The sequence below is a fragment of the Geotrypetes seraphini genome, chromosome 4 (assembly GCF_902459505.1).
Source record: "Geotrypetes seraphini chromosome 4, aGeoSer1.1, whole genome shotgun sequence".
Classification (NCBI taxonomy): domain Eukaryota; kingdom Metazoa; phylum Chordata; class Amphibia; order Gymnophiona; family Dermophiidae; genus Geotrypetes; species Geotrypetes seraphini.
Genome location: NC_047087.1, coordinates 28,518,532 through 28,590,620, shown reverse-complemented (window position 1 = coordinate 28,590,620; position 72,089 = coordinate 28,518,532). Strand labels below are relative to the sequence as shown.

The window sequence follows — 72,089 nt, the reverse complement described above, 5'->3', positions numbered from 1 at the left end:
ATGCGAAGTCGGATTTTCAGGTGCATTCTGGTGACAAGATCGCCCAACTAATATGTGAGCGTATTTGGCATGCTAAATTAGAACGCTGGGTACACCTTCGGGAAACTGACAGGGGAACGAAGGGATTTGGGTCCACAGAGCCAGGGTGCCCGGTTAGGTCTCAGGAACCCGGGCTAGATACTTTCCAGGGGGGAAAAGTGAACAACTTTAAGGAAGGTTCTGTTCAAAACCCTGAAAATATCAAGTTAGTTATGTCCGAGGAGAATATGACACAGCTCTAACAGGAAGTAGCATTACTTAAGGATGTATTGAATAAAAGGTCTGATATACACGGGACATTATGGAAGGAGGAAATACAAACCCTCCGCCAGGAATGTTCGGATAATAATCAAAAGCAAGTAGCTAGAGAAGAATCTCTGTTTAAAGGTTACTTGTTGGAATTGAAAGAGATGTTGAGACAGGAGATAGCCACTCAGAGACAGCATCAGGCTGAGGCTCTGGATGGGCTATCCGGACAAATAAAGCAGCAAATGCAGGATATGGAGACCAAAGTAGCAGGTAGTCAAGCTCAACAGAAAAAATGGTTAGAGCAACTTAAGGAAATTCAAGCTGCACAAGAACTTTGGGCCACAGAAGGGATAGAGCCAGGCAGTTTGGCTAAACAAAGTCATAGTAACAAGACCCAATTAGAACGGCAAGCCGTCCAGTTGGGGTCAGTGGAAGACTCAGTGAAACGTGTAGGTGGCAGTGTGAATGATTTGCAGGACCAAATCCAAGAGCGGGTTGAGGAAATAGCACAGGTCCTCACGGCCATCACAGAAAGGGTGGAAGGGTTAGAAGTGGTAAAATCTTGTAACCAACAAACCGCCAAGAGCCCTGAACCCGCTGTACTCCACTGGCCAGAGGATTTTGAGAATTTATGCTCTGATCCTCGACCAGAGGAGAAGAAGTTTCGAAATAGGAGGCACAAATGATGCTAAATTTTGTTTACTCTCTTTTGATCTTCTCTCTTTCCTGGGCTTATAGGGATAAGCACCATTTAAGGGTGGGGGTATGTGACCAGCCAGGAATTCTTCCAGCGCAGGTCCCAGTCAAGATAAAGGGAAAAGAGGTGAAACCAAAATCCCGGGTAGGAATTGGTAAAGAACAGGTTGGATCTGAATTAAATAACTTCATAGACCACCGGGGGAGCCCAAGAGGCCCTTGGAATACTGCCAGGGCTGATACAGCAGGGCGTTTCCCCAGAGTATATAAGCCTGCCCCTGACAACAGGGAAAGAAGCCGGTTAGGGAGGAAGCTTAGGCTTTGCCTCCCTAGGGACCCTGACGAGCCAAGCAGGGACAGAGAGCCCCAACCTATGGAGCTGGATGAGGTTGAACAACCAGAGGGTTTGACTCAATCTGAGGAACTTATGGACTTCCAAGAGTCTTGTACTGGTGAGGATGCTAACCTACCTGAACCAATGCAGGTGAACTGGACTCTGAGCCACAAACAGTGAGTGAGTTTTGGAAACTGTTTGTGTGCTGTTCTTTTGTTTTTGAATGCTGTTTTTGCTGTGAAAGTTTAGAGAGAGTATTTGAGGGAGAGGTTTTGCTTCCAACTGGGAGGGAATGTGAAAGTCTGTTTGAAAGACTGTAATTTTTGCAAAACCTACTACTCTCTCCTCTTCCTGGCAACCCTAATTATTAATTGCCAGAGGCTTTCTTATTTTTGGTCATGGACTGCAATCTAACTAAAACTTGAAGGCTGGACTGTAGCTGTTTTGGAATAAAGAAAAGGACTGCTTGCTAGCAGTCAGAGTGAGCTCTCTACTGAGCCCAAGGTCTCTACAATAGGAGAGACTTAAGAAGCAGTGAGGAAAAGAAAGTTAGAGTTAATTAGCCCTGTTTCAATTACTCTGCCATTTTGACAGTGCTGTATGTTTTTTTTAATTTCTTCCTTACTGGACTTCTGTCTGGATTTCTGAATCAATGAAAGTATTACTTACTTGATTGGAAGGACTAAGTAAAGAGAACTATTTATATAAACTATCCCTGTGTTGGAAGTTTATTTGTGGTGTTTTTTTTTTCTTTTGAAAACCCGATCCTGCAGGGTGACTCCAGGCCGGGTCACACGCTTAGGTGCTGTTTAGTGTAGCCACCAGAATTGCAACAAAGCCCTGTTCAGGGTTAAGCTGGTGGCCACAGTACCATGGTCCGGTACAGCGGCACGATAACCTTCTCTGATCTGTTTGTGATCCTCTTCTTAATCATTCCTAGCATTCTGTTTGCCATTTTCGCCACTGCCACGCATTGCGTGGATGGCTTCATTGACTTGTTGACCAGTACTTCCAAGTCTCTTTCCTGGGGGGTCTCTCCAAGTACCGCCCCGGACATCCTGTATTCGTTTATAAGATTATTGTTACCGACATGCATCACCTTACACTTATCCACGTTGAACCTCATTTGCCATGTTGCGGCCCATTTCTCGAGCGTGTTTATGTCATATTTCAGATCTTCGCAATCCTCCTGTGTCTGCTCTACTCTGAATAACTTAGTATCATCTGCAAAATTAATCACCTCACTCATCGTACCAATTTCCATTGAACACAGCTATGAATTTTCTTGTTTTAATGAAAACAAACATTGTACATTCCTAAGATTAATTTTAAGGGCATTCAATAAAACATACATTTACACTGAGTGGAAAAGTACCGTATTTTCGCGGATATAACGCGCGCGTTATACGTGATTTTACGTACCGCGCATACCCCTCGCGCGTTATATGCCTGAGCGCGGTATACAAAAGTTTTTAAACATAGTTCCCACCCCGCCCGACGCCCGATTCACCCCCCCAGCAGGACCGCTCGCACCCCCACCCCGAACGACCGCTCGCACGCGCTCCCACCCGCACCCGCATCCACGATCGGAGCAAGAGGGAGCCCAAGCCCTCTTGCCCGGCCGACTCCCCGACGTCCGATACATCCCCCCCCCCGGCAGGACCACTCGCACCCTCACCCCGAAGGACCGCCGACTCCCCAACAATATCGGGCCAGGAGGGAGCCCAAACCCTCCTGGCCACGGCGACCCCCTAACCCCACCCCGCACTACATTACGGGCAGGAGGGATCCCAGGCCCTCCTGCCCTCGACGCAAACCCCCTCCCCCCAACGACCGCCCCCCCCCCAAGAACCTCCGTCCGTCCCCCAGCCGACCCGCGACCCCCCTGGCCGACCCCCACGACACCCCCACCCGCCTTCCCCGTACTTTGTGTAGTTGGGCCAGAAGGGAGCCCAAACCCTCCTGGCCACGGCGACCCCCTAACCCCACCCCGCACTACATTACGGGCAGGAGGGATCCCAGGCCCTCCTGCCCTCGACGCAAACCCCCCTCCCTCCAACGACCGCCCCCCCCCCAAGACCCTCCGACCGACCCGCGACCCCCCTGGCCGATCCCCCCACCCCCCTTCCCCGTACCTTTGGAAGTTGGCCGGACAGACGGGAGCCAAACCCGCCTGTCCGGCAGGCAGCCAACGAAGGAATGAGGCCGGATTGGCCCATCCGTCCTAAAGCTCCGCCTACTGGTGGGGCCTAAGGCGCGTGGGCCAATCAGAATAGGCCCTGGAGCCTTAGGTCCCACCTGGGGGCGCGGCCTGAGGCACATGGGCCAAACCCGACCATGTGTCTTAGGCCGCGCCCCCAGGTGGGACCTAAGGCTCCAGGGCCTATTCTGATTGGCCCACGCGCCTTAGGCCCCACCAGTAGGCGGAGCTTTAGGACGGATGGGCCAATCCGGCCTCATTCCTTCGTTGGCTGCCTGCCGGACAGGCGGGTTTGACTCCCGTCTGTCCGGCCAACTTCCAAAGGTACGGGGAAGGGGGGTGGGGGGGTCGGCCAGGGGGGTCGCGGGTCGGTCGGAGGTTCTTGGGGGGGGCGGTCGTTGGAGGGAGGGGGGTTTGCGTCGAGGGCAGGAGGGCCTGGGATCCCTCCTGCCCGTAATGTAGTGCGGGGTGGGGTTAGGGGGTCGCCGTGGCCAGGAGGGTTTGGGCTCCCTTCTGGCCCAACTACACAAAGTACGGGGAAGGCGGGTGGGGGTGTCGTGGGGGTCGGCCAGGGGGGTCGCGGGTCGGCTGGGGGACGGGCGGAGGTTCTTGGGGGGGGGGCGGTCGTTGGGGGGCGGGGGTTTGCGTCGAGGGCAGGAGGGCCTGGGATCCCTCCTGCCCGTAATGTAGTGCGGGGTGGGGTTAGGGGGTCGCCGTGGCCAGGAGGATTTGGGCTCCCTCCTGGCCCAATATTGTCGGGGAGTCGGCGGTCCTTCGGGGTGGGGGTGCGAGTGGTCCTGCCGAGGGGGGAGAAGAACCGGACGTCGAGGGGGGGCATCAGGCTTTCAGGATGGGGACAGGACTTCAAGGGGGGACAGGCAGATCTTCAAGGGGGACAGGCAGACCTTCAAGGGGGACAGGACTTCAAGGGGGGACAGGCAGACCTTCAAGGGGGGACAGGACTTCAAGGGGGACAGGCACGGAGAGGCGGGGCAGTGCACCGAAAGTCAGGGCGGGTGAACGGTGAGTCGGGGCAACCAGAGGAGAGTCGGGGCAGTGCACCGAAAGTCAGGGTGAGTCGGGGCAACCAGATGAGAGTCGGGGAGGGCGAAAGGAGAGTCGGGGTGGCCAGAGGAGAGTCGGGGAGAGCGAAAGGAGAGTCGGGGTGGCCAGAGGAGAGTCGGGCAGCATGCGCGTTATATGCCTGAGCGCGGTATAGAAAAGTTTTTGTACATATCATCGTGATTTCTGCGCGCTATACCCCTGTGCGCGTTTTACAATGGTGCGCGTTATATCCGCGAAAATACGGTAACCTTATGCTTAGAGCAGTGGGCAGTGAACCAGGGAAGCCTGGCTCAAATTCGACTGTGGCTCCTTGTGACCTTGTGAAAGTGAATCAATCTTTCATAGCTTCAGGTACACAGGGGAAAAAATACTTTCACCGGAATCTAGCTCACCTTGGAAAACGATATGAGCCAAATGCTTAATTGCTTAATTACATGTGTAACATAATGAAATAAAAAAATGGTGAGCAGTGCTGAGGGGCTGGGAATCATACATCTAGTGATTTACCATGCTTTTGACTGCCGATTGATTCACTAAATGAAATGTTAAACAATATGGGGCTCATAATCGAAAAAGAAAAATGCTCAAAAACCGGCCTAAGTCGGCACTTGGACGAACATTTCTCAAAAACGTCCAAGCGCCGATAATAAAATTGGGTTTTGGACGTATTTAAAAACGACCTAGACCTTCATAGTGCCGCTCAATGTCCAAAGCTAAATGGGGAGTTTTGGGAGGCGTGTCGAGGGCGGGGGGTTGGGCGGGACGTGGGCCAGCTTAGACTTAGTCGTACACCATGTATAACCGAAAGTTTAACAACAGAGCCTAGACGGAACTTGGATGTTGTGACTTAGACCATGTAAAGTCACAAAAACCCACCTAAACTCACCAGATGAGCACTGAAAACAAACAACACAGACCCCCACACACTACCCCAGTGATCACCAACCCCCCACCCCCATAAAAATTTTATTCACAACTTTAAATTTCAGCCTCCAGACCATCATCACCTGGCTGCCTGGCATTGGAAAACCTAGTTGTCCAACCCAGAGGCAGCTTAAGTTAGGGACCCATAGAGAGGAGGACCAATGCCATAAGCCCCTGTAATCACTGCATTGATATTGAAACATGTGCACTGCCCTATACACCCCCAAAACCCTTTTATACTGACATATAAGTGGTTCCTGCAGCCATAAGGCTATTGGGGTGGTAGATAAGTGGGTCTAGGGGATTCTGGAGATGGTTTGGGGGACTCACCATCACCTATAAGGGAGCTGTAGTGAGGAGAAGCCATGGCACCCTTTTTGTGAAGCAGCCCTGCCCTGTAAGGTACCCCATTATTTAGGTGGCATGTCTTGGTGTTCAGTCCATCAATTTGCAGACCCCTCCCATGTCCAACAGGGCTTGTTCTAGGCGTTTTTGACTTGGACGGAAAGTTGGACGGAAATGTAGTATAAAGATAGACGATTTAGTGGCTTGGACGATCAGATCGGCAGGACGTATAATTAGATGATTTTAGAAAGTAACAAATAGTTGGATGTATCTTTCGAAAATGTGTCTTAGGCTCTTTTTAACTTTGGACGACTTGCGAGATGGATGTAAACAGACGTCCCTTTCGATTATGCCCCTCCACGTCTGCAAGATGTGCCCTAATCTCCAAATTCTGTATTTGTTATTGTTTGTATACAGAATTTGGAGTTTAGGGCATATCTTGCAGATACAGTGGTGCCTCGCATAACGAACGCCTCGCACAACGAACGCTGCACACAATGAACTTCATGTCTTGATTCACACAACGAACTTCGTTTCACATAACGAACTTCACACAACGAACTTCGTTTCACACAACAAACTTCGTTTCACACAACGAACTTCGTTTCACACAACGAAGTCGCCCGAGCTGCCGATGTATTGCATCCTTCCACGCAGGCACTGCAGGCAGTCGTTAGTCACTGCGCTTAACTGCCCTCTCTCACTGTATACAGTCGTCCTTTTAAGATAAACTCAATATTTTTTATATATCATGGCTTCTAAAAAAAGCAGGAAGGTGATTTCTGTTGAAATGAAACGGGAAATAATTAGAAGGAGTGAATGTGGGGTAAAACAGTGTGACCTCGTCAAAGAGTTTGGCCTCAGCAAGACCACCATTTTCACCATTTTGACAAATTTATCTTTTTTTATGTCATCTTAGCATATTTTATGCTGCAGAACGAATTATTTTTTTTAACATGTATTGTTATGGGAAAACGCGTTTCACATAACGAACTTTTCGCATAACAAACTTGCTCCTGGAACGAATTAAGTTCGTTGTGTGAGGCACCACTGTATATATATATAAGCAAAGGGAACCAATAGATACTGTTCCTGGTGGGAATAGTTATCAGGTAACTCACAACATTCATAGGGGACCCAGTTTGAGGTAACACTGGAAACATTCTAGTCACCACATTAGCAGGGAACAGGGCACACCTGTAGCTCATTATCATGAGGCTTAAAAGAATCAGCAGCAGATCACAAAAGGCAGGCAATCACTGAACCAACCCAAGCTGGAGAGGAAACAGTGTTATGAAGGAAGACCAGTTCCCAGGACAAGAAGCAGCACACCTCATCAGAATACACAGGTCAGATCTAATCCTATTGATACTGAAATGTTGGAAGATTTACTGAGTGAAGATGCTGAGAATGAGTATTTAGACCCTGACGAAGTCATGGACTTTAGAGAGGGAAATACTGAAACTGACCTATGTGAAATGGAAACTGATTTTTGTGTGAACTGAAGACATGCTGAGATTTTGACACTTTAGCAAACTTAGGCCTTCTTTTACTACGGTGTACTAACCAATTACGGACATGTTAGCGTTTAGCATGCGCTAATCGGTTAGCGTGCCTTAGTAAAAGAGGGGGGTGATGTTTGAAGCTGTTTTCAAGTCTGATAAAAGGTTAATGGGGCTGGCTGTCCAGGTAAACTCAAGTTTGGAAAGTTTACTTTAGCCTTAATGCCATGTGAAGGTTTTGCAAATGACTTTTGAAAGAACCTGTGTTTTTCTAGGCTGTGGCAGTTTGCACTGCACAGCACTGGCAGTGGTCCTTTTTGTATTTTTCTTTCTTTTGCTAGATTGTGGGTCCTTTTGGGGAGGGACCACAATCAATGGTCGCTGTGGGAAGAGGTCCCTTTCTGCCTTGGGCTCCTCTCTCAGAAGAGCTCAATGGCAAATCCAGCCTGACACCGCCAGTAAGAATATTTTTATGAAGCGGAAAATGTTTTCAATGTTTGGAAAAGGAAATTGTAGTTCTAAGCTGGTTGAATTCCCTGTTGTAAGAGGCATTTTTGTCTAAGGGAGCTGAACTGTATAGAAGACCTGCCTTGGGGTAGGCATAGGCCTAAGGGAGGCCATATTTGAAAGCATTTTGAAACTGTGCTTTTTTTTTCCTTTTTTCTTTTTTTAAATTTGAGTTAAGCACCGATGAACTGTAAAAGCCGGTTGTGACAAAGTGGAACTGGTACAAAAGTATTGAATTTTGTCTTAAGGCTGAAAAGTGAAGAATCTATACAGTGCTTATTCTGAACTGTTGCAATGATGATATCCATGAAGGAATAAACTATGAGTTTTAAACTAATCCAAATCAGGCATTTTTATCAGTTGATTCACCACTTCAAAGGCAACTGATAAAACTGCTCAGTCAGCGTCATGTGCTCTGGGCTCTATCGGCCATACCCGCTTGGACCCGGCCCGGGCTGGTGACACACGGTGACAATATATATATATATTAGTCTTTAAGCCCGTTACATTAACAGGTGCTAGAATATATGTGCGAGTCTGTCTTTCTTTCTTTCCCTCTCTCTCCTTGACCACTTTCTGTTTGTCTGTCTTTCTTTCTTTCTTTCTGTCTCTCTCTTTCCTCGGCTGTCCACCACCACCCCTTGCCTGCACCCCCTGTCCAGCAGTAGCCCTTCTCCCTTCCTTTTACCTCCCCCCTGTCCAGCAGCACCTCTTCCCTGCTCCCCCTGTCCAGCAGCACCCGTTACCTGCTCCCCCTGTCCAGCATCAGGCTTCCTGGTCTTTCGCGTCTGCCCTCTTCAAAAGCAGCCTGCTGAGGTTTGCGGCCGGCTGCAGCGAACCTCGCAGGCCGCTCTACACGTCGGTAGCACGTTCCCTCTGATGTTCCATCCAGCATGAGGGCTCTCTGAAGAAGCCTGTCGGCGAAACGCATTAGGACCCACCTGTACCTGCTGTAGCAAGTTGGCTTCCTAAACACTCACAGTTAAGTTTTGCCTATTTTGAGGATCATAGTTTTCACTTAAGCTTTCGGCATTTTAAATGGACATTTAATAGAAAAAAAAAGAAAAATAGTACAAAAAGACATTCACCAAAATTTAAATACCTTTCTACCATTTGAGGATGGTGAGGTGATAGACTCTCTAAAAGTCCTTACAGGGGTTGCTGCCCTAGTTTGGTCACTTTCTTACCATTTATTAATTCTGAGCACCTTCGAGGTTTAAAGGCATTTTCATTATGTTTTTTGTTTCCTTTTTCGTTTTTGTTAGTTTATAAAATAGGAGAAAGGTATGTCTAGATACCCCATTACAATATCCTCCACATGGGAGTGTATTGGAACCAACACGGAAAACAATTTTGTCTTGTCACAGCACCCATACTATGGAATGCAATGCCCCTAGAACTTCGGGAAGAAACTGTTTTAGATTGTTTGTTTCAAAGGCAAATTAAAAACATTTATATTTAAAGATGCCTCTACTAATCTTTAACCTATTCTCTCAAAAATCCGCTTACAGCCAGGATCCCTTCCTATTGTGCTATCCCTTAATGGTCTGCTATCCTAGTTGAGTTGTATTTCTAACCCATCTTACCATTCGTTAGTGTGTGTTTTTGGTCTGTCATCCTAACTTATAATTTGAAATATGTACACCGCTCAGGAACATGATGAGCGGAATATTCAATTTTAATAAACTTGAAAATGTGCTTTTCTTGATTTATTATATGTTTATATACTTCTGTATTGCACTGTTGATATATGGAAAATCAAATGAATAAAGAATTAAAAGAAAGTTGAAAATTTTAATAAACTTGAATTTTAACCATTGCATTTTTTATCAATGTCATCTCTTTTTAACTCCGATGTCATGAAAAGCTACCAGATCTTTATCTCCTAAATTGTTTATGACCACATTTCTGTGCATTCAGAAACCAACAGCTCTTCCCTGGATAGGTTGTATCCATCAGGACCCACAAATAGGAAGCCGTCCAAATAATGTATTGCTTTTTCTTTAGACTGATTGCTCTTTCTTTGGACCACTGCGGGATACTACTGAATTTTTCAAAGTGAAAACATGAAACTGAGCAACCAATATGGATGCATTTATCACAATAAAATTGTTTCTCAATTTGAAAACCCAGCAGGTGAACACTCTGTGGTGCACAGGCAACAAACAGAAAGCTTTTGCCATCTAAGCCCCTTGACCCTGATTGCATGCTCAGTTGATGAATAAGCCCCGATATTCAAGGCAGCATTGAAGAAATCCTTAACAGAACCCCCTTCTGCATAGGACAGGAGGTGTATTAACCTGAAAGCTGCCAGCTTCTTAGGGGACTATCCCTAATGGCAAACTCGACTGCTTGCTGTGATCTTGGGCAAGTCACTTTTTCTTACCATTGCTTTAGTTAGTCTTAATTCTCGTTCCGGTGGATAACTTTCTGTTTTATGCTTGAGAATGCCTTTGAAATGTACCCTTCCCAGGACATTTTCCATCATGGCTAGCAAGAAATGTAATAAGATTGTAAATTCAGTGAAATTGATAATGTTTTAAGGAGATAGAGCATAAGGATAGGTCAGAGCAATGGTCAATTTAGCCCAGTAGCCTGTCCTCACGGTGGCCAATCCAGGTCACTAGTACCTGGCCAAAACCCAAGGAGTAGCAACATTCCATTATCTCAGAGTAAGCTAGATTCCGGAACCCCAAATTGTGGCAACATTCCATGCAGAATCCACAAAGAGTAGCAAGATTCTAGAATCCCAAGGAGTAGCAACATTCCATGCTACCGATCCAGGGCAAGCAGTGACTTCCCCCATTTCTTTCTCAATAACAGACTATGGACTTTTCCTCCAGAAAATTGTCCAAACCTTCCTTAAAACTAGCAGTGTTATGTCCACTACCAAAGAAATGCAAGAGGCAGAGAAAGATTTTAAAAACCAAACAAACCTCAAGGCCTGTATCAAAATTATCCTGTCTTGGGAAAATTATAGAAAAGGCTGACATCATTTTGTTGTATACTCGTAGCTGTATCTTGTACTATGCCTGTACAACAAATGGGATGTGGTACAGCAGGAGAGTTTAGGAACCATTTGTGGCCCTTTTATAAGAATACTTGGCAATGTCAGACCTGGTGAGCTGGAGCAACTAGGATCATTCCTCAATCCTATTCACTTGGAGGAAAGCTTAGAATCCCTTGACCAAGGAGGAAGGAATGGCTGGGGATAAACAAAGTTGCTCTGGTTGAGTCTGTTCCAGAGAGATTAGTCTTACCAGAAGGAGTCAACCATCAAACCTTTATTCAAAGCTACTAAATTTGACCATGTAACGTCCCTTTTAATCAGAGCGCACTGGCTCCCCATATCACAATGAATCACTTACAAAATTCTACTCTTAGCCTTTAAAACCCGAATGACACACTTACCAGGATTTATTCATAGATATCTTATCCCATATATATACCTGAACGATCTTGGCGCTCAAGCAATCAAAACTTATTGGAGATCCCATCAGTTTGACATATAATACATGATACAACCAAGAAATCAATTTTTTCTTTTACTGCCCCCACTCTATGGAACACTTTGCCGTCTTTTCTACCGGAAGAACCTAATCTTACAAAATTCAAATCGAGTCTAAAAACATTCCTGTTTAAGGATGCTTTTGATTGCTAATTGATTCTGCCTACTGACAAGATTTGAATCCCCTCCTTTATGTGCCTCCTTTTGACAACTTTCTTTTTCTATTGAATATTGTATTATTTTCTCTTAACACCCCCCTTATATGTATCAGTTTGTCTTGTCTCTTGTGATTACCTTTTATTACACATTTTTAATTTTATATTTATCTACACTGCTTAGATATTTTTATGAGCAGTATATCACATTTTAATAAACTTGAAAAGGTCATTAAAGTGCTGGGCTGTCTTTCTGAAATTGTGCCAACTTCATTTTGCCCCCCCCACCCCCTTTTATGAAGCCACTTTAGGCTTTTTTTTTTTTTATTATGAGCTGCGGTGGTGTTAGCTCCGACGCTCATATGAATACTTTGAGCATCGTTGCTTTATCGCCGCAGCTGGCGATAAAAATGCTTAACACGGCTTCATAAAAGGAGGGGTTTATTTTCTTGTTTTCTAAAGAACATTTTTTTCCCCTATTTTATTTGATGGGTCTAGCCCTAAATAGCTTATAAATCTTACTCTCATTTCCAAATAATATAAAGTCTTCCAGAGCAGGCAACTAACTTATTTCCCTTCAGTATCAGAAATTTGCTATAAGAGGGTCTTATAATATTTGCTGTGCTTTCAAGTGAATCAGGGCTGGCGTTCTGTACATAAGGATCTGAAAATTGCACATTTTTACTGTGCTTTTTGAAAGGGTTTGAAGACCTTTCCAAGGAATAAAGGCACGTGCCATTTGGCAAACACTCTGATGCCCATTCAGTCCCTATGGGTGTCAGAGCATTGACTGCATTGGCCTGTGCTACTGGGCTTTGTTAAAGAGGGGGGTTGGTATGATTTTTATGCAGTTTATTTTTTTCTAGTGTTTTCCTTTGTTGGATCATCTTAACCTTTACAGCATCTTTTAGTAATGCTTAATGTCTAATTTGTGTAGAAGTATTTAATATGATTAGTTTTCTGAACATATTTTTATGTGTAATCTGTTCTGGACCACATTGGAAGCTGGTGGAATATAACTGAAAAATTGTAGGCGGACCTTAGGAAATTGGAAGACCAGGCATCCAACTGGCAGATTCAATTTAATGTGGACAAATGCAAAGTGATGCACATTGGGAAGAATAAACTGAATCACAGCTACGGGATGCTAGGGTCCACCTTGGGATTAGCGCCCAAGAAAAGGATCTGGGTGTCATCGTAGACAATACGATGAAATCTTCCACACAATGTGCGATGGCGGCCAAAAAAAGCAAATAGAATGTTAGGAATTTTTTAAAAAGGGATGGTTAACAACTAAGAATGTTATAATGCCCCTGTATCACTCCATGTTATGACCTCACCTGGAGTATTGTGTTCAATTCTGGTGTCCTTATTTCAAGAAAGATATAGTGGTGCTATAAAAGGTTCAAAGAAGAGCGACCAAGATGGTCAAGGGGATGGAACTCCTCTCGTATGAGAAAAGGCTAAAACGATTAGGGCTCTTCAGCTTGGAAAAGAGATGGTTGAGGGGAGATATGATTGAAGTCTACAAAATCCTGAGTGGAGTAGAACGGGTACAAGTGGATCAATTTTTTTAATCTGTCAAAAATTACAAAGACTAGGGGACACTCGATGAAGTTACAGGGAAATACTTTTAAAATCAATTGGAGGAAATTATTTTTTCACTCAGAGAATAGTTAAGCTCTGGAACGCGTTGCCAGAGGATGTGGTAAGTGCCGATAGCATAGCTGATTTTAAGAAAGGTTTGGACAAGTTCCTGGAGGAAAAGTTCATAGTCTGTTATTAAGACATGGGGGAAGCCTACACCTTGGGTTTTGGCCAGGTACTAGTGACCTGGATTGGCCACCGTGAGAACGGGCTACTGGGTTAGATGAACCATTGGTCTGACCCAGTATGGCTTTTCTTATGCTCTTATGTGTGCCAAGTATAGGACAATCAAGCCATTGTAACAACACTGATGAGGTTGGCTCTGAAGCACTGTGGAATGAGGCATTATGACATCACAATCTCAGCTCTGGAATGTTGCTCTCAGTGGGGTTCTGGAATCTTTAGATGCTGGAATGTTGCTACTCCTTGGGTTTTGGCCAGGTACTAGTGACCTGGATTGGCCACCGTGAGAACGGGCAACTGGGCTTGATGGACCATTGGTCTGACCCAGTAACACTATTCTTATGTTCTTAACTAATACCAACACAATATAGTAAAACTACCAGTGATTAACCGTCCTTGACAACTATGAAGATAAGCATCTGACTGTATTTTGGTCAATTTTGAATGCGTTTAGGAAATTTTCGGAAATACAAATGAAAAATTGAGTTTTCTTTGAAAGACTGATGTTGGAATATAAGTAATACATTACAATACCTCATTCAGAAGACACCATAACAACCCAATTTAAGGATTAGTAGAGTCTGGAGGATGGAGTGACATAGGGACTTAATGGGTATCCTTCCCCCCTCCCACAATAAAAGGGCTGAAAACACATTTTAGAGGGAGTTTTGAAAACAAGAAATATAGCATTTTTTAAAAATTATTCTTTGTATTAAATTTTTAAATGATTCATATAGTGGTGTAACAAGCGTGAGAGGCACCCAGGGTAGAGGCGTTTCCCCCTGCCCTCATCTACGTCCCCTGCTCCCCCCGCCACACACGCAAACCCTCTCCCCCCCCATCTTCTCCCGTACTTGTTCACCGCCTTGAGTAACAGCTTCAACGTGCTCCTCACGACCCTGGTGGCTTTCCCTTTGATGTCACTTCCTATGTGTGGCACCTGGAAGTGACATCAGCGGGAGAGCTGACGCAGTCGCGAGGAACACTTTAAAGCTGCTCGCGGCGGTGAACGACTTGAGATCCGGGGGAAGGGAAGGGGCGTGCGCGTGGCACACGGAAGAGTGGGAAGAGGCGTCGGGGCAGAGGGGAGGAGGGGTGCTGATGCCCTCACCAACATGGCGCCTGGGGCAGACCTCCCCCTTGCCTCCCTCCCCCCTTACTACACCACTGGAGTCAACTTGACTATTGTAATATAGCAACGATTACAACTGGTGCAGAATGCGGCGATCAGGATGATTTTGGGTCTGAAGAAGTTTGACCATGTAACTCCTTCCTACAGACTCCTGCACTGGCTGCCGATGGAGGCACGTGTGAAGTTTAAATTTGGATGTTTTTTGCTTTAAGGTACTTTTCAGCCTTAGCCCCCAGATATATAACCGACCTTTTCTCTTTCTCAACCAATCTACATATGAGAAGATCATACTTGAATTTTGTTTCTCCACCGGTTAAAGGATGTAAATTTAAAAGACACCATCAACATCTCTTCTCTTATCAGGCATCATTATGGGATAAAGATCTGAAACAATTACTCACGCTCGCAAATTCTTATGGGGAATTTAGTAGACACCTAAAAACATTTGTTCCTAAAATTCTTAGGCAGCTACACTGAACAATCTTTCTCCACAATAACTGACCCTCTAAATCTTATCTCTGTTAATACTACTCAATCTGTAACTTTTTAATCATTGTAAACCGCATAGAACTTCACGGTCCTTTCGGTATATAAACTGTTATTATTATTATACCTGTAATAGCCAAGACTGACCAGAGATCCAAAGGCTTCTGCTGAGAAAGTATACATTTTCCAGCATTCAAAAAAAGTGAGGGATGAACGCAGAGGATCTCTAATCGGAAAATAATGGTATATACAGTACTCCCCCGTGAACTCGTGGTTCAGTGTTTTCAGCCCCAGTCGTTCGCGGCTTTTGTCCTCAAAAATATTACTGTTTTCCCTATTACCCCGCACGCTTCTCTCCCATGTGGCGAATAGCCAGCACTCCATGCAGCCGCTTTCTCCGAGCGCAACTTCATAGCTTGCACTCGCCATTGCAAGATCAATATGGAAAGCCACTTGGTAAGGGCAAAAGACAGAAAAAGGCTGATGGCTACACGCCACGGCGTGGCGAAGAATGCCAGGGGAAAAAAAACTGAAGCGCTCATGGATCAGCGGCGGCGGGGCATTGACACAATGAGGGAGCAACCTCCAGCAGAGGAGCCCATCACTGAAGTCGGGCAACCTGCATGGTGCGAAGATACAGAGAAAGCTGGCCCTGCAGCCCTCTCCCGCCTCCAATTATCACAGTTTTTCAAAATCCACGGGTGCTACTGGAATGGAGCCTCCACAAATTTCGTGGGAGTACTATATTGAAAAACTAAGGCCAGTACTGGGCAGACTTGTGCAATCTGTGTCACGTATATGACCATTCAGTTGAGGATGGGCTGGGATGGTTTAGATGAGCTGGAGTGAGCTTCGACGGAGACTCCAGTAGATGCACAGTACCGGGCACAGCTCTGGGCTTCTGGCCCAGAAATATCTAAGAAAAAGAACAATTTAAATGAAATCATTAAATTATAGAGAGTGTAAGTTTGGGCAGACTGGATGGACCATTCAGGTTTTTATCTGCCATCATTTACTATATTACTATGTTACTTTACAAAGCGTAACTTCTGAGTGTCCACATTTGTTTGTCCCAGTATGGGAGTAAAAAGAGCTTCAAAAACTAGGAGGCTGTAATAAACATGTCATAAAGAGGTATATATAATGTAATTTTAACGGTGCACATTATCATATGCTTTTTGACAGATATTTCACATTCAGACAGAAGCATATGCTGTTCTTATTGTTTAAAATCTAAATAACACACAAAATAATATATTGCATCATAATCTGGAAATTAGTTGAATTGGTTAGAAACTGCCAATGTGTGCATTTGTCAGGGCTATTATAACGGGACTGTAAAACAGCAATTAACATTATAAAGCGTACAAAAGAGAGATTCTTGCAGTTGATCAAGAAAGAGCCTAATCGGTTCTGTTGCACTATTCACTCTGAGTTTCCTAAGTGAAGGAAAAAATAACTAAATTGATTTTAGATTGTACACTTATGTTAACACAATCGTTGAATATTGTTTCCTGATGTATGGCCAGATGCACTCATGAGCTTTTTTTCTCTTTATATTATGTCTAAGAGAAAACATGCTGCGTCTGTCCCTAATAAGACAAACCATGCAAGAATTTGGCACATCAAACAAATGTCTTTCCAGAGGAAGGGTTTGTTAGGGTTGGGGGTTTTTTTTTCCCCCCCAATTACAATATATGCATAATGGGCTGGATTCACTATATGTCATCCAAAATTTGATGAAAAAAAACATGATTCTATAAACAGCACTCTGAGTTCCACACAGTTTATAGAAGACCACTTAGGGCTCCTTTTACTAAGGTCCGCTAGCGTTTTTTTTTAGCGCACGCACAAAATTAGTGCGCACTATAGTGTGCACTAGCTGAAAAATTACCGCTTGCTTAAAAGGAGGTGGTAGCGGCTAGCGCACGTGGCATTTTAGCGTGCGCTAAGCGCGTGCTAAAACCGCTAGCGCGCCTTTGTAAAAGGGGCCCTTAGAGCAGATATCGGCGCCAAATGTTTGGACACAAGGATTTGCACCAACTGAAACCTGATGTAAATACTGTCATGCAAATTAGACGTAATATTGCTGATGTAGCACTGTTTGGAGTTGCGAAACAGGAGTACCCTGTGTCGGGATAAGAATTATGTGCCTGTGAGATGTCAAAGAGAAGGAAGAAAGATCCGCGTCACAGACACACTAGATAAGAGTTGGTTTCATGCTCATTTTTTTTGAAATCTCAAATTGAAGAATAATTTATCCAGCTGTAGTCATCACTACTTCAGTTATTGATGTGGAGCCCTACCAGCCATCATTTATTTTTCTGAAAGCACATTTACACTTAAACATTTTTGTGAATGCATAAGAGAGTATTTCTACGTGTGGAGTGTTTATCACAGACCAATGATGATACATAAGAACATACGAATAGCCATACTGGGTCAGACCAATGGTCCATCAAGCCCAGTAGCCCGTTCTCACAGTGGCCAATCCAGGTTACTAGTACCTGGCCAAACCCCAAAAAGCAGCAACATTCCAACATCTCAAAGAATAGCAACTTTCCGGAACCCCAATGAGAGAAACATTCCAGAGCTGAGATTGTGATGTCATAATGCCTCAGAGCCAACCTCATCAGTGATGTTCCAATGCCTTGATTGTCCTATACTTGGCACACATAAGAGCATAAGAATAGCCTTACTGGGTCAGACCAATGGTCCATCAAGCCCAATAGCCCGTTCTCACGGTGGCCAATCCAGGTCACTAGTACCTGGCCAAAACCCAATACAGGTAGCATAGAATATTGTCCCCTTGTCTTTCTCAATAACAGACTATGGACTATTCCTCCAGGAACTTATCCAAACCTTTCTTAAAACCAGCTACGCTATCCGTTCTTACCACATCCTCTGGCAATATGTTCCACAGCTTAACTATTCTCTGAGTGAAAAACTATCTCCTCCTATTGGGTATTTTTAGAATTTAGCACAAACTAACATTATTAGCATTGTGTTAACATTATTAACACAGTGGTCTCAAACTCATTGCCCATGTTCAAGTTCAAGTTTATTTGATAAATCGCCTATTTAAAACATTCTAAGCTTTGAACAATATTAAAACAAAATATAGGGAAACAAGCAACTTTTATAACAATTTTAAAACAATATGTTAGACAACAAATGTTATTAAGACACAAATAAAAAGTCAAAGTGCTAAGAGAGATTCTTTACACATGTGACTTAGTGACAAACATGATATAAAAGGGAAAAAGTTACAATATTCTATGCCAGAAAAAACATAAAAGGGAAAAAACACAAGGAAGGGGGAGGAATTTGTGGAAAAAACAAAACAAAACATTATTTTGGTCATTTAATTATTAAAAGCATTATTAAATAAAAGTTTTTTAAAAGAGATAAGGTCTTTTTCTTGTCTGATATAAAGTGGCAAAGCATTTAATAGACATCGCGCCGGCGTTGTGGGGGGTGTGGGGGGTTGTAACCCTCCACATTTTATTGTAAAGTGAACTTTTTCCCTAAAAACAGGGAAAAAGTTGTTTTCAGTAAAATATGGGGGGTTACAACCCCCCACAAAGCCCCCACAACGCGGCGCGATGTCTATTAAGTAAAGTGGGGGGGTTCCCCAACAAAACCCCCCGTCGGAGCCCCTAAAAACTGTAATTTTGTGCGGTGCGTGCCTCCGCGCTGCGCTCAATTGTCGGCGTGCGCTTTTGTCTTTCGCGCCATTGTCTATGAACCCAATAAACTATGGAAAACTCTAGTGCAAATGGGACTACCGTCGGAGGCCTAAAAACAGTAATTTAGAGCGGCGCGCGCCTCCGCGCTGCGCTCAATTGTCTGGGCGCGCCTTTGTCGCAGCGCGCTTTTGGTCCTGACACCGTTTATTGTGATCCACGCAGTCAAACGCTTCGCTATAATCAATGAAGCAAAAGTAGACAGGCTTTTGATATTCTTGACTCTTCTTCAACGTGCACCTAACAATGGCAATAATGTCTCTAGCTCCTCGACCTTTTCTGAAACCAGCCTGAACTTCCGGTAGTTTTTGTTCAACGTACGATTGTATCTTTCGTTGTTTTATTTTCAGCAGTATTTTGCCAGTGGGAAGAAGTACGTAATGCAGTTGTCTTACAGTTGTTACAATCTGGTTACAACGCTCATTGCCAGTAGTAAATAAGACACGTTGAATCCGCTGAGAAAAGTTAAAGCCAAAAATCATACTATGGGATTAGAACTGAATATAAGCAAAACAAAGATCATGAATATGGAAAATGATGAAGAATTGGGGCTTGACTTTGATAGAATAGCAATCATTCATTCCCTAACGAAGGCTCTTGATAAGGTATTTAAAGGCAAGGAAGTAACAGTTAAAATGAAGACCAGACTGGTCAATTATGGATGCCATGGACCACCAGGATAACTAACAAATTGATTTTGGAAGAGATCAGACTAGATAGGTCACTCGAAGCGCATAGGATGAACTAAACTGAACTAAAACTTAGCCTTATCTACCGGGTCATTCAACCATGGGGAGCTCGACACGGTTAACAATAAAATTAACAAAAAATGCTAAAATACATGGAAATTAATTTTCAAAGTGTTTAGCAAATAGATAAGTTTTCAAGGATTTCTGAAAAGATTGGAAGGAACTAAGGGCTCCTTTTACAAAGCTGTGCTAGTGGTTTTAGCGCGCGCTTAGCATGCGCTAAATTGCCACACGCGCTAGATGCTAACGCCAGCATTGAGCTGGCGTTAGTTCTCGCCACGTAGCGTGGGTTTAGCGCGTGCTAAAAATGCTATCGCAGCTTAGTAAAAGGAGCCCTGAAACACCTCAGAATCAAAGGAAGATCATTCCAGAATTGGGAGAATTTAAAAGCCAAAGAAAGGCTAAAATACTTATTTTAGTCACACTTTTAGAAGCGATAGATCACTAGAGAAGGACATCATGTATGGTAAGATTGACAGAACTAGGTGAAAAGTTTGACCTGCAACTAGGTGACTGTATAAATTGACAATTACTATGGGGAAGATGCTTGAGGTCCTCATCAGGGCAGGATTAACCAATAGGCCAAGTAGGGCACTTGCCTAGGGCCCGAAATGGTCAGGGAGGCCGATGAAGGAGGGCATCCACATTGTTTTTTCCAAACGGTGATGGGCCTCTCCAGCATCGATCACCAACGCAGCCCCCCCCCCCCCCCTCAATCGGCAACGCAGCCCCACCTTGACGGAAAGTAAGACAAGCAAGCAACGCGGGTAAGAAAGGCAACGGGAACTGTAATTGTGCAAGCGGTGCTGCTTGCCCAAAGCTTCCCTCTGACGCAGCTTCCTGTTTCCGCCTGGGCACATGGTGGGATGGGGTGGGGCAGGGGGCCCAGTGTACTTGTGTGCCTAGGGGCCCTCGATGAATTAATCCTGCCCCGGTCCTCATACTCGGGCATTAATCACTACTCTGTAAACTGGACCCAATCTGGAGTGCCATTTATAGAATAATGCTGAGCACACATTTTTGGGGTGCCCAAATGGTATCATTTACAGAATTGAGCCCCATATGTTGGCATGGGAAGGGTAGCGCAGAGTGGTCTAAAACCCCAATTTTCAATGAAGTCCAGTATTGAGATCTATATTCCTTGCCCAGAAGATGCCAGGGCATTCCAAACCCAGAAGGGGGTGGTTAAAGGGGGTAATAATACAAGTTCTCAAACAGGCAGGAAAGAGGTTGGCTGCCAAACTAAACTTTGGGTGCCAGTTTCCCAGGGGAGGGAGAAAAGAGCAACACATAGCCCCATAGAAGTTAACAGTAGCTCCAGACAGAGGACTGACATGTCATTGAGAATAGAAAAGCCTTGCCAGTCTGTTCCCCGGGATAACCAAGGATTCAAACAGAGTTGTCCAGAGGGAGGACTTAGGAGAGAGCAACAATCTTCCAAGGAAGCCTGACGTCGAGATGATGAAAGCTCCTGATAATGAGGTAAAGACTTCACCTGTGCAAATTCTTCCCACGGAGGCTTGTATGGAGTGGGAAGCAAATGCCCAGACCGGGAATGAGGAAGAGATAGCCATGGAAGCGCTATGGAACTAAGGAGCAGATCAGAAACTATGAACTTTTGTTAAACCTGGAAAAGAGTTTTTTGGGGTTTGTTTTTTTTACCCCCGCACGAGCCTCTTTTAAACGAGTGCATTGCCTGAGCTCTAGAGTGAGAGTGGGAGAGGGGTGCAATCTGCTGAAATCTTTCTTCCCATTCTTCCCTGGAGACCTAGGGTGTTGGACAGCCTGCAGTACTCAAGTGTTTAAGAAGGCTGAGTGAAATAAAGGTGAAGATGTGTTTTGTTTAAAGCAGTGAACAGCAAAAACAGTGACTTAAAATGTTCTGTATTTTGTGGATTTCTTTTGCCTTAGGACTATAAGTTAGTTACTTCCCAGCGGGGAGAGACTTCAAAGTGATTCAAACATAGGCGGACTTAGGTGTCGCTTGGCATCATTCGTTCAGGTAGGCGCCAGTATATTAGACCAGGTTGTACCAGCTACTAACTCACATGCCCATCAACGCTTAAGTTTACCACATCTATTCTCTGTCCCTAACCATGCCTACTTTTCAGATAGGCATCATTAGGCATCGGAGGATGCTCGGACATAGGCATTGCATTGAAATCTGCATGCAATCTTAACTGGTAATAAAAAAAAAATTGTGTTTTTTTTTTTTTTTTAAATCAGTTGTTCATAGTATGGTCAATTACCATGCCATTTAACCAATTAAAAAGCGACTGAGTTGCATACAAAATTTAATTAGGCGTTGCCAGGCATCCGCAATTAGGGTGTCATTTATATAATCAGGCCCTCAGCGTGATTCTACTGTATACATGGTGAGTGCCTTTTATAGAATCACACTATGTGCTTTTCTGGTCAGAGCTGATTTTATTAGAGAAATGTATAGCTCACTTGTAGAGCTACTGTGTCTGCACCAAGAAGTTATGAGATCAAATCCCAGTGCTGCTCCTTAATCCTCCAATGCCCAGCATTTTGAATGTCAGCTTTGAATGCCAAAACCAGAAAAAGGCAGTATAATAATAATAATAACTTTATTTTTCTATACCGCCAACACCCAGGCCTAGTTGAACGGTACCAATCAAAATGAGAGAGGAGATATCGCGGAGCTAATCTAAATAATATCTTATAGCAGGGGTCGGTGTTGGGACCGCTCCTGTTCAATATATTTATAAACGATCTGGAGACGAGGACGAAATGTGAGGTTATCAAATTTACAGATGACACCAAACTCTGCGGCAGGGTTAGAACCATGGAAGACTGTGAAGACCTGCAAAGGGACCTAACGAAACTGGAAGAGTGGGCCAAAGAGTGGCAGATGCGTTTTAATATAGAGAAATGCAAGGTCATGCATGTTGGGAAAAAGAACCTGATGTTCAGCTATACAATGGGGGGAACATTGCTAGGGGTAAGTACCCTTGAAAGAGACCTGGGTGTGTTAGTGCAGTGGTTCCCAACCTTGTCCTGGAGGAACACCAGGCCAATTGGGTTTTCAGGCTAGCCCTAATGAATATGCATGAAGCAAATTTGCATGCCTATCACTTCCATCATATGCAAATCTCTCTCATGCATATTCATTAGGGCTAGCCTGAAAACCCGATTGGCCTGGTGTTCCTCCAGGACAGGGTTGGGAATCACTGTGCTAGTGTATACAACAATGAAAGCATCGGCACAATGCGCGACAGCCTCAAAGAAGGCCAACAGTATACAAGTCCCCATTGCCTTTCCCGTTTATCAAGCCCAGTGGCCAACCCAGGTCACAAGTGCCTGGCAGAAACCGAAAGAGTAGCAACATTCCAGAGCTGAGATTGTGATGTCATAATGCCTCATTCCACCAATGCCTAAAGAGCCAGCCTCATCAGTGATGTCATAATGGCTTGATCGTCCTATACTCAGCTCCCATAACATAAGAATTACCATACTGGGACAGACTGAAGGTGTAGCTCACTGGGAAAGCTGCTGCCTCTGCACGCAGAGGTTGTGAGATCAGATCCGAGTGCTGCTCCTTGTGACCCTGGGCAAGTCACTTAATCCTCCAGTGCCCACCACTTTGAATGTCAGCATTGAATACGAAAGCCACAGAAAGGCAGTATACAAGTCCCCATTCCCATATATAGAATTTGAGGGTTAGGGTGTAAATCACTTCACCCATGTTCTATCCAAACTCATCCCTTGAGCATGCCTACTCAACAAATATACATCAACTTCCATCACACATTTCTGCAGCTAATTTTGAATAAGAAATTACTTCACTCCTTGTTTGTTGATAGTGTTAAGAATGGGTACTTTTTTTTTTTCTCTTTCTCAACCAATAGACATAAGAGAAGCTCACACCTGAAGTTTGTCTCACCACAGGATGTAAATTTAAAAAAAACATCATCAACTTCTTTTCTCTTATCAAGCTGCATTATGGGGAAAAGATCTGGAACAATTACTTATGCATGCTAATAACTATGGGGAATTTAGGAAACACCTAAAAATGTATCTGTTCCAGAACTACTTTGATAGCTGAACTGCACAATTTCCCACAACAATTGATCTCTAGAACTGTTATTCACCAATTTCTAACTTTGTTAGTTCTATTCAATTTGTAGCATTTTTTAATCATTGTAAACTGCATGGAACTTCACAGTCCTGCTGTATATAAATAAACTGTTATGTTATGTCTTTTAAAACACTTCTATGTATGTGGGTGACCAAGGGAGAAGGAAGTAACAGAGCACATGCAATTCAGTGTAAGTATACTCTATCCCTTTTCCCCAAACTATGCACACCACCGATAATTTCTAACCTTAACCCTAATAAATGTATGCTTGTCATGAAAGCCCTGGTGAGCTTTTAGCCAAATTGAAGAGAGCAATTTTCAGACAGGCCAAATTACCCTGTCTAGTGCTCTATTGTTTTCCTTGACTTTTTCCTCCGTACAGTAGCAATGAGTTTCAATCCTTAACTGAAAGTGGTTAGTTCCGTGGAGCATGGTCCTTCAAGGGATAAAATCAATGATACTCATGATGGAAAGAATTACTCACCACAGACTTCGTATTCTGCATTATTTAGAACAAGCAGGAGCTACATTTCCACCAAAGCCTATTGATTTTATGTCTCGTATGTTAAAGGTTAAGAAGGATATGAAACGTGAAGGCCCTTCTTTGTCAGTAACTTAAAGCTAGGGCTGCCTGTAGGGACAATGAAATTTGTACTGAACATCGCCACGCACACGGGCAAGTGTTATTGGGACTTACTTAAAGAAAGATATAAAGAGAGTATTTGATCCCACGAATTGAAAAAGGGGAATACAGATCAGTGTTATTTTGTAATCCTTTGCATAAATTATGTTTACTCAGTAAATATGCATCGTTGCATGGACTTGCCTAGAATTCAAATTGGGCAACATCTGACACTGGTTGTATGACATGTCATGATGTGAGATGTGAAATCCCTTTTTACATAGAGTTTTGAGGCATCTGGGTTAGGAAGTTCACAATGCCTCTAATATTTTAGAAAAGAGTGCACTATGCATATGGATCTGCCAGCATGTACAATCGGAGTACCCATTTTAAAAAGTTACATGTACACAAAGGGCCTGATTCTAAAAACAGTGTCCTGATTGTAGGCAGCGGTAAGCATCCTACTGCCGTGTAATGAACACACATTATTTTAAAATTGATGGGATGAAGGATATCTACAATGTAGGCACTTATTGCGCATGTATGGAGATGTTTAGGCCTGCCTACTGATGCCTTAGGCCACTGTAGGTATGGTTTACACGGTGTCAGGTCAAAAGCACGCCGGGACAAAGGCGCGCGCAGACAATTGAGCGCAATGTGGAGGTGCGCGCCGAAAAAATGACTGTTTTAAAGGGCTCCGAAAGAGGGTGTGTGGGGGGAACCCCCCCACTTTACTTTATACAGATCGCGCCGCATTGTGGGGGCGTTGTGGGGGGTTTGGGGGATTGTACCCCCCCACACATTTTACTGAAAACTTCACTTTTTCCCTAAAAAACAGGGAAACAGTTAAGTTTCCAGTATAATGAGGGCGGTTACAACCCCCCAAACCCCCCACAATGCTGCCGCGATCTGTATTAAGTAAAGTGGGGGGGTTCCCCAACAAAACCCCCCGTCGGAGCCCCTAAAAACATTCTTTTTCTTCGGTGCGCACTTCCGTCTTGCGCTCAGTTGTCAGTGCGCGCCTTTGTCTTCGGCGGTTTTGTCTATGAACTGGTTTAAACTAGAAGTGGTCTTAGGCATCCGTAGGCATATCTAGGTGCTTCCAGTAGGTGCAAGCATAGACATCGGAACGGGGGAGGGGGGACACAGGGGTCATGGTCTCCCCCAAAATTAGCAGTGGCTCTGCCCCGGCCGCTGTAACTTTACATCATTGGTGTGTATCACATGTTCTTTCCTTCCTTCCCCCATAGTGGGACCGTGATGCACGACCTCTCTCTTTGGCTCCTGGCTCTCCTACACCTACCTCTTCCCCGTTGTTTATTTTAAATCTTCGGGCAGCATCAATGAGATCAGCGTGCAGCCGTTGGTCTGCCCCAGAAGTCTTCATTCAGCAGTGATTTCCTGTTTCCGCATAGGCGGGCTGCTGCTGAATGAAGGGTTTCGGGGCAAGCCGACATCAGCACACTGATCTCTTTAATGCTGCCCGAAGATTAAAAATAAACACCGGGGAGGAGGTAGGCGCATTATAGTCAGGAGCCAAAAAAGAGAGGTCATGCAGCACGGTCCCATTACGAGGGATGGAAGGAAAGAACACGTGATACACACCATGGGCTGGGGGTAGGGAGTTGGGAAGGCAGGGAGGACAGATGCTCAGGAGCTTGGAGGGGGGTTGGGAAATATAGATACTGCACGTACTAGCAGAGGCTTGTGGTGGGAAGGCAGGGAAGGACAGGTGTTACACAGGCTGAGAGGGGTTTGGGACGGACAGATGCTGCACATAGTGGGAGAGGGTTGAGAAGGTCAAATGCATGGGCTGGGGAGGGAGTTAGGAAAGGAGGAAAAGAAAGAAGCTGCACAGGTGGGGTAGTGTGAAGGGAGAGAAAGAAATGCTACCGGTGGGGGAGGGAAAAGGAATGGAAAATTGTTGGACATAGGTGTGTGGAGTGAAAGGGAGATGATGTACATGGGGAAAGGAAGAAAGAGGGGAAATTGTTGGTTATGATAGTGGTGAGAGGAGGGAGGAAGCAATGTTACAATGGGAGGGAGGAGAGATGACTCAAAAAAGGGAGAGATGTCAGATTCTGGAGAAGGGTGATGGAAGGAGGGATGTCAGACCACTGGAATGGGAAGGAGAGAGACAGATGCCAGACCACAGAAAGGAGAGGAGAGAAGGAGAGAGATGTTAGATCTCGGGAAAAGGGAGGGAAGGGGAGAGAGATGCCAGACCATGGGAGAGAAGAGAGATTCCAGCCAATGGAAAGGAGAGGAGACAGATGCCAGACCATTTGAGAGGGGAAGGGGGAAGACAGAGATGGCTGACCACAGGAGAGGGATGAGATGGTGCACAGGGATGGAGGGCAATGGAAGACAGAGGTAGGAGATGGTGCACAGCAATGGGTGTGGCAGGAAAGAAATAAGAAGAAATGCTTCTTATGGATAGATGGAAAAAGGGGAGAAAGTGGGAGGAGATGGTACACATGGATAGATGGGAAGGGAAGACATGGAAAAGTAGATAGATTTTGAGAAAAGAGCAGAAAAATGGAAGAAAGTTGAATATTAAAAGTTAATGCTAAAGATGGATGTATCAAAACACACAAAAAAACCCTGTCATCAATATTGGGCAAGTTTCTCAAATAGTATCTTCATATAACATTTAAAAGCTTTTAAATATTTAAATGTGCTCATAAGCTCTTCAGCAAGGCACCACAGTAGCGGTACAATGTCGCTGGAAAGGTGCTTGAATTTTAATCATAACACATTGGATGGAGGAAGGATACTTGCTTCTACTGGAGTGGCAAATGTTATGGCTCTACAAAAGTTGTTTAACAGTAGACCACTTATCTGAAAAGGTTAGTTCACGGTTCCAACACAGTCTGTGTTTCGCTACGCTACATCTGGAAGCCGGAAGGATGAGCTTTTTATATTGATTTTATTTGCAGTGTGCAGTGCCTGAGTCCTTTGGTCTACACCAGGGGTGTCCAATGTCGGTCCTCGAGGGCCGCAATCCAGTCGGGTTTTCAGGATTTCCCCAATGAATATGCATTGAAAGCAGTGCATGCACATAGATCTCATGCATATTCATTGGGGAAATCCTGAAAACCCGACTGGATTGCGGCCCTCGAGGACCGACATTGGACACCCCTGGTTGACACACTTGATGTTGAAAAAAGACGCCCTCTTTTTTTCAACATCAAGTGTCTTTTTTCAACGCGTCTTTTTAAATGTTATATGAAGATACTATTTGGCAGGGCCTCCACGTGTGCGGTTCACTGGACTTGATGGACCAAGGTCTAATCTGGTGATGGCGGTTCTTATGTTCTTATGCATGTGTGACCAAGGCCGGGTGTTCTGGTAGGAATGAATGATCTTCAGCTACTTCTCCCGCTAGATGCTAATGATCAAAATGAAATTGCAGATATTAATCTTAAAATGGTAACATATTGTAATGTAATGTAATGTAATTTATTTCTTATATACCGCTAAACTCCGTTAGGATTCTAAGCGGTTTACAGAAAAAAAACAGACAATAGGGTGCATTAAAATTATAAGTATAATAGGTACTTAGATATTCCCTTACTGTCCTCAATTAATAATCAATCAATACTGCAAAATCATTGAAAATATTATTCCCCTGTAAGGAAGGGATTAATCTTAATTCCTCGATCTGCCTTCTCTACGCCATTGAATACAGTAGTATCTTTAAAACTCCTGGGCATCACCCTAGATAGCAAATTAATGTTCCATGTCGTAATCCAAAAATGCTTCCATCGACTGTGGTTAATTCGCTCTCTCTCTCTTAAGTTCTGGATTCTTCTGCTTTAAACATACTGATACATTCCCTGGTAATTTCTTGTCTGGACTCCTGCAACTCTTTATACAAAGGAATAACACAGAAGGAGATCAGACATTTACAAATCATTCAAAACTCTGCAATAAAAATTATTGAACATGCTAAAAAAAAACCAAAAACGATTAGGTCACACCACTCTTAATAAAATCGCAATGGCTACTCATACCACATAGAACAACCCATAAAATCAAGTTTCAATTTTATTATTAACTTTTTAATATACTGACCATCAACAAGTATCTGGCCGGTTAACAATAAAATTTTAAAAAGAGAAAATAATAGATATTTAAAAATGATGAGAGTGAACATCAATAACATTAACTGGACAAACTTGAAAGTGAAGGTAAGAGGGAAAGGAGGGGAAAAGTTACATATTTTGAGAAGAGAAGGAGGAAGTGGGAGTGGGGTAAAACATATGGGTGGGGTCGCAACTTCAAAGTGATTCATACCAATCAACCGGATTTCCTAAACAATATTTTAATTTCATATACTCGCCACCTCTTCTATGAAACTGCAATAGCAGTTTCTAGCATAGAGAGCCGCGCCAAATAGCCCGTGCTGCTCCCGACGCTCATTAATTTCCTATGAGCATTGGGAGCAGCGCGGGCCATTCGGCACGGCTCTCTGCGCTAGAAACTGCTATCGCAGTTTCATAGAAGAAAGGGTCAGTCTCGAATACTCAGATCCCAGTCTCAAAATCTACTCGCCATTCCGTCACTTCGTATCTTGAGCGCCACACGTGCAACAAATTTTGCAGCTACTGCCCCAGCTCTCTGGAATTCATTACCCACTGAACTACACAACGAAAACTCCCTAGAAAAATTTAAAGGAAACCTTAAAACATTGCTCTTCAGAGATGCCTTTAATCTTTAAAGCTCTTCTGTCTTATCATCTTGACCCCTTCTTGTTCCGACTTTCAGATGAGAATCCCTTTCCTTTTGTATTTTCCCTTGCTTGGATTACTTTTCTATCTTAATATGGATTTCCTACCTCCAAACCCTTTTTGTTCCAGTTAGTCCTGTTAGTCTCTTATTCGTCAACCCCTATTTTTTTTATTACTGATTTTCTTGTTTAATCATTTTAATTATTTAATTGTTTTACAATGTAAAACCGCCTAGAAGTGCGATAGTCGGTCTATCAAACTTTTATTAAACTTTAAACTTGATACAGTGTGTTTTGTGTAGTTTAAATTTGTGGTTAACCATTATGTGTTGTTAATAAGATTATATTGTGTGTGTATATGAAAAATGAATGGATAAAATGGTATTGGGGCGGAGTCTGGGGCGGAGATTGGGTCAGGTCTGGGGCGGAGCTTTCAGGCCCCCAAACAAAAAAAGTGTTCTGCTGCCTTTGGGTGTGAGTCAGATGCCTTTAAATGCAGATCTCTAAAATGCTGGCATATAGTGATCAGATCGGGATGGTGCAGAAAGAAAACGGAAGGGGGGACTTTTCTTGAAACAGTCTTCGGGCAAAACATGTCGAAATGACGGGTCCCTTCCCGATGTGAATGAACAAACAAATACCAAACAAAAGATGAGTTTTAGCTTTTTACTACAGCTATTTAATGAAATTATTATAAAATAGAGCACTGAGCACTTTTTGAAGAGTTGATTAAGTAAAATTAATAAAAATTCACGGGCCTAATGAGGAGGCCATTGCCATACAAATGTTTTTAGCCATTGAAAACACTTGGCTAACAAACTGGCACTTCTGAAGGTCTTAGAAAAATAAATAAATATGAATCAAAGAAAAAAAAATGTTCATGTGATACTGTTTTGTGTTTGAAGGCATATAGTTAAGGCACCTGTAGAAGAAAATAGAAGTGATTCTGGAAACGATGCCTGGAGGTGACTGACACACGGTAAGTGCCCATTTTGCAGGCGTCTACCGTGGCGGCGCCATTTTCAGAATCAGGCAGTATCATTTGGAGCTTTATATATGGAATCAATTGCATTTACAAGTCTCGAATTCTCAGATCCCAGTCTCAAAATCTACTCGCCATTCCGTCACTTCGTATCTTGAGCGCCACACGTGCAACAAATTTTGCAGCTACTGCCCCAGCTCTCTGGAATTCATTACCCACTGAACTACACAACGAAAACTCCCTAGAAAAATTTAAAGGAAACCTTAAAACATTGCTCTTCAGAGATGCCTTTAATCTTTAAAGCTCTTCTGTCTTATCATCTTGACCCCTTCTTCGTATCATTTGGAGCTTTATATATGGAATCAATTGCATTTACAAGTGTAGGTGTCTGACTTGCAAGGTCTGTTTATGGCCGTTTGGTGTAGGGTGGGCTGGAGAGGACTTCAATGGCTGGGAGGGTGTAGATGGACTGGAGTAGGTTTTGACGGAGATTTCGTCAGTTGGAACCCAAGCACAGGACCGGGTAGAGCTTTGGATTCTTGCCCAGAAATAGCTAAGAAGAAAAAATAAAAAAAATTTAAATTGAATCAGGTTGGGCAGACTGGATGGACCATTCGGGTCTTTATCTGCCGTCATCTGCTATGTTACTATGTCAGCACTTACACATGAATACACCAGGTTTTAAAAACTTACGTATACAAGAGAAGCCAATTAAAAAGCCAAAATAAATAACTTTCTGAATTTAATTTATAGGTGGCATTAAACAGCTTAGACGTTAACACCATTGCCCTCTGGATCGCTGGTAGAGAATGCAAATCCATGCAATCAAGTTGCTGGCACTCATGCATGCCTCAGAGTTAGTGGCACGCTCCTGCCCGTCCCCCTCCTGCGTGCGTGCTGCTTCCCTGCCCCCATATCTCTGCAGTGTTCCTGGCACAAGCACAAACCCTCAAGCTGCTGTTGCGCCAGCATTGGCTCTTCCTCTGACATCACTTCCTAGGCACGGGTCCAGGAAGTGACATCAGATGAAGAGCCGATGCTGGCACGACAGCGGGTTGGGGTTGTTGCTCGCGCCAGGAATGTTACAGAGGTATGGGGGAAGGGAAGTGGCGTGCACACATGGCAGTGGGGGGGGGGGGGGGGTGAGGAGGAGGAGGAGGGGTAGAGAGGAAGATGGGTGCCTGCACCCTAAGACAGTGCCCGGGGTGGAAAGTTTTTTAAAAACATATGTGTAACTGCATGTATAATTTCTTGGTCCATCCTACCTACACCCTCTTGAACCTTGTGCTCTATGGTTATCTACATGTTTAAATTGTAGCTTTCTGAAATTGCCATGTCTGGCTAAATGCAATCTAACCATGAAAATGCCATCATTTCCATGTGAAGATATTTCTAAAATGTTCTCCTTAATATCCAGTGTTTGCTGTGTTTTATTTTTACTGAGTATTTCCTGTATCAGGTGCATTGGATGCGATGTTTTCCTTTACTGTTGGGGAAATTGTTACCATTACTGGAAAACCAGGTGTTAAATCTCTTTTAACCTTTTCAGCTTTGCACTCAAAATAAACTCACAGTACAGTTCATTATATTTTATATAAAATCTTTATTTTTTTATTTTTTTTTTGTTTACTTCCTAGAATAGATACCAAAAGATAGACTGCTGCGAGTATAGACACCCTTTCACCTCTTGGATATTATTTTTATTTGATACTGATAGGTAGAGACTAAAAGTGATTTACTATATAAAGAGCATTCAATAGTATATAAAAATATGTTGGTGGCCTCAGTTGAGCAGTTCTAGGTTAGTGCCAATAGAATGACAATGACAATTGACATCTTGGTTTGCAATTTCAGCAGCAAACTCAAAGGATAAGTGGGTTAAACTTTCATTTCACCTCTAGAGATTGCAATGTAGCACAGAGAAGTTTACTCAGTGTTACTGCAAAGCCTGCTCTGTATATGGATGGGAGACATCTATCCCCTAATTCTATTAAAAGTGCCAAAAAAATTGCACTTGCACTTTGATTGCATACCCAAATTGCAAGTATAATTTAATTCAATAACAAGAAAATTACAACCAAGAATTGGCATTTTAACAAGCAATTGGTGGCAATTAGAATCAATTTAAAGGTTATGCATATAAATTTAGGTGTAAGATCTACGCCTAAATTTTACACACTTATCAAAAAAGAGATGGCTGAGGTGAGATATGATTGAAGTCTACAAAATCCTGAGTGGAGTAGAACGGGTACAAGTGGATTGATTTTTCACTCCGTCAAAAATTACGAAGACTAGGGGACACTCAATGAAGTTAGAGAGAAATACAGTGGTGCCTCGGTTTAAGAGTGCACCGGTTTGCGAGTGTTTTGCAAGACGAGCAAAACATTTGCAAAATCGGCACCTCGGAAACCAAGTGTGCCTTGATTTGCGAGCGCCTCCCTCCCCACGAACCGGCACTCTCCCACCTGCGATCCTGCCCCCCCCCCCGCCACCATCGGGCACCTCCCCGCCGCCATCGGACACCCCCCCTGCCGTGATCGGGCATCCCCCGCCGCAACCTGAAGTCCCCCAGAGCCCTCTTCTTACTTTAATGTAGCACCGGCATGTCGGCCTCCTCTTCTGTGCTGGCCTTGAGCATGTGCGCATGCTCCAGGCCTGCGAGTTCACGTTCTCTCCGAGGAGGCCGACATGCCGGTGCTACATTAAAGTAAGAAGAGGGCTCTGGGGGACTTCAGGTTGCGGCGGGGGGGGGGGCCGATGGTGGCGGGGGAGTGCCCGATGGTGGTGTTGGGGGGTGTCCGATGGCAGCGGGGAGGTGCTGGATCGCGGGGGGGAGGGTGTCGGATCGCAGGGCCTTTGGGGGGAGCAATGCTGGTTTTCGTGGGGGGGGGAGCAGCACTGCTGGCCTCGGGGGGAGGGGGGGAACGTATCAAAGCGAATTTCCATTATTTCCTATGGGGAATCTCACTTTGATAACCGAGCATTTTGGATTATGAGCATGCTCCTGGAACGGATTATGCTCGTAATCCAAGGTACCACTGTACTTTTAAAACCAATAGGAGGAAATTATTTTTTTCCACTCGGAGAATAGTTGGAATTCGTTGCCAGAGGTTGTGGTAAGAGCGGATAGCATAGCTGGTTTTAAGAAAAGTTTGGACAATTTCTTGGCGGAAAAGTCCATACTCTGTTATTAGGAAAGCCACTGCTTGCCCTGAATCGGTAGCATGGAATATTGCTACTCCTTGGGTTTTGGCCAGGTACTAGGGACCTGGATTGGCCACCGTGAGAATGGGCTACTGGGCTTGATCGACCATTGGTCTGACCCAGTATGGCTGTTCTTATGTTTTATGTGTACCAAATATAGGACAATCAAGCCATTGTAACATCACTGATAAGGTTGGCTCTGAGGCACTGTGGAATGAGGCATTATGACATCACAATCTCAGCTTTGGAATGTTGCTCTCATTGGGGTTCTGGAATCTTGTTATTCTTTGAGATGCTGGAATGTTGCTACTCTTTGGGTTTTGGTCAGGTACTAAGGACCTGGATTGGCCACCGTAAGAACAGGCTACTGGGCTTGATGGACCATTGGTCTGACCCAGTAAGGCTATTCTTATGTTCTTATATTCTTATGGGAGTGTGGATATGGGCAGATCAGGGACATTCCTTTCAGTTATGTATAGAATTATAGAATATGGCACGTCTTCATTGGTGAAAATGGCCATGCCTAAATTTATTTATTTTATTCAGGTCCTTTATCATATTACTTACCTGTCCTGGTGGGCTCAAACTCTTATCTAGTGTACCTCAGGCAATGAGGGGATTAAGTGACTTGCCCAGGGTCACAAGGAGCAATGAGGGATTTGAACCCATAGCCTCAGGGTGCTAAGACTGTAGCTCTAACACCTGTGCCACATACTCACCCTTTTTAGTCATTTAGGGGTCCTTTTACTAAGGCGCCCTAGCAGTTTTAGAACGCACTAAATGTTAGCACGCTAAACGTTAACTCATCCATTATATCCTATGGACACATAGGATATAATGTTTAGCGCACGATAATACTTAGCATACGCTCAAATGGCCAGCACGCCTTAGTAAAAGGACCCCTTAGTCATGGTTCCTGGGTGTAAGTACTGTTCCATAAACTGCACCTAACTTTAAGCATAGAATAATGTGAACGTTCTCAGTACCCGTGTCTCCTGCAATTGAGATGCAAATTATGGAGCCATCATCGCACCCTTTCTGTCATTTATCCTCCAGTCCTCGGTGCTAAAATTCACAATTCTTCCAGCACCATATGTAGAATTTAGCCCAAGAAAATAAGGGGAGATGGATCCATAAAGATCTGTAAAGACTCACCCTTTAATGCACCTCGATGTAAGGGATTCATTGTCAAATGTGTGGCGCGATTGTGTCGCACTCAGTTATCGTGCGCTCAAATGTCTGCGTGTAGTTGACTGCGTGCATTTGTCTTGCATGGATTTGACTTGCCACCGATGTACGGTGGGATTCAGCAATCTGTGATATCCCAGTACTGCAGGTCGCTGAATCCCAATTTATAGGGATAACATTGCTTGCGAGCACTGTTCCCTCAAAACCGAGGAGACCTCCATATACAGTTCTACCAGTGGAGGGTGCTGTTTCACTATCACATGTTTAGTAGTGAAGGGCAAGTGGATACTGCAGTACTATCACTAGAGTTAGGCCTAACTCTAGTGATTGAAAACACAATTTGAAGCACCCTTCCCCCCACCGATAGAAATGCAGTTGGAGAACTCCCATTCAGGTTAGAGGGAACAGTGCTTGAGAGCCAACTCACAAGCAACATTATTCTTGTGGTCTAGGAGCACTGGGCCACACAAAGCCTGATGCTCCCAGGCTATAAAGATGAATTTATCCTCTCCTGGCAGAATTCCTCCTTAACCAACCTGCCTTCCCTAGCCCCAGCAGAAGCCTTCCTTGACCAAACCACTTCCCTTTCCTCTAAATAAAATCTTCCTTGACCGACCTCCCCATCTTCTCTTCCCCTGGCACAGCCCCACTTTGAATTACTTCTTCCAGGTAGGGATCCTCCTAGTGGCTACCTTCAATTCCATGGAGGTCTGGGGATGGATCTGGTAAGGTCCAAGGGGAGGGGGTCTAAGCGACAACCAGTAGTAATGCTGATAAAATAGTACCCCTAGTGGTAGTCTTGTGAGACTATTACTAGAGGTCATATTTCCATATAAGGAAAATTTCCATATATGGCAATACTACCGTTAGCATGCTACGGAGGTAAAATTCTTTGATGAAATCAAAGACTGTTTTCTGGAGCAGCTGGTTTGGGAACCAACAAGAGGTGAAACAATTCTAGACCTAGTTCTTAGTAGAGTACATGAATTGGTGCAGGAGGTAATGGTGCTGGGACCACTTGATAAAACTGATCGTTACATGAACAAATTTGATATAATTTCTGGAGTAACTACACACAAGAAATCCTATATAATAGCATTTAGCTTAAAAAAAAAAAAAGAGACTAAGAATGGTAAAAAAAGAAGCTTAGGGAAGCAGCTGCAAGTTCAAAAATTTACATCAAGCATGGATGTTATTCATAAAGACCATCCTGGGAGACCAGACCAGATATAATTCATGTATTAAAAATGGAGGAAGGAAGACCAAACAGCGGCCAACATGGTTAATAAGTGAGGTGAAGGAAGCTATTAGAATAAAAAAAAAAAAAATTCTCCAGAAGGTGGAAAAAAGATCCAGTTGAAAATAATAGGAAACAGCATAAGGAATGGGAAGTCAAATGCAAGGCACTGATAAGGAAAGCAAACATAAGAATTGCCGCTGCTGGGTCAGACCAGTGGTCCATTGTTCCCAGCAGTCCGCTCACGCAGCGGCCCTTCGGTCAAAGACCAGTACCTTAACTAAGACCAGCCCTACCTGCGTATGTTTCGATTCAGCAGGAACTTGTCCAACTTTGTCTTGAATCCCTGGAGGGTGATTTCCTCTATGGCATATTCCGGAAGAGTGTTCCAGTTTTCTACCACTCTCTGGGTGAAGAAGAACTTCCTTACGTTTGTCCAGAATCTATCCCCTTTCAACTTTAGAGAGTGCCCTCTCGTTCTCTCTACCTCGGAGAGGGTGAACAGTCTGTCTTTACCTGCTAAGTCAATTCTCTTCATTATCTTGAATGTTTCGATCATGTCCCCTCTCAGTCTCCACTTTGCAAGGGAGAAGAGGCCCAGTTTCTCTAATCTCTCATTGTAACAACTCCTCCAGCCCCTTAATCATTTTCAGTTGCTCTTCTCTGGACCCTTTCAAGTAGTACTGTGTCCTTCATGTACGACGACCAGTGCTGGATGCAGTATTTTAGGTGGGGGCGTACCATGGCCCGGTATAGCAGCATGATAACTTTCTCTGATCTGTTTGTGATCCCCTTCTTAATAATTTCTAGCATTCTGTTTGCCCTTTTCACCACCGCCGCGTATTGCGCAGAGGGCTTCATTGACTTCTCGATCAGTACTCCCAAGTCTCTTTCCTGGGGGGGTCTCTCCGAGTACTGCGCCGGACATCCTGTATTCATGTATAAGATTTTTGTTACTGACATGCATCACCTTACACTTATCCACGTTAAACCTCATTTGCCATGTTGCGGCCCATTTCTCGAGCGTGTTTATGTCACGTTGCAGGTCTTTGCATAACTTCTGTGTCTTCACCTTGAAGATTGCATTGGATGCAAAAACACATAGGCCCTCTTTTACTAAGGTGTGCTAACCGATTAGTGCACGTTCATGTTAGTCTATGGATGCGTTAGCGTTTAGCACGCACTAATCAGTTAGCGTACCTTAATAAAAGAGGGGAATAGTAAAAACTTTTTTAGTTAAATTACAAGCAAGAAGATGGGGAAAGAATCAGTTGACCGCTAGATGACCAAGGGGTAAAAGGGGAGTTCAGGGAAGACATGGCCATAGTGAAGAAATTAACCCCCTCTTCTATTAAACTGCATTAGCAGTTTTTAGCGTGGTGAGCCGTGCTGAATGGCCCTCGCTGCTCCTGACGCTGATAGAATTCCTATCAGCATCGGGAGCAGCAAGGGCCATTCAGCACAGCCCTCTGCGCTAAAAACTGCTAGCGCAGTTTAATAGAAGAGGGGGTAAATTAATTATTTGCTTCGGTCTGCACAGAGGAAGATGAGGGGAAAATACCAGTGCCAGAAATGGTATTCATTGCTGAAAAGTAAATCTCTGTTACCCTGAAAGATGTTATGGGATGTAACAAATCACCTGAACCTGATGGTTAACATCCCAGACTATTGATAAAATTCAAAACTGAACTTGTTAGCAATTTTTAATTGTTAGCAGTGCACCTTTGTATAAGCCTACCTTTGTTAGTTCCAGCTTCTTTTACTTGGATGTAATATTAAAACGTCTTGGTACAGCTCCAGCGAGTGACACTTATCTGGATGGAAGCCACTCCTACCTAGAGGAGTGCTTCCAAATATAGGGCCCTTAATTTTTGCACAGCTATGGTCGACCCAATATGTAATTTATTACAGGTAAGTTGATTGGCTGACTGTTGCAGTCTCTTTTTTTCCTAAGATCAGTGTATTAGTCTCTTAGCATTTGCAAAATCATTAATTCAAATACCGAGTCAATCAATTTTATATTAATAAACTAAAAATTAATTAATAAAAAAATAATCTGATGCATTGTGCTATATGCTTTTAAAATGTGCTTGGCGTCAGCATAACTAGAATGATAAATTGAAACTTTGCGTCTTCAAAAGAAATCCTCTGGTGAAGTACTTTAAATTACGTTTTCCAGAGTTTATAATGTGATGAGATAAATATTACTTTTTGGCTGAATCATTTATCTTAATCAAGTTCATGTAATAATAAACTAATGAACTAGTTTGAAAGTATTATGGTTAATACAAAACAGTTGTGTGACCTTCACTAGCATAGTTATAGCAAAGTACAAGCCATAATCAACACAGTGCAATGGGGGGATTAAGGCCTACATTCTGTAACCGGCCCCTAAAGTTAGGCACCTTTTTCAGAGGCGCCCATCTAGGCAGGCGCCTATCTAAATTGAATAACAAGCCCAATTAAGCTTTTTAATCAGCACTGATTGAAACATAGGCACTGGTCTATCGAGAAAAACGCGATTCTGTAACAAGGCGCCTCTAAAAATTTAGGCGGCCTTCAAGAAAATAGGCGCTATGCACGTTTGGCGTGGGCGTGACTATGTGTTAGGCGCCTTCTTACAGAATCACTGGTTTTAAGCGCTCAGCTAGGCGTCTAACTTTTAAGTGTGCCTAGAGCTGGCCTATTTATTGGGCGTCTCCAAAATAGGTGCCCAAATAGGTGCCGCGTGGCATGATTCCCTAAACAGCGCCCAATTCTACTCGAATCGCGCTGAACAGTGCCTATATAGGCACCTAACTTTTGGGTGCTTCTTATAAAATTTGCCTTTATGTGACTTGCCCAGGGTCACAAGGAGCAGCGTGGGTTTTGAACCCACAACCCCAGGGTACTGAGGCTGTAGCTTTAACCACTGCGCCATACTATTGAATTCTGAGAGTAAACCAGTAGAAATGGAAGGTAAGTTGAAGTCACGAACATTTGCACCTGCTCAGGATCAATGTAAATATTAGCACATATACCTCCAAATTCTGTCTATAAGGCTAGATTCACAAAGCAAACCGATCGTGTACCGATCGGTTTGCGACCACGTAGTGACCTGATTTCCCTCTGGCCCGATTCACTAACCTCTCCTGCGATCCGCTTCCAATCTGTTCATGCAAATGAGGGGAATTGCATGCAAAGTAGGTAGGGACGCGATTCACCAAACAAATTTCCCGATCCGACTGGGCTGGCCGATCAACCCAAAAAGCAACTGCTGGGGACCAGTCAAAAACATCTTTTCGACTCTCCAGCTCCATTAAGCCCTGATCTCTGCCCTGCTCTCTGCTGCCCCGAATCTCTCCTGCCTACCACCTCTATGTTCTTCCCCGGATCCCTCCTGCCTGCTCTGCCCTGAATCGCAGCCCTCGCAGGTTTTTTTTTTGTTGTTGTTATATGCAAGAATGAAGATCATGCTATTTGATATTTTAGGGTATACTGGAATGTAGAAGTAGAACTAAAAAAAAAATAAAAAAATTATAACATGTTTTAAAGATTAACTTGGAATTATGATACTATCTGGGTTTCCGCCAGGTACTTGTGACCTGGATTGGCCTCTGTTGGAAACAGGACACTGGGCTAGTAAAGCTATTCTTATGTTTTGGCAAAAAAAACCAAAAGATACAGATATCTCTGCGCAAACGAAATCCAATAGACAAGCGCAGAAAGAGACGGGTCTTCAAACTTTAATAGCAACCATAAGTGCAATTCAATTGAATGAGTCAATCAGTCATAAAAACCACCTAAAAAGTCATAGGACTCGGCACGCAATGTGTTTCGGCTAAAGCGCCTGCATCAGGAGTCCACGCAAATCCTGATGAAAAATAGTTCCGTGAGGATGAATATGTAGAAGGAATAGCAATCACGTTGAACTTTTTTCTTTTCCTTATTATGAATCTCTACAGAGAAAATGCATCCTATCCTTTGAGGCTCCTTCCTCTTAAGACAAGCTGCTCTGCTTTTCCCCTTGAATAACCACTTAGCAGACTCTATAATTTCCTCAGACAGAAGACATTATCCAGACAAAGTACACAAACCAAAGTACACAAAGAAGCTGTTCTCATACTGAAAATGTTGTAATCCCTCTTCATGAGCAAAATTACACTGATAATTATTTATGTTTCCTGTTGCATAATTTACAGCAAAATGCCACGGCAAGGAGCACCATGGTCATGGTAATGTAGTCTGAAATGCAATAGACAAATCATTCCCTTTGAGTTGTCAGATGCGATTCTGCATTCTGATGTTCTGTGATAATTATGGCACAATAGAAACATTTTCAATTGGGCAACCAACCACAAAAGTATACTGTTCTTCCTTCTCAGAGCCAAGTTACCCATGAACATTGGCCCTGATTCTATAAAAGAAGCTTACAGTTAGACGATCAGATCGACAAACCAAGCCAATCTAAGCACCTAACTTAATTTAATTGGTTTAATCAGCGCTGATAATTGACAGCGCTATTTAAAAAAAATGTATAAAACCCCAAAAAACTCTAGTAGGCGCCTACCACTTTGAGGTAGGCGAACACACCAAGGTGCCTACCAGTGCCTACATGGAAAGATTCAGGGTGAAGTTTGGGTGTAGAATGACTTAGATGCCACTAGGCACTTGTCTTAGGTGCACTCATTTAGGCCAAAGAACCCTGGCCTAAATGGAGTGAGTCTAAGGATTGTAATGCCCAGCAGTGCCCAAGACCTAAGACTAAGCATGATTCTATAAATGACGGTTGATTGACAGCTGCACTGGATAGCCCCTACGAGTTAGATGACATTTATATAATCAAGACCATTGTACCCGAAGGTCTCAGAAAACAAATGGGCAGTTGATTCATATAATCCAGGATAAGTAGAGAGTAGAGAGGCTAAGTAGATAAGTAGAGAGTTAGTTGTCTGTTACTTCACAGAATTTTATTTACCTTATAAAATTTAGGGCTCCTTTTACAAAGGTGCGTTAGGGCCTTAACGTGCGGAATAGCATGTGCTAAATTGCCACGCGCGCTAGACCTTAACGCCAGCATTGAGCTGGCGTTATTCTAGAAGCGTACCGTGTGGTTTAGCGCGTGGTAATTTTGTGCGTGCGCTAAAAATGCAAGCGCACCTTAGTAAAAGGAGTCTTTAGTATAAACATAAAATCATAAATACATAAATAATAATTAAAAGCCCGCCTTGCCCTTGGTATGCCACTGCGCTTAAGTCCTGAATATTGACTTACATAAGAACATAAGACTATAAGCAGTGCCTCCGCCGGGTCAGACCATAGGTCCATCCTGCCCAGCAGTCCGCTCCCGCGGCGGCCCAAACAGGTCACGACCTGTATGAATCTCCAGGGGGGTCCCCTTGCTACCCTGGATTCCCATTTAAGTCCTAGCTTCCCATGCACGACCTGGTTGGGTTTCTATACTTATTACCTGGTTAGCTTTCTATTCCTGTGTTACATCCCAGCACCTCTCTCAGTATCCCACGATCCCTTTATCCTTCAGGAATCCGTCCAATCCCTGTTTGAATCCTTGTACCGTACTCTGCCTGATCACTTCCTCCGGTAGCGCATTCCAAGTGTCCACGACCCTTTGGGTGAAAAAAAACTTCCTTGCATTTGTTTTGAACCTATCTCCATTCAGTTTCTCCGAATGCCCCCTCGTACCTGTTGTCCCCTTCAGTCTGAAGAATCTGTCCCTATCCACCCTCTCCATGCCCCTCATGATCTTGAAGGTCTCTATCATATCTCCCCTGAGCCTCCTTTTTTCCAGAGAGAAGAGCCCCAGCCTATCCAACCTCTCGGCGTATGGGCAGTGTTCCAGCCCTCTTACCAGTTTGGTTGCTCTCCTTTGGACTCTCTCAAGTACCGCCATGTCCTTCTTGAGGTACGGCGACCAATATTGAACGCAGTATTCCAGATGTGGACGCACCATCGCTCGATACAATGGCATGATGACTTCCCGCGTCCTGGTTGTTATGCCCCTCTTTATGATGCCCAGCATCCTGTTGGCTTTTTTCGAGGCTGCTGCGCACTGTGCAGATGGCTTCAGTGATGCATCCACCAGCACACCCAAGTCCCTCTCAAGACTGCTGTCTCCCAACAATGCCCCCCCCAATTTGTAGTTGAACAACGGATTCTTTTTCCCTATATGCATGACCTTGCATTTTTCCACGTTAAAGCGCATTTGCCATTTGTTTGCCCAGTCTTCCAGCTTGTCCAAGTTTCCAAGTTTCCAAGTTTATTAATTTTTAATATCCCGACCATAAACCAAATATCTGGCCGGTTAACAATATAGTTTAAAAAAGGGGGTAAAAGGGAAGAATGGATAAAATATTTAAGTGGGACATGAATGACAAAACAAGACAGACTTGACTGTGAGGATAGTAAGGGTGGAGGGGAAAAAGTTACATTTAATAAGAAGAAAAGGGAAGAATGGGTAGGGAAAAAACGTGAAGGTAAGGGCATATTGTAGTGATAATTGCTTGCAAGAGGAGAGAGAATAGAAATAAAAGAGAAGAGAGAGAAAATGGATAGAAGAAAATCTAGGTTTGGTTATAAGCGTCATGAAATAAGAAAGTCTTTAGACAAGATTTAAATTTAACAAGTTGTTGTTCGTCGCGGAGGGATTGTGGCAAGGAGTTCCATAATGTAGGAGCAGTTACGGCAAAATTTGTTTTACGAGTATAATAGAAATCTTTTAGAGGGGGGATGAAAAGAAGTTTTTGATCAGAGGATCTTAGAGTGCGGGAGGAGCATTGAGGTATCAGGAGTTTGTCGAGGAATGAAGGTTGATGAGATTGTTTAATTTTGAAGCAGAGTAAGATGATTTTATAGGTGATACGGTGGGTGATAGGGAGCCAGTGAGCTTCTTTTAGGAGTGGAGTAACATGGTCAAATCGGCCTTTTTTATAAATAAGTTTTATTGCAGTATTTTGTAATAATTGAAGGCGACGTAATTCTTTTTGGGGAAGGCCATTGAGAAGGGAGTTACAATAATCTAGGTGGGAGATTACTAAAGAATGAGTCAATACTGTAATAGAATCAGTGTCTAAGATAGAAAGTAGGGATCGAATAATGCGCATTTTGAAGAAGCAGACTTTAACGATTGAACTGATATGATCATGGTAAGTGAGATCTCTATCAATAATAACCCCTAAAAGTTTAATTTTACTTTCCATGGGAAGTGGAATAGATTTAATAGAGATAGTTCCTAATAGAGTTTCAGAAGTTTTAATTGGAAGAAGAAGACCACAGGATTTCTCGATGTTGAGAGAGAGCTTGTGTGTATAGAGCCAATCATATATGTTATCTAATTTATTGTTTATATCTATTATTTCTGAAATGTTGGTGGTGTTGATTGGATGTAGGAGTTGTATATCGTCTGCGTATGCAAAAATCGTAAATCCTATTGATTGGGCTAAAGTAAGAAGGGGGGAAAGAAAAATATTAAATAGCAAAGGGGATAGAATTGACCCTTGAGGGACTCCGAAAGTTTGTGGTAGATTTGGCGAAGTTTCGTTTTTAAGGTGGACTTTAGAGCAGCGATTGTGAAAGTAAGATATAAACCAAGAGAGTGCAGAGCCGGTAATGCCGCAGTCTTTAAGTCTTGTGATAAGAAGAGGGTGGTCAATAGTATCAAAGGCTGCGGATAAGTCAAGAGAAACTAGAATAGCTGATTTTTGATGATCATGGTAGTATTGTATAGTGGAAGTTAGGCCTAATAATGATAGTTCTGTAGAGTGTAAAGATCGAAACCCTGTTTGGCAGGGATGTAAAGCATGGGTTTTTTCGAGAAATTCTGTCAGTTGAGAGTGAATGATTTTTTCTGTAAGTTTGGAGATTAGAGGTAAATTAGAAATAGGACGATAGTTTTTGGGGAGAGTGGAGTCTAGGTTATGTTGTTTGAGCTTTGGAACAATTAGAGCTGTTTTCCAAGAGGATGGAACTAAGTTATCAGAAAAAGATTTTGAAATCATTTCCCAGATGAATGGGCCAAAAAATGAATAGAATTTTTTAAGAAGTATAGGAGGAATACTCTCTAGAAGATTGTTGGGGGAGTTTAAAGATTGTAGAATGGGAAATAATTGAGTTAGAGATGGCATTTTGAAATTAGAACAGGAGCTGAAAGATAGTTGAGTAGGATCATTGAGGGTTTGAATAGAAGTAGATGGTGATGAAGGTCCAAGATGAGATCTAATGTCTTTAATTTTAGTGTCAAAGAATAGTGATAATTCATTTGCGGATGGTAGAGTAGATATAGGTAGGTTTTGGTTTTTTTTGGAATATTTTGAAAGAGATTGAGCTAGGCTGAAGAGTGTAGAAGAGTTACGAGTGGTAGAGATAAGTTTAGAAAAGTATTCTTTTTTTGTTTGTTGAATAGTTTTTTTTATAGTGGAAGGCTTTTTCTTTAAAAAGATTGAGAAAGTTGTTTTGTCGTGTTTTACGCCATTTGTTTTCTATCGATCGAAGTTGTCGACGGAGAAGAATCAGTTGTTCATTGTACCAAGGTTGATGTAGTTTTTTTGAATATTGATTAGAAAGTGGTTTTTTTATAGTTTCTATTTTTGGTGCCAGAGAATCTAGCAATGATTTTGTGGATGTTTCCCAGAGAGAAGATTGTTCGGTGATGGAAAGAGAGGAAAAATCTTTAATATTTAGGTTAAAGGAGGTCTGAATAGTAGATAAAGTTATATTATTAATATTGCGGGTGTTTAAATTATTTTTATTTTGCTGTTGAACATGAATGGGATGGGTTGGAGTATCGAGTTGACAGGTAATTAGAATGTGGTCTGACCAAGGTATTGAATGGTATTGAAATTTTTGGAAGAGCTGCATATTAGAGGTTGGACAGAAAATATTATCAAGAGTATTACCAGCAGAATGAGTAGGCATAGAAATGAGGGGAGATAGTGATAGGTCAGAAGTCAAGGTTAGAAGTTCAGACGTATTGTAATGATTAGGGGAATTGAAATGGATGTTAAAATCTCCAAGGATTATCGAGTCAGGATAAGTGATATTAAAATCAGATATAGTAGAGATGAGAGCAGAGAGAGAAGTTTTAGATACTGGAGGGGGGAGATAAGTAAGAAGAAAGTTAAGAGGAGAGGGGAATTTTATAGAGAAGTGAAGAGTTTCAGTTGGGGCAGTAGAAAATATAGATGGAGTATTAGACTGTAGAGGGATTGAAGAGTGATAGATAACAGCTAAACCACCTCCCTTTTTGTTTAGGCGAGGTTGGAAGATTGATTTATAGTTGAGAGGACAGGCTTGAGTAATGTAGGCATCTTCTCCCTCTGTTAGCCAAATTTCTGTAATACATAATATTTGAAGATTGTGTTGGATTATGATATCGTGAATTAAATGATATTTATTTTTTATGGAACGAACATTTACCAATCCTATATTAAGTTTGGGAGGGGAATTATGTTGATTAGAATGTGAAGCAGATAGAGAATGTAACGGTATGGAAATAAGGTGTCTTAGCTGGGTTTCGTTTTGGGTAAAATTGAGAGTGTGTTTGGGCGGTCTGCGACCCCATATGGTAGGGATAGCAGACATTGTTCCTGGATAGGAGGATGAGGGAGTGGGGAGATTGGAGTGAGGAAGAAGAAGATTTAAAGGAAATATAATTAGGAAAAGATATATAAAGGGTAAAATTCTAGAGAAAGATGCGTTGGATGGTGTTTTAATGGGGAGAGTATTAAGAATGTAAGAGATTAAGAAATGAAGTAGCGACATGAAGGAGCGCATAAAGGAGCAGGACCTGCTCCTTAGGTGCGCTCCTTTGGCGTGCGCCGCAAAGCAGGCAGATTTAAAGGTACTACCGGTGGTGGTAAGTGGGCGGAGTCGTCGACGCCGCCGCTATGCGGCGGCCGTCCCCCTGGGGAGGAAGGGAACCTGTTAAAATTAAGATAGAGACACATTAGAAAAGAAAGAAACAACAAACGACAAGAAAAGAAAAACCTGGAGTGATATATAAAGAATATACGAAGAGAGATACATAGAGGGGAACGTTTAGATTAAAAGTAGATAAACATGGAAATAAAAAAATATATACTAACCAATTGCAAATAAAACAGTAAGTAAAAGGAAACAAAGATTAAGTTTAAAATATAAGTAAAAATACAGTAGTTTTAAAATGGTGGTTAAAATGGCTGCAGGCAGGAGGTGAGAGTGCCGTGGAGCAAATAAGTGCTGAATGCTCAGAAGTCAAGCGTGCGCCGCAAAGCAGGCAGATTTAAAGGTACTACCGGTGGTGGTAAGTCCAGGTCCCTTTGCAGGTCCTCACACTCCTCCCTGGACCTAACTCTGCTGCACAGTTTGGTATCGTCTGCAAATTTTATAACCTCGCACTTTGCTTCCTTTTCTAGATCATTGATGAATATGTTGAAGAGTAACGGCCCCAGCACCGATCCCTGTGGCACACCGCTCGTGACTCCCCGCCAGTCAGAATATTGGCCCTTTACTCCGACCCTCTGCAGTCTACCCGACAACCAGTGCTTGATCCATCTGTGCACATCCCCTCCCACCCCGTGGTTCCACAGCTTCCTAAGCAGCCTTTCATGTGGCACCTTGTCGAAAGCCTTTTGAAAATCGAGGTAAATGATGTCTATGGGTTCCCCATTGTCCACCCGACTGCTTATTCCCTCAAAGAAGTGCAGAAGGTTCGTTAAGCATGGCCTTCCCTTACAGAATCCGTGCTGGCTTGTTCTCAGTAGGCCATTTCTCTCGATGTGCTCGCAAATGCCGTCCTTGATCATAGCTTCCACCATTTTCCCTATTATTGAAGTCAGGCTCACCGGCCTATAGTTCCCAGGGTCACCCCTCGATCCCTTCTTGAAGATGGGTGTGACATTCGCCAATTTCCAGTCCTCTGGTACCTCTCCAGTTTTCAAGGATAGGTTGCAAACATGCTGGATTGTGCCCGCTATTTCTTGTCTTAGTTCCTTCAGAACCCTTGGGTGGATCCCGTCTGGGCCTGGTGATTTGCCGCATTTTAACCTGTCTATCTGTTTGAGGACATCCTCCTTACTTACCTCTATGTGCTCCAATTTTTCAGCCTGTTCCCCACTCATGAGCTCCTCTGAGTCCGGTATATTAAATGTGTCTTCTCTCGTGAAGACCGACGAGAAGAACGTGTTCAACCTCTCAGCTACCTCTTTATCCTCCTTAATCACTCCCTTCCTATCCCCATTGTCCAACTGCCCCACCTCCTCTCTCGCTGGTCGCTTCCCCTTAACGTAACTGAAGAATGCCTTGAAGTTTTTCGCCTCCCTGGCCAGCCCCTCTTCGTATTTCTCTTTTGCTTTTCTAACCTCTCGGTGGCATTCCTTTTGGCATTTCCTGTGCGCCTGGTGATTTTCCTCTGTTAGGTCCTTTTTCCCTCTCCGGAAGGATACTTTTTTGTCATTTATTGCCCTCTTTACTTCTATTGACATCCAAACCGGGTCCTTTGACCGCTTGTTCTTGCAGCCTTTCCTGAAACTGGGGACATACATTCTTTGTGCTTCCTGCAGGGTGTCCCTGAATAGAGTCCAGGCGCTTCCTACAGTTTCCATCCTAAAGATGTTTCTGAGCTTCCTCCCCACCATTTTCCTCATAGCAACATAGTTCCCTTTACTGAAGTTGAGCGCAGTTGTTGCGGTCCTCCTTACTATGGGTGTCCCCCTTTCTAATGTAAATCTGATCGTGTTGTGGTCACTGTTGCCTAGTGGTCCTCCCACTTCTACCTCTCTTGCAGGCCCCCCTAATCCGTTTAGGATGAGGTCAAGAGTAGCATCCCCTCGCGTCGGTTCCCTGACTAGTTGCTCCATGAAGCAGTCCCTCACAGCTTCTACAAATCCTGTTTCCCTAGTGCAGTTGGAGTGACCCGTACTCCAGTCTATCCCCGGGTAGTTGAAGTCCCCCATCACTGTTACACTTCCAGTCCCGCATTCCTGTCTCAGTTCAGTTTCCAAGTCGTGTCCGACTCCTTCTGGCGTACCAGGTGGGCGGTAGTACAGCCCCAGTTTCATGCCTGCACCCTTGTTTCCCGGCAATTTGACCCATAGTGATTCCAGCCCCTCTGCCTTCGTTGCCATATCCATCCCGACCGAGTAGATAGAGTCCTTTATATATATTGCTATGCCTCCCCCCTTTTTGTGGGTCCTGTCCCTCCTGTAGAGCTTGTACCCCGGCAGTGCCACATCCCATTGATTCTCCTCTGTCCACCATGTTTCTGTAATTCCAATTATATCCAGGTCCTCCCCCTTGGCCATGACCTCTAGTTCACTCATCTTGGCCATGAGGCTTCTTGCATTTGTGTATAAGCACCGCAGGTCCCGTCGTTTTTCCTCCATCTCCGCATTTACCTGGGCCGCCTCCCCTTGAGTTTTGGGCAGTTCTCCTGTTCCCTGTGCTTCTGCTTTGCCATCAGCCTTTACCCTCGTAGCTTTCAGCTTCCCCGTTTTCCCGCCACCCCACTTCCCCGCTTTTCCTCTGGGTTTTCTAGCCCTACCTGCCCCCTCCTGGGCTATCATCTCCTGAGCCTCTGTTTGATCCCCTTCGCCTTGTGGCACCCCTATATTGCCCTCAGCTTTCGCCCTCGTGCCACCCAGTCCCCCTGTGTCTCCATGCCCCTTAGTCTCCTCCCAGCAAGCTCCCCACCGGTCTCTCTACTTTCTCCTTGCAGTCATCCCGTTCGGCATCTGTTCTGGATACCGTTTTCCGAAGCGTCAACATCAGATCAGCTGTCGGCTTTCCCCCTCTCCTCAGTTTAAAGCCCTCTTGATCTCCTTTCTCACATTGGCTGCCAGTAGTCTAGTTCCCGCTGTGCTCAGGTGCAGGCCGTCCCGCCGGTAGAGTTTACTCTTTCCCCAGAAGGACGTCCAGTTCCTCACAAAGTGGAAGCCCTCCTCCTGGCACCATCTCCTCAACCATGCATTCACAGCCTGGAGGTCTGCCTGCCTCTTTGCATCTGCTCTCGGTACAGGCAGGATCTCTGAGAATGCAATCCTCCGGGTACTCCGCTTCAGCTTTCGTCCCAGGACCCTGAACTGGTCAGTCAGTGTGGCCATGCTGAAGTTCCTCCACCTCAAAAATAACTGGTTATTGAAAGCCAAAGCCTGGATAGGACCTGGTTATGAATATCTGGGAATAACTCCATCAGCAAAGAGCACAACATTCACTGCCGCCAGCTCGTTATTGACCCCCACATTCCTAAAATGTCCTGTTGTTTTTATAAAAGACAGGTCACTTTGTAATTACAGCATAGATCTTGTTTCTCTTCATTTGTCCTAATTTGTTTACTGAAATGCAAAAATTAAAGTACAGATAAAATAAATGCTTGATCCATATGGCATCATAGATTAATGTCAGGAATATTGCAATAAATTGGGAGCATAAATAAATACATAGACTTCTAATTGCATGCTTCATATTCTCACTTGCTTTAGATTTTCATAGAGTTTGAAATAATTTTCTCACAGAATAGAAAAGCTACTTGGCTGCTCAAGACGCAAGAGATATTGTAAATAAACAGATACATGTAGGCACCATCTGCTTAAAAAGATCTCAAGACAGCCAGAAGGGATTTTTCAGTCACCTGCGACCAGCTGCTGGAATCCTGTGGTGACTCCATTGATTTCAGAGGAGCCACTGTCGGCTCCTTGTGCTTCGCTGTGATTGGCCAGGGGATATCTGACATCTGTCATCCGCTTTCAACCAGATGGCACTACACAATAATGACATATTAATTACAAAATGTGTCATGATAATTTGGGAAAAGGTTGACACAATATTAAAAGGTATAACACCTAAATTTATTTGTCCATATGGACTAGGGTACAGATGAACCCAATTTATCAGAACTTGTCAAGGAACGCTGTATACCATGTCAGATTTACTGGTCAATTGTTACTCTTGTAACTTACAGTACAGGTGGTCAGAGATGCTTTACTTGGCTACACATGATATATGATAGCCCATAGCTTTATCCACTAAAGGGAGTGTGTGGTGCAGTAGTTAGAGCTACAACCCTGAAGTTGTGGGTTCAAATCCTGCACTGCTCCTTGTGATCCTGGGCAAGTCACTTAATCTGCATTGCCCAGATACATTAGTTAGAGTGGGAGCCTGCTGAGAGAGTTAGGGAATAATGCTTGAGTACCTGAATAATTTGTAATCTACATAGAATTGTAGGATATGCAGAATATAAATTTTTTTTTAAAAAAAATATATAAATAAAGTTATATTGTACAGACCAGACCTCATATCAAGAAGATGATTAATATGCCCCCAAATCAAAGAAAATAAAGGGACCCTTTTATTAAGCTGCACTAAAATGTTGGCTGCGCTATTAGCACATGGGTTTCCCGCATGCTGAGGCCACTTTTATCATGGCTGTAAAATGGCCACATTTTCCATTTTCTCAATTAATGGCAATTGCACTAATTTTCCAATTAATGCATGGCCATTTGCTGGGAGCCCTTACCGAAACCTATTTTCTAGGTGATAAGGGCTTGTACCCTAACCGCGCGCTAACCGGTTAGCATGTGGTGATGTTTTCTATTTTATCAATAGCCTGGGATGTTAACCATCAGGTCCAGGTGATTTGTTACATCCCATAACATCTTTCAGGGTTACAGAGATTTGTTTCAGTTTCTCTTACTTTTCAGCATGTGGTGATGTAGTTGTGCTAACTGATTAGCACTGAGCATGCTGACTCTGCTCCCAAACACAACCCTAATATGCTTTAGCATGGGATGTGCATGCAGATCTGAAAATTACTGTGGGATGCTTGAGCATGCCCTAAAGTAGTGGTTTTTAACTTGTGGGTTGGTCACTGCTGGAAACAGGATACCGGAAGTCACTGTCCAAAAGGAAAAGGGCTTGCCTTGGGAATTGTATACAAAGAAGTTCCACAAATATGTATTTGTAATACAGATGACCAAAATATTTAAATAGCGGAGCACCCTCTGAAGACCTTCTCCACTGAACTGTTCTAATGCTCTTAACACAGCAAAGCTGGCACCATTAAATGGGCCAGCCACACACCATCATCGGGACGCTGCTTGTGTGCAATTTGTGCTATAAATTGATTCAATGGAAAACATTCATGCCCAAAAATTGTGACAATAATAATAACTCCCTGCCTTTGTCACTTGGTTCTATCTATTCTTGCTCAGACAGTGGACCTTTGTTATACTACTTCTGTTGATACCGCCTGTGTTACGGTTACTGTTTCTGTTTGTATTTTACAATTATATTATATACCAATAAAATTTTTGAACACACAAAAAAACAACCCACTAAAGCCAAACCCGCAGACCCACCAGCAGTAAAATTGAAAAATCAATTGAAGTACTTAGTTGGGTTTGAAGCTTGTAAACACCAAAGTGCATTCAAAGGTTCATAGGTGATTCGCTCATTGAATTCCTAAATCCAACCAAGGTTCAACCAAGCTGGGTTTCAAGGCAAACAGCCCCTTCATCAGGTACCAAACAAGAAAAATGGTAACACCCTGGGCTGGCAAGGTAAAATAAATGGGAGGGGAGGGTGGGGGAGGTTGCAGTGATGATGGTGTGCAGCTGGCCCATTTAATGGTGCTGGCTTTGTTGTGTTATGAGCATTAGAACGGCTCAGTGGAGCAGGTCTCCAGAACTCACAACTCCACACTGAGGGCGCTCCTTCACTATTTAAACATAGGCAAACCCTCTTCCTTTTGGACGGTGACTTTCAAGCACCTTGTTTTTCTTTGGGGCTTTATTTACTGTTGGAAACAGGGTACTGGGCATGATGAACCTTCGGTCTGTCCCAGTATGGCAGTTCTTATGTGAGCCAAGTATAGGACAATCAAGCCATTGTGACATCACTGCTGAGGCTGGCTCTTAGGCACTGGTGGAATGAGGCATTATGACATCACAATCTCAGCTCTGGAATGTTGTCACTCTTTGGGTTTCTGCCAGGTACGTGTGACCTGGATTGGCCACTGTTAGAAACAGGATACTAGGCTTGATGGACCTTTGTTCTGTTCTAGTATGCCAATTCTTATGTTCTTAAACACACATTAGTGCTTGCCATAGTTTATTAAAAAGACTCCATAGTTTTCTATCGATATGCTCATATTTTGTTTTTGTGGACTAGTAATGGAGCAGGATGGATAGATAAATAGCTTTTTATATCTGGTTTATGAAGAGGTCAGAAAGCAGCTACAGTGCAAGTCAGTGGAAGAAAGGGTTGCAACTTTACATGGTTAAATTGATTTTTATGATATTTTCTAATTCTCTGAAATGCATTTAAAAGTCAAAATTATTTGCCTAATTTTTAGAACTGTGCAGCAGCCAACAGATGTTTTATTAAATAAAACTTAATTTAACCAAGACAAACTGCTGCTTAAAATAAACAAAGGGTGGATATGTTTTGCATCCTATAATTTGTTATTTAGAAAAGACAGCTACTGTGTTCTGAACAATAATAAAAAATGACAATAATATATTTTCTACTGCCTTTCAGAACACATGGTTTTACATTGCCTTTCTTGCTCTGGGGTATGAATTATATTATTGCAATTTGGAAATTAGCATCTCAGTACTAACTCTTGCTATTTTTCTAAATGGGAACAATTGCCAAATGATTTTGGGGTCCTTTTACTATGTTGCATTAAAAAGTGGCCTTAGCCCACCCATACACGGGACTTTTTGAGGGCTAAGGCCACTTTTGGCAGAGATGGAAAATGGTCAGTTTTCCATTTTTTGGATTGATGGCCACATGCTAAGGAATCCTTTTACTAAGCTGTGTACAGTGTGGTCGAAAGGAGTAGTGCTGAGCCGTAAAGGGATGTATGGCCTTGAAAAAACGTTGACAGTGAAACAGTTGGCTAAGTTCTCCCAGCTTTGAAGACCACGTTTAAGATAAGTCACATCAACTTTATTAAACTACTCATAGCTTTAAACCTAAATCGCCATTGAAGATTTGATGATCCAATGAGGAATTAACACATAAAGCCTGGGACCATAAATTATAGGAGTCCGAGGTGGTGTTTTTGAGGATCATATAGTTGATTTGATTAATATGTGAAGATGAGCCACAGGTGCACCAATTAAATATTGTTTCATCATTGGAATATCTTAGATTTAGGTTCTCACAAACGTAATACTGAAGATAAGTGTTTAAGATAAATTTATCTAATTTCACGACATATGTCCTTTTAATATCAAGAATTATCAATTTCCGAGCAACAGCCTATGTTATTCCTCTTTACTTCTTTACACAGTGTGTCAATTTCATATCCTTGTGGTTGATCTTATTTCTGGTAAATCAACTTAACCTAGGTTATGGAGATGTGTTAATTTCCTTCTGATGTTGGTAATTTCCATTCTCACAAACAAACTTCTTGTTTCCTATGGTCAGCAGATGCCTGCTAGTTTCTGTTGTGAAAGATGAGTTTTGCATGAAACTTGCTTATGTTAGCAGAGAGATATAACAGTTTGCTCAAGGTGCTTTCAGGCCTGTAATGGTATTGTCATATTTCTGTTAATCTGGGGTTCTCAGGGGTCTATCTTCACCTCCAGTTTCATGGAAGTCTTAGGTCTTTACCTGTACACCTGCACAGGTCTTCTCTTCACTTGTACACCTATACAGGTCTTCTGTCCTTCACCTGCTTCTCCTTCCTCACTAGCAGCAAGCTGACTTACAAGATGTTTTGTGGTCCTTTCAGGACGTAATGACTGTTATGCCAGGGGGAACCCACCTAAATACCCACAGTATATAAACCCCACTGGGCAAAGTGGTGAGGCAACAGCCCTAAAGATTGCCTGAGGCTAAAAGGCAGGAGGCCATCCATCAGGTCAAGTTTAAGTTTTTCAAGTTTTTTTTATTTATTTACCACCTCACCTAATAAGGGAGGGCAAAGAACCTTTAAAGACTTATGTAGCACAAGGAAGAACCTGCATATCATGTGCGTAAAAGAATGAATTCTAGGAAAGGACTATAAAAGGAATAGAAAGGAGGGTGTTTTTCCCCATACTTAAAGGGGGACCCTTCATTTCACTAACTAAGTGGTATAAACCTGAATTAAAGGCTGAGTTTTTGTTTTGGAACATCTCAGTGGAAGTATACAGATATATTCAGGTGAGTACTTGTGGAACTACAGTACCAAAGGCTAGCTTACAGGCTCTTTTGGGTCTTGGAGAGGAGGAACTCTTTAGAAAGCAGTGCTACCATTTCCAGAAGGAGATTCCTTTGGTAGATTTTTCTGGAAGAGAGACATATCCTGAAGGAGGTGAACAGTAACCCTGCTGGTGAGCACCTAAGGTGCAACATCCAAAGTGCTAATGATGTGGATTGTTTAGTCTGAGCAAAAAGGTTCCTTCAAATCAGGCCTTGCTGCAATATTATTGATGTCTTTGACTGGCTCCCCAGACATTGATCAAAGGAATCTCTATCTGAAACACTTATTTTATTTATTTGGACTTACTATACCGCTATTAACTGCAAAAGAAAAGAACAAAATAGTTTACAATCTAAAAATAACACATATTAAAAGGGAAAGAGCTGCATTATATATATAGAAAAGAATCATTTATTCTTCATGCATTTAAACAACAAACATGAGAAGGGAGGGGAAGGAAGAAGATTGGGTATGGATTGACCGTCCTTCCTGAGAAACCTCTGTCTCGATTTTGAAATGCCTGGTGAAAAAAGCCATGTTTAATTGCTATTTTAAAGTTGACTTCTGTATAGTTAAGAATACTTAATTATCATCATTACCATTAGCATTAATATTGACCCACAATCGATAACTTTTTTGGAGACTTAGGGCTCCTTTTATGAAGGTGCGCTAAGCATTTTAGCGCATGCTAAAAACTAACGCATGTTAATCTATGGATGCGCTAGCGTTTAGCACACACCTATATTTAGTGCATGCTAAAACGGCTAACGCACCTTTGTAAAAGAGGGGGTATCTATTTTTAAACATTCTGTTCCCCTTCCTATTTTGTGAACCCTCAATGTTGCCTTTCTGTAAAAATTTTGTAGTTCCACCCTCTTTCCTACTCTTGTCTGTAAGTCTGTCTATTCGTGTCGATGTATGTACAAACCAAATGTTTTTGTTACCCCATTTTTTACATTTGTAATTCACTTAGAAGCTATGTTATAAGCGTTTGCATCAAATTTTAATAAACATGAAACATATTAGAAGCAGTGTGGTCTAATTCATCACTTACATCTTCATTTTCATTATCATCATCATGCTGGCCAATTTACAGAGAACGCTTTCGTAAAGTTGGAATCATTCTTTTGTTCGAACAATTTTTCATTTGATGGCAAACTCTCTTTGAATGTCTTCAAGAGCTGATGCAAGAACGTCAAATATGTGGGAACCTTTCAGTCATGGGGCCAGACCGGCAGACTATGTCACTAAAGACTATCAATCCAGTGGACAGTCACTCCAATATAAAATTTTCCTTGGGATGACCAACAGTCTATTGTGGTAGAGACATATGTCTGTTCACCAAGAATTGCTACTAGCTTCAACTTCCTCTCCACTACAGAGTGACCCAACTCATCACTGTTCTATTTGGCTGGAGACTAGTAACCATTTCAATGTACACAGGTAACATTTTTGTTCTGATAAGCATATATTCACTTAAGAGCAACATTTAAGATGAATCGATCCATTGTTTGCATGATGAGGTTTGCAATAGCAAAATCCTGTTCCTGGTTTTGCTGCTTTGATTCGTTTACTGAGGAATCATCATTTATATCTTGCCTTTGATTTTTAGCTGCAAGCATCAGATGTAATTAAGTAAAAGTAGTAAAAATGAGTGAAATTACATATAAACTAAACTAAACCTTGGGTTTATATACCGCACCATCTCCACGAATGCGGAGCTCGGCACGGTTTACAGGAAGAAAGATGAGAGAGGAACTACAGTGGAGAGATTAAAGAGTTAGGTGTAAAGGGGGAAGGGGAGAGGCCTAAGAGGGGGGAAGAGTTACAGTTTTGAGAATAGCCAGGTTTTTTAGGTGTTTGCGGAAGAGTTGGAGGGAGCTTGAGGTTCGGAGAGGGGAGGTGAGGTTATTCCAGATCTCAGTGATTCTAAAGGGGAGGGATGACCCAAGTTTGCCTGCATGGGAAATACCTTTTATGGAAGGGAAGGAGAGTTTAAAAATTTGGGAGGATCTGGAGGAAGTAGGGGTTGGGGAGTTCCAGGATAGAGGGATAACGGCAGGAAGGATGCCATGTAGGATCTTGTAGGCCAGACATGCACATTTGAAGTGGATCCTGGGGATTACTGGGAGCCAATGGAGCTTAGACAGGAGTGGTGAGACGCGATCAAATTTGCTTTTCGCATATGTTATCTTATACTTCTTTACAACATGACGGTATGCACTTTGATTGTGAGTATGTGAGTGGATGGAGTTTGGGCAAAACATGTGCTGTGTGCACAAGTACATACATGGGGGACTGATTCTATAAAGGGTGCCTAACTTAACCCCCCCCTTTACGAAGCCGCATAAGACTGTTTATATCACCGACCATAGTGGTATTAGCTCCGATGCTCATAGGAATTCTATGAGCGTCAGAGCTAATACCACTGTGGCCAGTGATAAAAAGCCTAACGTGGCTTCGTAAAAGGGGGAGTTAATTGGTAAAATTCCCTTAACAGCCTCAATTAGATAAAAAATAATAATTGGGCGATAGGTGCCTATCCAATTCTATAAAAGGTAGGCACCTATCACAATGCGCTTAGAGGCGCCCAATGCTTAAGTGGGTGTTTCTATGGGTGGCGCATGAATTAGGTACTACTAAGTGCGATTCTCCAAAAATGTGGGCGCCTGAAATGCAGGCCTTTAACACCCTTGCCTACATTTCAGGCACTATAAGTTTTTACATAGGGGCTGCTAGCCATGATTTTGTAAACAGCGCCTAAGCGTGATTGACACACAGAGGGGCATAATCGAAAGGGACGTCTAAGTCCATTTACGTCCATCTCGCAAGTCGTCCAAAGTTAAAAAGAGCCTAAGACACTTTTCGAAAGAGACGTCCAACTTGTTTTACTTTCGAAAATCGTCTAATTATACGTCCTGCCGATCTGATCGTCCAAGCCGCTAAATCGTCCATCTTTATACCACATTTCCGTCCAACTTTCCGTCCAAGTCCAAAACGCCTAGAACAAGCCCTGTTGGACGTGGGAGGGGTCTGTAAAGTGATGGATTGAACACCTAGACATACTACCTAAATAGTGGGGTACCTTACTGCTGTGAACTTCACAAAAAGGGTGCCATGGCTTCTCCTCCCTACAGTTCCCTTATAGGTCACAGTGAGCCCCCCAAACCACCTCCAGAATCCCCTAGACCCACTTAGCTACCACCCCAATAGCCCTTATGGCTTCAGGAACCACTTATATGCCAGTAAAAAAGGGTTTTGGGGGTGTACAGGGGAGTGCACATGTTTAAGTATCAATACAATGATTACAGGGGCTTATGGGCATGGGTCCTCTTCTCTATGGGTCCCTAACCCACCCCCAAGATGACTTAAGTTGCCTCTGGGCTGGACGACTAGGCTTTCCTATGCCAGGCGGCCAGGTGATGATGGTCTGGAGGCTGAAATTTAAAGTTGTGAATAAAATTTTTATGGGGGTGGGGGTTTGGTGATCACTGGGGTAGTGTGTGGGGGTCTGTGTTATGTGTTTGAAGTGCTTATTGGATGAGTTTAGGTGTTTTTTTTGTGACTTAGACCATGTTTAAATGGTCTAAGTCACAACGTCCAAGTTCCATCTAAGCTCTGTTATAAAACTTTCGGTTTTACATGCTATACGACTAAGTCTAAGCCGGCCCACGTCCCGCCCAACTCCCGCCCTCGACACGCCTCCAGAAACACCCCGTTTAGCTTTGGACATTGAGCGGCACTATGAAGGCCTAGGTCGTTTAGAAATACGTCCAAAACCCAGTTTTTATTATCGGCACTTGGGACGTTTTTGAGAAACGTTTGTCCAAGTGCCGACTTAGGCCAGTTTTTGGACGTTTTTCTCTTTCGATTATAAGCCCCACAGCCAGCAACTTTTTATTAGGTGACGGCTGATTTAGGTGCTGTTTAGAGAATCAGCCCCAAGGTGAAAAATCTGCCGCTCGTTTTACATAAGAACATAAGAAGTTGCCTCCGCTGAGGCAGACCAGAGGTCCATCTCGCCCAGCGGTCCGCTCCCGCGGCGGCCCATCAGGCCTATTGCCTGAGCAGTGGTCCCTGACTATTTCTATAACCTACCTCTACTCCTGACTGTACCCCTCAATCCCTTTGTCCAACATTGAATATCTGGAAATATGCCACCAGCTAGCACCTATTCAGTCAAGAACCAGTGTTCAGCTCTTAACCAGCTAAGTGAAACCAGACAAAGATAGGACTGTTTCATATGGACCAATGTGTCTGGTTACCTTATCCAGTTAAGTGCTGAACATTGTCACTTAACCGCATAAGTGCTGACTCCTCCCCGGACCATCCACAACAGAGCCAGTTTTGGCTTAGGTAATTGGAGGTGATATTCAGACGCTTTTAATTGGATAGCCTTGCACAGCTCTACAGTCTGATTAAATCACTTTTAATATTGACCCCCCTCCATAGATTATAAAATACCATAATTCACTTATAAAATATTGGTTCAGACATTGATACCAGTTATAGAGGGGCAGGTTAGGTGAAGTTCACTCGGATTTTTTAAAGACAAATAGGCGCCTTCTTTTCATTATAAAATAGTGCCTATTTGTGGCACCCTGTTGTGAAAATAACCTGTTTGAGATTTATAGAACCCAAAATGATGCCTTTTTCATGCAAAAAAAAAAAAAACTGAGGGGAAAAAAAAGCACTTATGCAGTCAGGCCCCATCGCTGCTCATATAAGTGCTTTTGAAATTTGATCTGTTATTGTAAATAAATGATTACACTGTGTAACAGAGGTTTTGGGGCATGAATTGTAGTGGGTATTCTATAGTGATCTGGGGGTCGCTGAATTTAAAACTGGCCTTAATTTTTTTGGTATAACCCTCTGATTTTTGGCAAAAGAGCATTATGATGCAAAAATTTACATTTTTGCTATATTTTCTAATGCTTGGAGTAAAAATTATAACAATCTCTGAAATATTAAAACAGCTTTGCTTCAAATTAGATTTATATGCTAAAGTGAGAAAAGTGCATGGATAACATTGAAGAATGTAATCGAGAATTTTCCGGGGAATAGGAAGGCACCAGACTAAGTCCAAATGGTGGAGACGATGCTTAAAGCATTCTGTGATCTCAAATGCAACTTGTCACTATGGGCTCCTTTTACTAGGGTGCACTAGCGTTTTTAGTGCACATTAGAGAATGACACGGTGGCGGTTTACCCGCGGCCACCGCATTTTAGCCGCGGGTCACCCGCCGAAAATGGGGAAGAAAACTAGCAGTCGCTGCGGCAACGGGGACAAGGCCATTCACCGCCCGCGGGGCGGTGAATGGTCTTGTCCCCGCAGTGAGGCATGAAGGATCGCGCGGTCCCCGCAGCTCACACCCGCCTGCCCAATCGATTCTAGTGTTTAGCCAGCTCTCTCCCTTCGCCTCACCTTAGTTTGTAGGTTTTCTTTTTCGGCGACATGCACGCTATCAGAGAGCCACGCACGCGCGGCTGCTCAGTGTTCAATCTTCTGCTCTGACGCAACCGGAAACAGGAAGTTGCAGCAGAGCAGAAGATTGAACACTGAGCAGCCGCGAGTGCGCGGCTCTCTGATAGCGTGCGGGTCGCCGAAAAAGAAAATCTACAAACTAAGGTGAGGAGAAGGGAGAGAGCTGGCTAAACACTAGAATCGATTGGGCAGGCGGGTGTGAGCTGCGGGGACCGTGCGATCGCTAGTGTTCCCGGCTCAAATTGGAAGGAGGGAGTGAAAGGGAAAGGGGATGAAGTCGGAAAGAAAAACCCACAGCAGGAAAGAAAGGGAAGGACTGGCAGGTGAGCCAGATGCTAGAAGCAGGGGGGGGGGGGAAAGAAAGAGGGAAAAAAGCTAGATGGGGTTGAAAAGAAGAGACACACTGGTATGGAAGAGGAAGATAGGGGAAATCTGGACACAGGAAGGTAACAGAAAGAGGGGAAATTATGTGCATGGGGCATAGGGACAGAGACATAAAGGGGACATGCCATGGGGATGGTATATGGACACAGGGGGGGGGCAATGGCAGATACATATGGGAGATATTAGAAATGGGGAAAATAGGAGCACAGAAGCGAGATGGTTTGTGGGGATGGGACAGGGACCGAGCTTGCAGGCTCCAGTGGCTTGCACAAATTACATTGTAAGTGCCATGAAAATAAGAGGAAGGAAGGTAGATAGGCCACGCGAGAGGAGCTGAAGGGTAGTAGAAAGGAACAGATGGTAAAGGAGGGAGGGAAGGGTGGTGGTGGAAAGGAATAGAACAGACATTGAAGGAGGGTGGAGAGGAACAGACCCCCAAGGGAAATGTGGAAGACAGAGTGGGAAGAAGACAGATGCCAGACTATGCGGGAGCGGAGGGAAGAAGATGGGTGCTAGACCAATTGGGGGGGGGGGGGGGTTAAGGGAGAGGCACAGTAACAGCAAATGGAAGACGCAGAGAGAAGACACAGAGTGGATGGAAGGAATTCAATGAGAAGATGTGGAAAGCAGAAACCAGACAACAAAGGTAGAAAAAAAATTATATTTATTTATTTATTTTTTGCTTTAGGATAAAATAGTATATTAGTTGTGTTGATAAAAATTTATAAACAAAGCCCTGCCAGCTGAACATCTCTTTCTCTAGTTCAGCAGCAGGAACTTTGATTTATAAGAAAGGAATAAGCTAAATATTACAGTACTAAGGCTTATATGGATGCAGCGGGGACGGTGACGGGGCGGTGAATGGGATGGCAGTGGCGGTGACGGGGCGGTGAAAGGGATGGCGGTGACGGGGCGGTGAAGGGAACGGCGGTGATGGGGCGGTGCAGAGGATGGTGGGCCGGTGACGGGGCGGTGACGGGGACAGATTTTTTCCCCGTGTCATTCTCTAGTGCACATACAAAATTACCATGCGCTCAATGCTGGCATTAAGGTCTAGCGCGCACGGCAATTTAGCACACGCTATTCTGCGCATTAAGGCCCTAACGCAACTTTGTAAAAGGAATCCTAAAAAATTATTTTCTCTACTCACATCTGGATTTTCCCCCCCCGATAATCTTGGTAGTGCTAGTGATGAGCACGGGGAAAGGTTTCACCAGGACATTGCTACGACGGAGAAACGATATCGGGGAAGATGGAATTCTTCAGTGCTGGCTGACTATCATTGGACATTAATTAGAGATGCTCCTAATCTCGTTTATGAATGCACTTCAACAGCAAAACGATTCTAGAAAATAATAATAATAACTTTATTTTTGTATACCGCAATACCACAAAACAGTTCAGAGCGGTTTACAGGAGATGAGAACTGTACATATGCAATGAAGGTACAGAGAATTAGTTATCAAGTGTATGGTATAAACCAGTGGCAATTACAAAATGATCCAATAATGCATTACATTATGACATCTCATGCTATAAATATTTGTGATTTGCTCAAAAGCTATACGTGATAGGAGAAAACGGAGGCTATTTTCATACACAGGAGGACAAATTCTATAAAGCAAACTTCGTTTTTTTCTTGCTCCAGAAAAAAAGTTAAAATTTGTTTTGCAGTGTTATTTAAGAGGGATAAATGCAGAAATGCTTGAACGCTGCCATGCATGCCATGTTGTTTATAAGATGGGCACAGCTAACATTTTCCAACCCCACTGTATTTTGGAATAAATTAGAAACATGTTATCCAAAGAAGACACTCTGAAAGTTACAGCACTACTAATGTTCTCAAAAAGGGATGCTTCTTGCATTCTTGCATTGCTGACAGGTTTGTATTTATTTGTTATTTTCATAGTGATGGGCAACAAATGAGGCTGGCAAAAGACATACCAACAATGGCATGCCAACGGGTAAACATATTTCTTTACCCTAAGTGATGCTCTGTCATTTTCATTATTGATTTACTGGCCTGGATGACAACCTATTATGATTAGAAAATCAGACAGAAAAATGGGTTCCAATTTCACAGGACAGCTCTAGGCATCGTATTCTTCAGCAATGAACGTGCAGAATGATAACACATAAAAGTATTGACACAATTGCCTTAGATTTGGAGGCGCGCTTTGGTTAGGTGTTTGGTAAATTTAATTTCGCTAACAGCTGTTTTAGTTTGTGTTTTTTTTTCCTTTCCAGATCAAACAGGTCTTTCTATGTTTTTATGAAATGCAAATTATATCAGGAATAATGCACATTGCAACCTTTCAATAAGCTCTAGATAAACATTAGCAAAAGTAAAAATTATCTATTGTAAGGTCACAGAAAGGCTAAAACAATTTGAAAAAAAAAAAAAAGGCTATTTGAAGAAGCTGACAGAATAATTTGCAAATTTAGAGGCCTTTTTTTCTAAAACCCATTGAGCATTAAATTGTGCTTAAGGTGGAGAAAAAGTTTACCGCAAAATGCAATAAAACATTTTATGATAATTTGCTTGTCGGCCTGCACTAACTACGCACCATTTTTTGTTTTTTTGTTTTTCAGGAAGGGGCATTTCATAGGTGTAAAAGCATTATTCAATCCACATGTTCACATTAATGCCCAGACTATAATAATGCAAGTTTCAAGTTTATTAGATTTTTATATACCGCCTATCAAGGTTTAAGCGGTTTTACAATCAGGTACTCAAGAATTCCCCCTATCTGTCCTGGTGGGGCTCACAATCTATCCAATGTACCTGGGGCTATGGAGGACTGAGTGACTTGCCCAGGGTCACAAGGAGCAGCGCGGGGTTTGAACCCACCACCCACAGGGTGCTGAGGCTGTAGCTCCAGCCACTGCAGACTTAGGGCTCCTTTTGCAAAGCCGTGGCGGCGATTCTTGTGCAGCAAATGCAACGCAGCCCGTTTCATTTCATGGGCTCATTGCATTTGCTGTGCTGGGACTCATTACTGCAGCTTTACGAAAAGTGGCCCTTATTGGAGTAGCACTTACCCTCAAATTCTATACGGTACACCTCAAGTTAAGCGCCTTCATCAGCGGACCTTGCCTATGTAGGCGCCTAACTTGGGGGTCCTTTTATGAAGGCATGCTAGCCGTTTTAGCGCGCGCTAAAATGACTAGCGCGCCTTAGTCAAAGGACCCCTTGATTAATAGGCTTAGTCGCTGCCCATAATTGGCACTTAGCACCTCATAATTACCATTAATTGGACTTAATTGAAAGTTAGGCTTCTAGTCCATAACATTGGGACTCAAACATCAGCCATACCATTCACTCTCAATTCATACCAAATAACTCCAACACTTATTATGACTTGCATCATATTGGCCGCAGCTTTATTTGTAACCACATTAAGCTCGATAACCAATTTCAATAAAGGATAACCAAATTTCAATTATACATCAAATACAAATTTGCAATTTGGGGAGACTCACTGGAGCCATTCAGTAACAAAACTACTGCCAGTATCCATCATATTACTGTATAACATTTTTGTGACTTACGGTGTCATCAAGCCACTTTATCTCACGGTGGTGTCGCCCACGAGTCCCTATTTCACGACTCACATATCATGTCTCAACTTCACCCCTTCCGATATAAATGTTTTTGTCTAGGCCCCACAATACTCAAAAGCCGCAACCAATCATTGGCTGCATCCCCCCTTCATCCCTCACCCCAAACCAAATATATTGTTATAAAGGTGGGCGGGAGGGAAACTCCACTCCCTGCTCCACTGACCTCTCTCTTCCCCAGCTCTCCTGTTTTTGCCCGCCAAATTCTCCTCAGATTTAACCCTCCAACCCCCTCCCCTTCCTATTTTTTCTTTGACTCCTCCTTACTTTCTTTTCCTACCAATCCACTAACCCCTATTTCTCTAATTTCCTCCCCTCCCTAACCTTCCTCCAATCCCCTCTCTTCCTACCTCAGCTCTTTTTTCTTATACTCTTTTCGGCTGGTTTCCACCCAATGTTATTGGCCACCCAGCCAAACTTGGGCGGCCCCTTCATTCTGTAAAACGTAGGTGCCTAGCCCAAGTGCCTACTTAAAAGTGGGCATGCTTAGGGACGGATTGTGGGTGTGTATTCGAGTTAGGCATCTGTTTTTGACTTAGGCACCATTGTGCTCTTAACTTAGGTGTGTACATTTAGCCAAGAAAGCATTGGTATAAATACAATGTGCCTAAAAGTTGGGGCGCTTATCAATGCCTAATGCCACTTAGGCAGTGCTAAGTGCAATTCTAAACAGTGTTCCTAACTTTTATTGAATCACACTTAGTGATGCCCTAGTTGACACTGATTTTTTTAGGGGACCTATATAGAATCGGGGCCTTAGTGCCTCTTAAATAGGAGGCAGGAGGAAAGAGGCATTACTGTATTTCCCTATATATAGGTTGTGGCCTATATATGGGTTTTGCAAGCCGGCCCAGTGTGTGTGGCTTGCATATCTGGGGCGGCCTATACAGGATTTTAAAATCATCCCCCCCGCCCCCCCTTACATCCCTCCTTACCTCTCTCGCTAGCGGCGGCCTCCTCGAATCGCGCCGCCAGCGTTGCAGAGCAAGAGCAATCTTTGCGTCTGCAGGCTGGCCCCGCGCTGCTTCCTGTATGGCTTTGCCGTCGGTTCTCGCGGGACTTGTTTTGGATCTGTTTTTCCTATGGAACTTCAATAAAAACTATTAAAGTGTAAAAGTCAATGTATCTGCTGTTTGATATAAAATGAATCAATTTTACAGGTGGAGATCCAGTGCAAAACCAAAATGATATTCCCAAATGTGATGTGATATCTCAAATGGATATGAAAAGTCAATTCTTGAATAAAACATCCACCTCTGATTTTAACAAAGCAGATTTAAAAGTACAGCTAGACTATAGAAATGTGTTGTACATAACACTTTGGGTTAAAATAATCTTAGCTATATTGTATGCATTACAAAATATACGTATGTTTTCTATATTTTGACATAAAATGCATGGCTTGTTGTTCAGGTAACACTGAAAAAATATTATCTTCCAATTAATATTATCCATTAAAATGCATTGAAACTTTATTGACAAAATGTGTGTTTTACTTAAAAAGAAAACAAGTAATTATTTTTTTTAAAAAACTGGAATGAAAGATTGTTGAATATAATACTATCAGTGGTACTACTTATATGATTTAAAACCACTAGATCTAATCTAAAATGAATAGCTGAGATTAGTTCAAATCCCCTTGACATTATCTCTGAATCGTACTATTTTTGATAATCTTGTTCTAAGGCTAAGATCAATGAAATCTCAAAGAAGGATTTAGCATTGATGATAGAATTTTTGCTTTTTGATAGTGTGATTAAAAAAAAAGCTATATTAATAGGAGTGTATTAAAAGTTTCTTGACTTAACTTTGTCAATCTATTACCATAGAAAGGAGTTCTCAATGTCCTTTCTGCAAATGCTTTCAGTTGCATTGAGAATATTCATTCTTGTTGGGAGAGAAAAAGCAATCAACATTGTAGGTTCAAATCTGCTGGTGCTATTTCCTATTGAAAAAAATAAAGTGATAACAAAAGTAGACGTATTAAAAAGTTTTGTATGTAGTAAGTTTCAAAACAAAAGTATACTGTACTAGTCTTTAAGCCCGTTACATTAACGGGTGCTAGAATAGATGTGTCTTTCTCTCTCTCTCTCTCTCTCCCTCTCTCTCTCCCTGGCTGCTTTCTTTCTTTCTGTCTTTCTGTCTCTTTTTCCTCCGCTGTCCACCACCACCCCTTGCCAGCTGTCCAGCAGTAGCCCTTCTCCCTTCCTTTTATGTCCCCCGTGTCCAGCAGCACCTCTTCTGTGCTCCCCCTGTCCCTCTTCCCTGCTCCCTAGTCCATCAGCACCTCTTTTGTGCTCCCCCTGTCCCTCTTCCCTGCTTCCCGGTCCATCAGCGCCCCTTACCTGCTCCCCCTGTCCAGCATGTTCGTTTGCAGCCTCTTCCCTGCTCCCCGGCCCATCAGCACCTCTTTCGTGCTCCCCCTGTCCCTCTTTCCTGTTCTCCCGTCCATCAGCACCTTTTCCGTGCTCCCCCTGTCCCTCTTCAATGCTCCCTGGCCCATCAGCGCCCCTTACCTGCTCCCCCTGTCCAGCATGTTCGTTTGCAGCCTGGTGAGGATAGCGGCCAGCTGTAGCGAACCTCGCAGGCCGCTATGCACCTCAGTAGCAAGTTCCTTCTGACGCGATTGCATACGTCAGAGGAAACGTGCTACTGAGGTGCTGAGCGGCCTGCGAAGTTTGTTACAGGCAGCCGCTATTCTCACCAGGCTTCTTTGAAGAGCGGCGTCGGCAGCGGTACTGGGCGGCGATGATGCGGCTCTGACGCCGCTGGGAGAGAGCTTGCTTGCAGCTTCCTCCAGCAGCAGCGGTTGGTGAGTGATGGCGGGAGGAGGGGAGTGGCCAGAGTGTTCCCTGCCTCCGGGTTCTAAAATGGAACATGGCCATGGATCACACACCACGGCGGCAGGGAACACGAAACCCTTAAGGTTTTATTATATAGGATATGTGTTTTCCCTTTGAAAATTGGCTCAATATTCTCAACAAAAACTACCCACAGAAGGCCAGATTCTATATAGTGCGAACAAAGTTGCACATGCAAATCTGTGCACAATGCATATTTGCATGCACAACTTAATTGTTTAACAAGCTAATCAGCACCAGTAATTGGCAATTACTACCTAATAATTGATGCTAATTGACACTAATAGAAGTTATGCACACTGCTTTCTTTTTTTTTTTTTGTAATTGTTTATTTATTGAAAGTGAAGAAATTCTAATTTGTGAATCTGAAAAGGGGTGTGGCCAGGGGAGGAGAAGAGGCATATCTTGGATATTCCTAAAATTAAGGTGCACTGTTATAGAATATGCCCAATCCATGCACACTTTAGATGCAGGCATTTAGATCTGGTTTTCAATTTAATAATAATGATTCATTCTCTCTCTCTCTCTCTACCTCTGCCTAACTTGTTTTAATTGGCTTTAATTGTCATGTTAATTGAGCGGGTCATTTAAAACCAATTTAAAACTCATTTAAAAAGTAGGCGTCATTATTGCATCTACACCGGGATGTCTAATGGTGCCTTACGCCTAAGTAGGCAGGTTAGGGGCGGAGCGTAACTTTAGCACAATTCACTAACAAACTTAGACATCTGCAGTGTAGACCAGAAAAACCCTGGCCTACATTGCAGACACCTATGATTTCTGGTGGGTGCCTTTAGTTGTGATTCTTTAAATGACGTCTAAGCGTGACTGACAGCTGCTTTTGTGCGCAGCTGCCAATTTAGGCACAGTTTATAGAATCCGGCCCTTCCAGTTTAAACGGAAGTCCCTTCTTTTATAACAGGTTTATCTTCTGCCACTCACAGGACAAGGATTGTATAAGTCTGATCTAGTTGCATACGGTGGTACCTCTGGTCACGACAATAATTTGTTCCAAAACTCTGGTGGCGACCTGATTTGGTCGTGACCCGTACCTAATTTCCCCATTGGATTGCATGTAAATGCGATTAGTCCGCTCCAGACCCTATGAACTGTATGTAAATATTGTTTTTTAAAAGATTTTAAAGCACATAAATAGTTAAATATACCATAGGATGCACAGTGTAATAATCAACTAACTGTAAAAACCTTGAATAACACTGAGAAAACCTTGAACAGAGAAAACTAACATTGCATGAGTCCGTACTAGACCCCTAAGAACGGTTTGCTCTAAACACTTTTTTAATGAGTTTCAAGCACAGAAAAAAAAAAATCCTTAATTATACAAAAACGTACCGTAAACAACCAAGAAAACTAACCTTGCATGAGTTGACTTCTGGCGTGAAAGAAGTACATAATAATAATAATAATAATAATAACTTTATTTTTCTATACCGCCATAGTCAGGTGACTTCTAGGTGGTTTACATTGTAAGAAGGCTGGACATTCAGCGAATAACAAAGGTCTTAGTACAGTACAATGCTAATACAATACAATAAATCCACATATAATACAATACAGTGAGTCTAAATACAATACTATACAATAAGTTTAAATACAGTACCGAACAAAGAGTCTAGATGCCGTACAATAGTCTAAATGGTAAACTTACATATTAATTGGAGATCTAAGGGTAATGAGTGTCTGAAAGATTTAGAACATCCATGAGGGGGGTCTTAGTGGGGGAGGGGACCGTATTAGTCAATGAATTTAGCGAATAGGGTGGTTTTGATCGATTTGCGGAATGCATTATAAGTCATATTTGGTTCGTTTATGTGGTTTTTCAGCCAGGTTTGCTGTCTGTTCGCTTGGAACTTAAAGGTTCTGTCCAAGAAGGATTTGTATCTGCAGCCTGTAGTCTTTGGGTATGCAAAGATGTTTTTGTTTCTGGTCGTTCTTGTGGGGATGTGTAGGGTGAAGTGAGTTTGTAGGTATGAAGGTGCTAGTCCCCAGGCTTGTTTGAAACAGGTGCAAGCGAATTTGAATAGAATTCGCGCTTCTATTGGAAGCCAGTGCAGCTTTTTATAGTAGGGGCTGATGTGGTCGTTTTTTCTAAGTCCGAAAATTAGGTGAACGGCGGTGTTTTGTATTAATCTTAGTTTTTTTATTGTTTTTTGTGGGATGCCTAGGTAGATGATGTTGCAGTAGTCAAGAAGGGATAGGATCAGTGCCTGTACCAGCAACCTGAATGATGAAGGGTCAAAGAATTTTTTTATGGTTCTTAGTTTCCATAGCATATAAAAGCATTTTTTCACTAGTGAGTTTGTGTGGTCAGTCATAGTTAGGTGAGTGTCAAGAGTGATACCCAGTATTTTTATGTTTTTGGAAATTGGGTATTCGTGGTTGTTTATTTTTATCGATGTTTTCGTAATTTTGTCATTGGGACTAGCCAGAAAGACTTTTGCTTTCTCTGCGTTTAGTTTTAGTTTGAAATTAGTGGTCCATTTATCGATTTCGGTCATTGTGTTTGAGAGATTATCTACAGTTTCTTTTGTGATGTCGTTTAAGGGTATAAGGATGGATATGTCGTCCGCATAGATGTAGTATATTAAATTTAGTTTTTGTAGTAGGTGACCTAAGGAGGCGATATAGGGGATTAACAGACCCGTGTGATAGGGGATTAACAGACCCGTGAATACACGAAAAACCAGGAATAACTTTTCCATTTGATATTCGCTGTTTTCTATTAAAAACCATTGTGAATCTCGGGACTCAAGGATCTCCCGTACGAGGAACAGCTGGAAAAATTGCAGCTATACTCACTCGAGGAGCGCAGAGAGAGGGGAGACATGATCGAGACGTTCAAATATCTCACGGGCCGAGTCAAGACAGAGGAAGATATCTTCTTTTTCAAGGGTCCCACGGCAACAAGAGGGCATCCGTGGAAAATCAGAGGCGGGAAACTGCGCGGTGACACCAGGAAGTTCTTTTTTACTGAAAGGGTAGTTGATCGCTGGAATAGTCTTCCACTTCAGGTGATTGAGGCCAGCTGCGTGCCTGATTTTAAGGCCAAATGGGATCGACAGTGGGATCTATTCACAAGGTAAAGGTATGGGAGGGTCATTAGGGTGGGCAGACTGGATGGGCCGTGGCCCTTATCTGCCGTCTATTTCTATGTTTCTATGTTTCTATGTTTCTATATGGTGAAACCGCGAATAACATGGTGGGAGACCTGGCTTGTTCCTGAAGGAGAGGCAAAACATGGTGAAGAAAGTGCTGGGAATCAACGATTTTCTCTAAGCAAGCTGACGTAATTTGGGGGGAGGAGCCAGCAAGCTGAAAACCGCGATGGCTGAAAACATTGGCGGGTATGAGGCAGAAAGGGAAAATGTCCAAGGCAATGTTTATTCGGCACCCAATTGTGTGGTCATGACCAGGTGCAAATCTTTGGCACATTTTTTTGGTCGGGAACCGATTTGTTCATGTAAGGAAGCGTTCGTGACCAGAGGTTCTCCTGTATCTTGAAAACTAGAGCCAATCAACAGTTTCAAGCAATATTTTTGTTCTCAGCGACCCATAATGAGCAGCCTTTAACTGCATTTGTTTCTGAAGCATTTGGGCTTTAGCTTAGTGATAGAACAACTTAAGCTTTACCGTATTTTCACGCAAATAACGCGCACCCGTATAAAACGCGCACACGGGTATAGCGCGCAGAAATCACGATGATATGTACAAAAACTTTGGTATACCGCGCTCACGGGTATACCGCGCATGCTGCCCGACGCTCCTTTCGCCCGCCCTGACTTTCCGACTCTCCGTTCACCCCCCCTGACTTCCGTGCACTGTCCCCCCTTGAAGGTCTGTCCCCATCCTGAAAGCCTGATGCCCCCCCCCCGACGTCCGATACATCCCTCCCCCCGAAGGACCGCCGACTCCCCAACAATATCGGGCCAGGAGGGAGCCCAAATCCTCCTGGCCAGGGCGACCCCCTAACCCCACCCCGCACTACATTACGGGCAGGAGGGAACCCAGGCCCTCCTGCCCTCGACGCAAACCCCCCTCCCCCCCAACGACCGCCCCCCCCAAGAACCTCCGACCGCTCCCCCAGCCGACCCGCGACCCCCCTGGCGACCCCCACGACCCCCCCACCCCCCTTCCCCGTACCTTTGGTAGTTGGCCGGACAGACGGGAGCCAAACCCGCCTGTCCGGCAGGCAGCCAACGAAGGAATGAGGCCGGATTGGCCCATCCATCCTAAAGCTCCGCCTACTGGTGGGGCCTAAGGCGCGTGGGCCAATCAGAATAGGCCCTGGAGCCTTAGGTCCCACCTGGGGGCGCGGCCTGAGGCACATGGTCGGGTTGGGCCCATGTGCCTCAGGCCGCGCCCCCAGGTGGGACCTAAGGCTCCAGGGCCTATTCTGATTGGCCCACGCGCCTTAGGCCCCACCAGTAGGCGGAGCTTTAGGATGGATGGGCCAATCCGGCCTCATTCCTTCGTTGGCTGCCTGCCGGACAGGCGGGTTTGGCTCCCGTCTGTCCGGCCAACTACCAAAGGTACGGGGAAGGGGGGTGGGGGGGTCGTGGGGGTCGCCAGGGGGATCGCGGGTCGGCTGGGGGGCGGTCGGAGGTTCTTGGGGGGGGCGGTCGTTGGGGGGGAGGGGGGTTTGCGTCGAGGGCAGGAGGGCCTGGGATCCCTCCTGCCCGTAATGTAGTGCGGGGTGGGGTTAGGGGGTCGCCGTGGCCAGGAGGGTTTGGGCTCCCTTCTGGCCCGATATTGTCGGGAAGTCGGCGGTCCTTCGGGGTGGGGGTGCGAGTGGTCCTGCCGGGGGGGGGGGATGTATCGGACGTCGGGGAGTCGGCCGGGCAAGAGGGCTTGGGCTCCCTCTTGCTCCGATCGTGGATGCGGGTGCGGGTGGGAGCGCGTGCGAGCGGTCGTTCGGGGTGGGGGTGCGAGCGGTCCTGCTGGGGGGGGTGAATCGGGCGTCGGGCGGGGTGGGAACTATGTTTTAAAACTTTTGTATACCGCGCTCACGCATATAACGCGCGAGGGGTATGCGCGGTAGGTAAAAACGCGTATAACGCGCGCGTTATATGCGTGAAAATACGGTAATCAGACAGCATTGAAATATCAGTTCTCTCCAGTGACACCGATACTTTATCCTGCCTTATTATAAATAAATGCATTTATCTGTTTCAACTAAATTTGACAGGGGGTGAACAATATTATTTATACAACAATGCTTGAAAAGTCATTCAATGTGATTTAGAATAAAACATAAAATATATACAATGCGATGAACTACGGTAAATGATCAATTTTTGTCATTGTGCTTCAGTGAAGCTCTCCTCTATTATATACAGTTTTACAGCACTGATCAGGTGTCCTTCAAGAAAAGGGAATGTCAAGCAGGCTGGTGCATTTTTCCGCTGCCAGTTCCATGCAGTGACAGACAGCATTCTTGATTGGATATAAACATTCTAGAACTGAATATGCATGCCCTCACTTGATCAATTGTTCCCACTGTACTCCTGGGAAGGACGGACAGGGCACTTGCTCAGATTTACTTAGGGAAGACTGTGCTGTTTCCTTGAAAATCAATTGTCTGGCCCTTAAAGTAGAAGAGAAGTGAGCAAAAATACTTCACTATTTCTGTATGAAGGTGAGTCTCTTTTTTTTTTTTTAACCAACTGAAGTGGATAATTAGTTTTATAGCACATTCTGCATGTGCCGTATTGCTATGCTTATGTTGGAAGACAATTGAAAGAAGATTAATTGCAATTTTTTTTTTTTTAATATAGCATTAACTAGCTCATCGTGTTCTTCTGCTCAAACCAATCACCAGAGGAAACCAAGCAAAATTATCAGCTTTGTAGAAAAAAATAAGGCTGCAATTTCATTGAACATGTAGAAAAAACTATGTTTGACTTCCATTGCAAAAATGTGCCATAACTATCAATGTGTGATCACAAATGTTTAGCAAAACATCAAAATTATCACTAGAGTTACTTTTAAAACAGTCCAGCCCAGAAAGGGAATACAGTATT

The 72,089-nt window shown here is 43.5% G+C and overlaps 1 long non-coding RNA gene across 1 annotated transcript; it reads right to left on the bottom strand.

The window, feature by feature from the left end:
• Positions 1–49,134: 49,134 nt before the first annotated feature.
• LOC117360088 lies at positions 49,135–65,127 on the bottom strand. Its single transcript, XR_004539357.1, has 3 exons — positions 65,012–65,127; positions 64,123–64,275; positions 49,135–49,263 (listed from the first exon to the last, which is right to left on the bottom strand). It is a non-coding gene; the product is annotated as an uncharacterized LOC117360088 (long non-coding RNA).
• Positions 65,128–72,089: the final 6,962 nt, after the last annotated feature.